This window comes from Oryzias latipes, chromosome 17 (genome assembly GCF_053564925.1).
Source record: "Oryzias latipes strain Hd-rR chromosome 17, Olatipes_Hd-rR_3.1".
Taxonomy (NCBI): domain Eukaryota; kingdom Metazoa; phylum Chordata; class Actinopteri; order Beloniformes; family Adrianichthyidae; genus Oryzias; species Oryzias latipes.
The window spans coordinates 24,641,824-24,713,912 of record NC_136253.1 but is presented as its reverse complement, the minus strand read 5'-3'; the positions used below and the strand labels follow the sequence as shown (position 1 = coordinate 24,713,912).

The 72,089-nt window shown below is 39.2% G+C and overlaps 1 protein-coding gene and 3 long non-coding RNA genes across 6 annotated transcripts in view; 1 reads left to right on the top strand and 3 right to left on the bottom strand.

Annotated features, from left to right (window-relative positions):
- Positions 1 to 18,023: 18,023 nt before the first annotated feature.
- On the bottom strand, positions 18,024 to 54,307 carry LOC144986800 (uncharacterized). Its single transcript, XR_013650641.1, has 3 exons — positions 54,239 to 54,307; positions 53,764 to 53,831; positions 18,024 to 18,456 (listed from the first exon to the last, which is right to left on the bottom strand). It is a non-coding gene; the product is annotated as an uncharacterized LOC144986800 (long non-coding RNA).
- A 5,266-nt stretch (positions 54,308 to 59,573) lies between these two features.
- The window catches only part of brinp2 (bone morphogenetic protein/retinoic acid inducible neural-specific 2), a 281,900-nt gene continuing 269,384 nt past the window's right edge, over positions 59,574 to 72,089 (bottom strand). For all 3 annotated transcript variants that reach the window (XM_078934944.1, XM_078934942.1, XM_078934943.1), the window contains 3 exons: positions 64,831 to 65,053; positions 61,949 to 62,255; positions 59,574 to 61,858 (listed from right to left, as the gene is read on the bottom strand). In XM_078934944.1, the coding sequence (XP_078791070.1) occupies positions 61,037 to 61,858; positions 61,949 to 62,255; positions 64,831 to 65,053 (1,352 nt within the window). In that variant the 3' untranslated portion in view covers positions 59,574 to 61,036. The remainder of the gene's footprint in view (positions 61,859 to 61,948; positions 62,256 to 64,830; positions 65,054 to 72,089) is intronic.
- LOC111949058 (uncharacterized) lies at positions 67,018 to 68,176 on the top strand. The gene is made up of 2 exons (XR_002875081.2): positions 67,018 to 67,154; positions 67,904 to 68,176. It is a non-coding gene; the product is annotated as an uncharacterized LOC111949058 (long non-coding RNA).
- Positions 68,183 to 69,498, bottom strand: LOC105356212 (uncharacterized). Its single transcript, XR_910433.4, has 3 exons — positions 69,336 to 69,498; positions 68,627 to 68,706; positions 68,183 to 68,548 (listed from the first exon to the last, which is right to left on the bottom strand). It is a non-coding gene; the product is annotated as an uncharacterized LOC105356212 (long non-coding RNA).

The window sequence follows — 72,089 nt, the reverse complement described above, 5'->3', positions numbered from 1 at the left end:
GGAGAAAACATGCGTTTTCCTCTATGGCGCTCCTTTTCAGTCTGCTGGAACTGACATTGTAGCTTGCTGTTGTGACAGAAGCTGTCACAGTCAGTTATTCAGGATTTATTTCACAACAATTTTATGCTCTAATAAGTGCAAAGTGGAAGGACGTCGCCAGCAATGACAATCTTTTACAGTTACCATTTCTTCTGTCGGACTATCAAACTTTTTTCGCGGTGAAAGTACAGCTGTTAAAGTTGCAAACATGTTGTCTGAAGTACCGACACTTTTTAAACATGACACCTGAAATAAATGGACACCTCGTTGTTTAGCCATTATGAATTAAAAATAGACCAGCAAATAAAAGGCAATAGTTAATGATTAAACGAGTCTGGGGTGGTGTTGTCTGCATTCTCTGAAAACAGCATCCCTTGACTCTCTGTTGAGCTAGGAGATTTTAAGAGGACCTGGCTGCAGACATCGATGTCCAGAACTAAAAGTCCTTGACCAAAACCTGAACCATTATCGCTCAAAAAAAATATTTCAACTGGTGACCCAAACTGTTTTTTCTTGTTTTAAGCTTTAATTAAAAATTGCGGCCATAAAAAAAAAATAAAAAATCAGGTTCAGCCAATCATTATCCTTGTTAGGGTTATGTAATTATCATTTGCTTACACGCTATTATCACCATAATATGATTGTCTCAGTTTTATCTTTCAGTAATAAAAACAATGAAGTGAAAAGTGCTGATATGATGTTCCTGTACTGCTTGATTGAATGACCCACTTTCATGTTATCAACCCCAGACACCAATAAAACCAGACTGGAGAAACTGGGAAGGCAGAACTCCTCTGTGACAGACCGATTCTCCTTCTGGAGAAGTCTAGCAAAAATTCTCATCCCCTGAGTGGTTCTTCTCTTTATTAAGGAAAAAGTTTGTATTATAAACACATATAAACAATATGTTATCCCTGCCAATCCTCTCTGTGAAGTACGCCAGTCATGTGAGTTGGTCCTCTGGCCTGACCTATCCTCATAGGTCAGTGCACATGAATGTTTAACCACACTGAGTGCTGTGCTCCACAGGCAGATACAATTTTTCTTCCTCCTGAACTCCAGAAAGGTGTGAGCGTTCAGCGTCAGACTCCTTATTGTGGACGTAGCTGCTAATGGGCCTTATTTCTTCGAAACTGACCCGAGGTCAGTCACTCAAAAAGAACCTCAAACATAAAGCACACAGACTATTTCTGTTGTTGGCATATGATGCAGTTGTCATGACAACTACGGACACACAGTAGGATTTTATTGTTCATTTAGGTAGATCTTTTGGAGCTCAAAAGTAATTTGTATGCCTAAAAAACTGCCCCCCCCCACCTGCTGTAACATGATTTATCACACAAGTGAGTCTCCTTGTGAACTGTCCATATTTTTATAAAATGCTTAAAATTTGGATTCATTTTTATTTTACCTTTGTGGTCAGATTCAACAGAAAGCTGGACTGAGGAGGCCTTTTTACAACATGTTCCTCTTCTGAAAATGGGTAATTTACTCTTTCAGGGGATCATAAATTAATATTTGATAACACCTTCAGAATGGATTTAGTCAAAAATAGGCTTACTGTTCAAGGGATGACTCTTTGAATGTTACAAAGTAACAGGTGACACAGTCACTTTCCTTAATCACTGCATTTGTGTTGACCCACTTTGGCTGGCTGAGATGAACAAGAGTAACCTTTGGTTGCTTACAATATTGCATAGGGTAAGAATTTTATTCTCCGGTTCTTTTTACCTGGAAAATGTTTACCCACAGTAAATTGTTCGAGGTCACTTGCAAATCAAAGTATAGTTGACTTTGAAATAAACTCCTGGTAGCATATGTTTAGACACTAAACAAACAAAAACCAAATGAATAAAATACATAAATTGTATTATTTTATATGTATGAGAATCATCAGGTTTAAGGTCAAAACTGAGGCTAAATGTGTAGATTTTCTGCCCCCCCCCATTTGTAACTAAACCTCAAGAACTTTATTTAAAAATGTAATTAAGATTTTAAAAGTAGCTTCGTTACCGCCTTCAGTTTTATCAAAATGAACAATGCCACACATAACTTTTGCTTTTCAAAGTCTCTGGTCATTAACAATTAAACTTAATTTTGCCAACGTTTTTTTAATTTACATAAAATCAATGAAAAATGATCCACTTTTAACCTGTTGATGCCTGAATTTATTTCCTGTTATGAAAAAAATAAACACTTACGTTTTTGTTGTCATAGTTGCTAAATTAATATAAGTTTGGAGCAGAAGTGGTTTAATGCACATTTGCATCAATAGGCATTAAAGGGATAACACATGGTCTGTGTTTATAATATTAACTGTACAGGATATGGTTTACATTTTCTAAATAAGCAAAATACAAAAGTTAAAAAAATATTTTTTACATTTGCATTTCTCAAACAAGCAACCTTTTTTTGTAATTTTAGAGCAACACAACAAAATACTTTTCTGTCTGTGCATTGAACATGCAGCCACAGACACCAGGGCTAAATATACCTAAAATTTAATTCATTTCTGTCGGGCTTGTTGCAGGTACCATCTGGGCCAAATTGACTTCTTGTATGCACCATTTTCTCACACAAGAAATCATTTATGTATTCTCTTTAATGTTTAGAGGGTTCAGCGAAGCTAACCCATTCCTTATTAGCAAATATGCTGAAGACAGTGAGTGAGGTATGTCCTGAAAGCATTCAGCATTCTTTGATTAGCTCACTATAAGCTGTCAGTGTTACCACATTCTCCATGCTGAGAACCTAAGCAAGTCCAATTGCAGACTCTGCATTCTGCTGCCATCACCTTCCACCTGCACTGCTGTGTATCCGCTCTGCAGTTGCAGATAAATATGTTCAGCTCTGTTTGTGCTCCTTTCTGTCAGCAAGATTATGCAAAACTGCTTAAAATGACAAACTTTGGGAAAAAGGTTGAGCACGAACATAATTTACGGTTTCTTTCCAGACAATTTTGTCCTCAAAAATGGCAAATGATTAAAAAACAGTGATGAAATAAGATTTAGGCATTCTTTTATACCAAATATTTCAAGTTTCACTGATCTCATAAAGGTAAAGTTTTGACAAAAAGAACTGAATATTTTAAGGTTATTCCAATTTTATTTAAAAAGTAAAAAACAGCCCTACAAGGGTTCATTATGTGAGATAAACTTATATAAATAAATGAAAAAATAAAATAAATAAATAAATAATGGATCTGTACTATCAAATGTTCCAGATTGCATGTGTTTGCTGGGTGCAAATACTGGTTCCTTTGCAAATTCCGAATACTTGCTTTAATGATTACCGGTATATGTCACAAACTAAAATCTGAATAAATATCTTCACCCACCTCTCACCCTTTACATGCATTTCCTCTGTTCATAACAGTTTTCTTGTCAGCAGTACATACACTGTCAGATTGTACTTTGCTTGAAGGGCTTTGAGATTCCCCCAACTGTTTGCTCAACTTGATGAGTTCAGCGTTGAGAGCAGCAGCTTTGATGGACAGAGAGGAGGCTTCATCACTTCAGCAAAGATCTCGTTAACCTGCAGCACCCCAGCATCTCCTCTTGCTTTGCTTCAAGCAAGGGGAGATGCTCTCACTCACTATTCAAATGCACTGCTAGTGAAAAATACCTTTTATCAGCAGATCTACTATTATTGAGAAATAATGTGTGTTTGTGAACTTTACTAATATTCATTGACATCTTAACAGAGCTTGGAGCTAAAGTAAACAACTAAATGTACTAACATTTATTCACCCACGATCATCTTTTGTTCCATTTTAAAAGCATTCCCAGAGGTGTTTTAGTTATGATTATGCCGTTTTTAGCTAAAAATGTATAACTTGTGTTGTTTTCTAGGACATAGTTTCTGGAGAGTGGCAGCAGTTTTTACCTGTCATCCATCTGTTTACACTCTCTAACCCCTCACACACCCAATATACTGTAACATTACCAGTGCAACAAAAAAAGCCAGCACTATTGGATGGATCCACCCATGCATGTTTTAAGCCAGAGACTAGCTGAGACGAAAAAAAAAACTGAGAAGTACGTGGATCTATTTGTTTACTAGTGGATTCATCAGAACGAGCTTGTGACCCGTCCAACGTATTTTCTGTCACTAATAAGCTCTTTTTCAAACAAAATGTTTTTCATCTGCTCCTGATTCACAACAATTTGAATGAAAAAATACTCGGAAATGCAGTTTTAAGCTTAATTTTTTTTTAATACATGAGAAAAATGCCACCAGAACACCAAAAACATGATTTTAAGTAAATTACTAAATGTTTTTTTGTCTTAGATTAGTAATGGACTTATTTTATGATTTAGGTACAACTTATAATGTGGAAGTTTCACATATTTCTATACTTGAATGTGTTTTGACCTCCTGATTGAAGAAGCAAGTCCATTACTGAATTTATCTCTGAAAGGATGTTTTCCTGTGAGATTTTCCATCCTTGACCTTCTTGGTAAGACTTGACTGAGGAGCAGATCAAACACTAATAAAGCTGCACTCAACTAAAATGTCCTTTTTCTTTTTCCTGCTGAGAACTTTAACTCCTGTGTATTTTTCCCGCATTTATCATTTGTGGTTTGTTGCGGTGACATTTCAAACTGAAGGTCTGATAACGTACCAGCGGTCGGTCAGTCTCCAACCTACAACATTTTCCATCTTTAAGTTATTTGATGCAACTTTCTGGCCAAATTCACATAAATCCTTTGAAAAAATTTTTTGGAAAAAAATAAATATTTAAAATGAACTTTAATGTAAAAGAATATGTAAAAAAATGAAATGAAAAATAAAAGTTGTAAAAACAAAGAATTGGACATGGCTTTTGATGTTTTTTTGTACAACAAAAAGCAAGGTCTTGCTGCTGTTTCTTCTCAAAATGTTTTAGATGTATATTTGGTGATAAAATGAGTTTGAATTTCCTTAGGAATTTAATGGAGAGTTATATTGTAATACATTTTAAACTTTAAACCCTGATTACCTTTACAAGTTTCCTAAATCTAAAAGTTTTTAATTTCAGACTGATTTCTAGTTTCAAACTTTTTGTTTTATTCCATTTAAAAAAACTCTACCATATACATTTTAAAACAACCAATTGAGAAATCTCCAGCCTGTCTAAATGTTTCTTTTTTTTAAATATTTGTGTAGCTATTCTGCCAAGTTTGTTCCAGTGAGTTCTTCTGTTTGATAGAAAATGTCATATTGGTTTGGATCCAGTCTCATTTTTATGGCTCTGCAGTTTTTGCTGCTGTTTTTGGCATTTGTTACACTGCATCATCGTGGCAGCTGGGCACTAGTGCACACAAGGGAGCTCTTTGTGATTTTAGAACTCCAAGTCCTAACAAAAAAACTTAACATCCATGTCAAGCTATAAAAGGAGATAAAAAGGATGCAGAAGTGAGCAAAAAGAGTTTGTTGACGCAGATTTAAGCAAGAATCCAGAAAGGCAGCATCTCTGATAAAGACAGGTGGATGATCACAGGCCACAAAAATAGTAGAGCAGCATTGTTTTTCACTGAATTGTGGTCACAAAAACCTACACTGTACTACAGCATTCCTCCAACAGGTAGTGGGATCATTTGGAGGCTCCATGAAAGTGAGAATTTAAGGCAAAAATAGGAAGGAGGGATTGTTGTTAGGGATGTCCAAATCCGATCACATGATCAGAAATCGGGCCCGATCACGTATCCTTACACTCAATTGGTATCAGATGTTACATCCCGATCAGGGATCGGATATTCATTTTATTGGCACTTTTATTAGTACTAAACACTTTAAGCTTAATGTCAAAGATAAATAGTAGAAGTCTGCATATCATAAACATTCTTGCCGTAAAGGGCAGCAGATCCACAACTAGTTTGGGCAGAAGGTGCAAAAAAACAGGTTGTTAAAATTAGCAAGATATTCACAGATCTGGATTTCAGGACTCAATAACTCTTAATAAACGTTTTAAACTGATAGCCAGTGTCTCCTGCATTTTGCCTAAACTTAAACAACGAGAGACATTTCAACAGAAAGAAGATCCGATTTTTGTTTCTCTTGTGGAGAATGGCTCTCTCCCTGCTGCTGACAGAGAGATGGCAGTGAGGCGGCTGCCAAGGGACCGTCTAGAAAGTCCAAGCTAAGGGAAAAATTGATTTAAAAAAAAGGTAATCCGTAATCTGTCGAAAGCAACCAAAACTGAAAAAATATTTATGCTACATCAATGATTTTGAATTAAAATTATCATTAATTTATGAGAATTTTAAATGGAGATATGATCAAATAATATCAAAAATTGTTGCTCAGAAAATGCTAAAGCTATTGTCACCAAACTTTCTCACATTACTTTTTTTTTTTTTTTTTTTTTTTTTTTTTTTAACTTGTCCTGTCCAACAGCTAGGCAAACAGATGAGAGCTGAGGGCCTCTTGTGTTGGACATATTTTATTTTAACAAGAGGGGTTATTCATCTTCAGACAAACCAAAGGTATGTCTGAATAAACCCCTTTTGTAATTGAGGCCAAAATTTATTAATTTCAATCATGTTTGAAAATCTTTGGTGTTGGACCGGACGGAAAAGGAAAGAGGGGAAGAAGAGAGAGGGACGTTAGAGAGAGGGGGGGGTAGGAGGGTGATAATAGGAGGGGAAGGGGGGTAAGACCATGAAGCAGCATAGAGCAGACAGGTTTACTGGTTGTTTATCGTTACGGTACGGTTCAAATGTAGTACAAAAAGGGCGGGGCCTGTTCACACACACTCAAATATTATCAACACACCTGCTAGCCGCAAAAATGTCCACATGTCAACATGCACACAAAACAGATAGTGTTCACGAACGCATACCTATGCCTTTAAACCAACTAGTGTGAAATCTTTCATTCATTCAATCATGCAAACTATTAGTGCAAAGGTGAGCTAACACCTGTGCTCAGGTGAGTGTTTATGTTCTTCTAAAATGGATGGTGGAATGTGAAAAGAAGGAGGAGGAGCGCCCAGCCACCCCCACACCCATACCCCCGCCGCAGCAGCAGCGGCAGCCGGAATTCCCCCAACGCCACACGGGAACAGGAAGGGAACAACCGCCCCCCGGGCGACCAAGACCGCCACCCAGGCCAGGGCCAGCCGGACCGCCGCGAGGCCCCCAGAGCCAGAGAGCAGGGAGGCGCAGAGGGAAAGAGAGCGCCGCCCCAGCCCAGCCAGGAAAGCAGCCCCCCGCCGCGCCGGAAGAGCCCAACGCAGGGCCCCACCGGAGAGGGACGCCCACAGCCCCAGACGAGCACCCCACCACCACCCAGGAGTTCCGGGCATCCCCCCGCCCCGACCCCAGGTACGAGCCAGGACCCCCCAAGGGAGACCCGCTCCGCACTCCAGGCAGCCACCCACCCGGCCCACGGTTGGTCCAGGTAGGAGCAAGGCAGGGGCCCGCCGCCCCCGCCCAGGAGGGGGGAACCCCGGGGAAAAAAGGGCGGCCCACAAGGGATGTTATAAATATGGCCCGACCAGGCTCGGCCATGTTGGAAGTTTGGCGGGGCCCAGCGCCCAGGGGCAAGGACCAGGACCGACCCCCCAGGGACACGAACACCCCCGGCTCAGGTGTAATATGAACCCCCCCACCGTGCGGAGAGAGCACCGCCGGGCCCAGGGAGCCGGCACCCAAGGGACACGGCCGCCATCGCCAATGGGCCCGCACCCCCCACCAGGGAAGGGGTAGGGGACAGATGGACCCAGGTCCCACCTTCCTTGTAAAATGTGTGTGCGTGTATGGGTGTTTGAGAGGTTGTTTGTGTGCATGTGTGTGTGTTTATGTTTGAATGTATATATTGAAGGGGGAGGGGTGTGTGTACTAAGGGGGGTGCAGTTAAAATTGGCGAGTAGGGCACTAAGGGGACATCTCCTGATTACTCACAGTGATGTCCCCTCACCCTCCACACCAAGGGGCCCTAAATGTCTAAGGTGCGGTTAAAATTGGCGGGTAGGGTGCCAGGAGGACATCTGCTGCTTGCTTGCAGTGATGTCCAAGCACCCCCCCTACCAAGGACCCTACATGTCTAAGGTGCAAATAAAACCGAAAGAGGGGGGGCCCACTCCATACGGCAACCATAGGAGGGGGGCCACTCCCAAGTAGCCCCCCCCCCCAAGGCGCATCGCAGGCTAGACCCCCCACCCCCTCACCCTAATATGAGGTTATATAAGGAAGGGGGTAAGTTGGGGACAGCTGGTAGACTGTCCCCCGGTGGTCAAACAGCCGTCCCCCAGCCCACCCCCAGCAAAGGGGCCAGGGCCACCCAGCCCAGGGGCCCACCCCCGGAGGCGCCGACACCCCAGGCCCGGCACCACCCACCCCACACAGAGAGAGAGGAGCCAGAAAGCGTCGCCCCCCCCCGGAGCAAGCCCAGGCCCCCACCCCCAGACGCCGGCCCTAGAAGAGCTCTGGTCAGGCCTCGACGGGACCGAGGAGGCCAACCGGCCGAGGCAACCACTGATTGCCTCAGCGGAGACCCCGACCCGCTAGCCCCCCCGACCCGTACTAATAATGGGCCCCCCCTCCCCCCCAGAACGCCCCCCCCACAGGACAGGGCCGACAAGCCCCCCACCCCACCCCACCCCAGACCCCGCAGCCGAAGCGGGTGACACCCAGAGCGACCGGGGGCCCCGAGAGGGTGGTCCCGTCCCGTCCCAGAGCCAGGGAAGGGCCGATCCCAGCCCCAGGTGCAGATGGGCAGCCCATCCGAGCAGGGCCCCCCGCCAACCCCCCCCAGCACAGGCAAAGAGACCACCCCCCCAAGCCAAGCCAGACCACCACCCCACCCCCCACCACGCACCCCCACACCCAAGCCCAGAGGACCACGCAGCGCCCCAGCCCGCCCCACCCAGGCACCGGACCCGACCCCCCGACCAACGGAGCCCCCCACCGCCCCCGCCAGGCACCGGAAGCCCCGACCCCCACCCCAAACCACGGCAGAAGGGCAAGGAGCAGCGACGACCAAGCCCCCCACCCCCTAAGTCATGGAGTCAACCACAGGAGACCAGAGAGACTGAATTCTTTCAAAGTTACTTGAGCTTTGGGCTGACATTTTTTCCAAGCTGATATGATAAAACAGCAGATTTCTGTGTTGACTTATGTTGATATTTTTCTTGTTTTTCCAATTTATTAAAATAGTTTTTTTGGCAATACAAAGAGTTATGAAAATGATAGATGCTAATCCTTCTTCTATATCGATGGCACTCATGTCACCAAGCACACAAAGTGACGGTGAGGCAGTGATTGAAACCTTAAGCCAGACTGATAAATCGGCACATACCTGCTGCCAGAGAGCCTGGACAGGAGTGCAGAACCACAGTGCGTGCATGTAGCTGTCGGGTAGATTATTATCACAGTGCTCGCAAATGTCTGAGTTACTGAGACCCATCTTGAACATCCTCTGTCCAGTGTAGTAAATTCTGTGAAGAGTTTTGAGATGGATTAGCTGCAGATTTGGACTTTTTGTCAGTTTAAAGGTGTTTAGACAAAGTTCTGACCAGAAGCTTTCATCTGTGCTGATGCTCAAATCTGCATCCCATTTTTTTGTTGGAAGGGCAATATTGTTATCTAAATTACATAAAAGTTTGTATATTTTGGAGAGAGTTCTATTCATTGAAAAATTAATCAGAGTGGTAACTACATCTGGTAGCTTTAAATCGTCGTCTTTAATTTTATACTTTTTAGTAATACTTGATTTAAGTTGCTGATATTCCAAGAAGTTATTTATTCCATGTTTGTCTTGAAGTTCCTGGGGGGTTATGAATCTTCTATCAATAATTACGTGCTCTAGTTGTTTTATGCCCCCTGCATGCCAAGCTGGGAAGTGAATCATTTTTTTGTTAATAAGGATGTCCGGGTTGTTCCAGATGGGTGTCATTTTGCACGGTTGAATTGATGATTTTGATATTTTGAGAAATTCCCACCAGGCTGTTAAGGTGGCATTTATATTAATGCTTTTGAAACAATCCTGTTTTTTAACTGTTTGGCTAATAAATGGTAGCTGTGACAGGTTGATCTTTCCACATAACGCCTGTTCCAAGTCTAACCATGAGTTGGTTTCTGGATTATTTTTTAACCATTTTAAGATGTATTGTAATCTATTTGCAAGAAAGTATTTGTGGAAGTTAGGTAATTCTAATCCTCCACAGTTTTTTGCAGATTTTAAAGTTTTTAGACTAATTCTTGCAGGTTTGTTGTTCCATAGAAAGCTTGATATGGATGAGTCTAATGTTTTGAACCATTTTAATGGCGGTTGTGTGGGAATCATTGAGAAGAGATAATTAACCTTGGGTAAGATTTTCATTTTAACCGTGGCTACCTTGCCCATAAGGGACAAAGGCAGGTTGGTCCAGCGTGTTAGATCGTCCTGTATGCTTTTCAGTAATGGGGTGTGGTTTAGCTGCACCAGTTCTGATAGTTTGGGGGAAAAGTAGATACCCAGATATTTGATATTTCCTGTTTTAACTGGAATTGTGAGTCTTTGTTCCATATTCCTGTTGAGTGGTAATAAAACAGACTTATTCCAATTAATGGAATAGTCTGATATGGAGGAGAATTCATTTATGATCATTGCTGTTTCATTTACAGAATGTAAATTCCTTAAAAACAGTAATATGTCATCCGCATAAAGACTAATTTTATGATGGCTGTGTTTGGTTTTTATTCCTATAATGCTCTCATTCTGTCTTATTGCTGCAGCTAAAGGCTCAATGAATATAGCAAAAAGAGAAGGAGAGAGTGGGCAGCCCTGTCTGGTTCCTCTTCCAAGAAAAAACCTGTTTGAGGTCTGTTTATTAGTTCTAACTGATGCATTGGGGTTGTGATATAATATTTTGATCCAATTGATGAATGCTTCTCCAAAACCAAACTTCTGGAGGGCAGCAATAAGGAACTTCCAATTAACTCTGTCAAAGGCTTTTTCAGCATCCAGCGATAGTACCGTCATTTCCTGGTTTTTAATGGTGGCAAAGTCTATTATATTAACTAGTCTACGGACATTATCATCCGAGTGTCTGCCTTTGATGAATCCAGTCTGGTCGAAGTGAATTATGTGAGGAGTGATTTTTTCTATTCTCTGTGCTAGTGCTTTGCAGATAATTTTTACATCTGCATTGATTAGAGAAATAGGGCGATAGCTTGAAGGACTAGTGGGATCTTTGTCTGGTTTTAGAAGAAGAATTATGTTGGCTGAGTTCATGTTAGGTGGCATTGATTGGCTCTCATTAATAGATGTGACAGTTTTATAAAATGTTGGTGCCAGTTGTTCCCAGAATTCTTTATAAAACTCAGCAGGAAAGCCGTCAGGCCCTGGTGCTTTACCATTGGGCATAAGTAACAGAGCTTCATGAAGTTCAGACGGCGAGAGCGGAGAATCTAAGTTTGTGATTTGATCCTCATTTAGCCTGGGTAGGTTTACATTATTAAGAAATGAGTCAATACTTTGCTCTGACGGATTGATCTGCGGTGTGTACAGGTTTTTATAAAAGTTTTCAAATGCGTTATTAATTTTGACCGGGTCATGGGTGACATTTCCTGTTTGGTCCATAATAGAGGTGATTGATGATTTTTCTCTGTTAATTTTAAGCTGATTAGCCAGAAATTTGCCAGATTTATTAGAGTTTTCAAATCTTTCAAGTCGTAGCCTTTGTATTTGAAATTGTGTTTGTTTATTAATGATGTCATTTAACTGCAGCTTTAAATTTTTCAGATCTCTCAGAATGTGTTCCTGTGCAGAAGCAGCATAAGCAGTCTCCAGGGTTTTGATTTTATTTTCTAATTCTAATAAATCTGCTTTCTCTTTGCGTTTTTTGTGCGTTGAATAAGAAATGATTTTCCCTCTCATGACTGCCTTTGCTGTTTCCCAAAGAACGCACGGTGGGATGTCTGGAGTATTGTTGAAGTCTAAGAAGGTTGCCCACTCTTTTTTAAAGAATTCAAGAAATTCCTGGTCCTTTAACAGAGACGTATTAAACCTCCAGGTTGTACCAGAGGGTGTGGATTTTTCCCTAGAAATGTTTACAGAGACTGGTGCATGATCACTGATAATAATTGGATGGATATTGGAGCTTTGAATATTTTTTAAAAGAGAGTTACTGATTAATAAATAGTCTAAACGGGAGTGTGAATAGTGAACTGGAGAAAAAAAGGTGAACCCTTTAGTGTTTGGGTGACATGAGCGCCACGCGTCGCAGAGACCCAGATCATTCATGTACTGCTTTAGAATACTTGCAGATCACCATGTACGCTGATTTGCTGCTGTGCTGAGTCTGTCAAGTTCAGGGTCCAAAACAAGGTTGAAGTCTCCTCCTATAATGATTGTGGAGTCAGAGTGAACTGAGAGTGAGGTGAAGAATCTGTGAAAGAAGGAAGAGTCGTCAACATTAGGACCATAAATACTCACCATACAAAAGTCCTTATTCTGAATGGATATATTAATGATTACAAATCTGCCTTCTGGGTCAGTAACTGTATCCTTATGAGTAAAATTAAGATTTTTATTAATTAAAACAGCAACTCCTCGTTGTTTGGAGTTGTAACTGGCAGAGTATATAACTGGAAATTGTAAGCAGCACATAAGGTGATCCAAAGAATTTGATAAATGGGTCTCCTGCAGTAGAGCTATATCTGCTTTTAGACCATCCAGGTGATTTAACACTTTCAGTCTCTTTGGCTCAGAGCCAAGTCCACGCACATTCCAGCTAACGATGTTAAGACTGTTCATAACTGCTCTGACTGAAAAGGTGTAAAGCTAAGTAGTGCTTGTGTACCAGTCCGTGTGCGCGTGCCCGCATTGAGAAGCGCTGTGCGCGTGAACGTTTTCTGGCTATGTGAGCTGCGTGTCGCGTGCGTCCTATGAGAGCCTGTGTGAGGTGATTGCAGTATGTCGGCGTGTGTGTGCGGGATCGCATGTGCACGCCCCTGTGTGCGCTTGTGTGTGCGCGCGCCCGTTCCGTGCATAAATAAATACTTACCGAGGATGAGTTGCTTCCAGGTGATTTACATATAATGAGGGGGGAGAGGGGGGGGGGAGAGTAAAGGAAAGAAAAAAAGAGATAGAAGGGAAAACGAAAACAACAACAAAACAACAATAGAAACATGAGTGGGACTGAGGTGACGAAGAAAAAAAAAAAGACTGTTTTCCTGCGATCGAGGTGTGGATTATTGATGATCCGGTTTTCCATTCATTGAAGTAAGTTTAGCGGGTTTCTTCTGGGCAGCGCAGATGTTCTCAGCGCGGATCTGAAAGCCTTCAGCACAGCCAGGGGGTGATCTCCGGGTCCCGGAACAGCCGGCCGTCCACGTAAAGTTTGTCAACGGCCACAATCGCTCTCGAACCAGCAGCAAGATGCTTCCTCCTCAGCGGGAACAGGATCTTCCTTCTACGGAGGATTACTGCCGGGAACTGGTCATTAACGCTGTAATGCGTGCCTCTCAGTTCCCGTCCGCGGCCCTTCACCAACTCCTTCTGTTTGAAATGTTCGAATTTAGCCACAATAGGACGCGGGCGCTGGTGGTCGGACCTTCTTCCTCCGAGGCGGTGAACCCTGTGGAAGGAGATCTTCTGCACCTCCTCCTTGGGGAGCTTCAGGTGGACCTGTAAAAAGGATCTGACGGTGGCCTCGGGGTCTTCTCCTACCTCCTCTGGAACCCCCGCGACCACTAGATTGTCCCTCATGCTCCTCGACTGAAGATCCAGGAGGGTTTCCTTTATGGATCGGTTCTCCTCGGAGAGACGGGCGGTGTCATTGCTCAGGGTCTTCACGGTCTCTCTGAGGGCCTGGTTCTCCGCTGCGAGCTCCCGCACCTGCTGCTGGCTGAATTCCAGAGACTCCCGCAGACCTTGAAATTCTCTATGGAGGATCTCCAGCAAATTGAGGCGGCCATCAAAGCTGGAGAGCTTTTTGTCAATCGAATCCAGGATATCGCTCATTCCGCTGCCCGGAGAGGACACAGCCCCGGGAGAGTCCTCAGGCCGTTCACGCTTGGCGGAGGGGGTGGTGGTGGCGGTTCTGGGCTTCACCATGTTGCAGGTATTAAAACACTCGTCAATGAAATTCTCCAGGTCCTCCAGGCTGACAGAAGCTTAATACTCTTAACAGGTTGTGTTAGTTAGCAGGAAATATTTTAATATGGCGGAAAAATGAAACAAGATCGAAAATGTTTGTTCAAATGCTTACGCGCCGCCAAGTCGACTCACCACACTCGTCTCGCTGGGTCTCGCGATACTACAGCATCACCCCCGACATGAACCAACTTTCTCACATTACTAATTATCACTTATTTTTTACTAGTTTACTGATTTTTCTAGTTGATTGCTTGATTGTTCAAGCTGCTTCACAGATTTACTCTGTGAGTGTTCAATGCTGAGAGAAGGTTGATAAAAGAAAAATTAAGGACTAACTTGGATCTGTTTATTCAATTTGTTGAATTTAAACGTGTTATAAAAGCATTGGATCATGATCATGACTGTGTCGACAGATCCTTAAAATCAAATTATTTGGAACTGGATCTGGCCCCAAAAAAATGGATTGGGGCATCCCAATCATTGTGTCTGTCAACACTTTCTGAAAAGGTGAATCAAATTTAATGCCGTAGCAAGTCCCCCTTTACAACTTAACACCACTCAGGATTCAGCAGCAGTGATGCACAGTGTTGTGATGGACAGCACTATTGCATCAAATCGAGACAGACATGGTTTAAATATCAGCTGGGGCTTTTCTTTGCTTAGATTTTTCCCCAAGAATTTTTGTTTGGGTTTGAGAGAAAACCAACCTGATACTTCAATCCAGTCGCCTTTAGGGTTGAGGAGGTTTGTTTGTCCTGGTTGTTGTTTGTCCAAACAGGACCTGATGAAGGGGTTTGTGTTATCAGTTTGGCCCAGCAATTTGCTGATGATGGCTGGATGGGCATTGGCGGGGGGGGGGGGGGGGGCACTGCCCCTCCCCAAATGTGATGGCCCACAAAAGCAAACTAACAAAAGCTAAAAAAACAACAAAAACAGCAAAAAAGTGAAATAAATAAAAGACAAAAAAATGCAAGGACTGATGAATGAACAGATGGACAAAAAGACAAACATAAAAATAAAGCAAAAAAAGGTAGCCTCATCAGGGTACAAACCAGTGTGCTGCTTGTGCCTGTCCCAAGCCTGGTAAATGCAGAGGGGGTGTCAGGAAAAGCATCCAACATACAACTTATAAGACATATGACATAGATAAAAGATACGTATATAGATAGATAAACTGATATGATGATAGTATTTTTTTCTATGCATTTTGTTGGCTTGACACCCCAAACTCTCAGCTTACTTAGACTCACCCCTCAGATATTCCACCTGCACTGCATAATGGAGGTAGCTAAATCCAGGCCATTGAGGGAACACTGTAAATCCCATTTTTGATTTAAACAGAACTAAATAAACTAAAGAAAAGAAAAAAAGACATTGGTAATTATACCTGTCTTACTGCAATGGTAAAAATACATTTAAGGTTTTTATTTTATTTTTTAAAGTTCTTAAATCCAGATATTTTGGTCAAACTTTTTGTACTTGGTGTGCATAAAAATCTACTCATCCCCTCCACTTTATGTATTTGTGCAAATCAAGATATACAGTATAGTGAGTGTAGAGTACACGTGTCAAATGCTTTAAAACGAAAAAGTGTTGTTATTGCACTAAACATTTAACGGAAGTTGAATTTGTCTACAAAGGACAATTACAAATTTTGGCATTGTTTGCTTTAGATAAAAATAAAAAGACAATTACTTGGGGGCGACAGTGGCTCAGGTGGTTGAGCCGGTCGTCCAATGATCGAAGGGTTGGCGGTTCGATCCCCGCTCCCACCAGCCAAAAATGTCGTTGTGTCCTTGGGCAAGACACTTCACCCTCCTTGCCTCCAGTGCGGCCCCACTGGTGTGTGAATGCGCATGAATGATCACGGTGGTGGTCAGAGGGGCCGTAGGCGCAAACTGGCAGCCACACCTCTGTCAGTCTGCCCCAGCTGTGGCTACAACTGTAGCTTACCATCCCCAGGTATGAATGAGGAGTGAATGAATAATGGACACAATGTAAGCGCTTTGGGTGTCTTGAAAAGCGCAGATAAATCCAATCCATTATTATTACTTAAAAATGGATTTATGTGGAGCTACAAACATTTTGGCATGGGTGTTAGATCTGGCCGTGTGCAGTCCAGTAGAGAAGTATAAAAGATTTGACACATTCTCTTAAATTAAGCAGAAAATGTTTTAAAAAATGTAGAAGGAAACAAACAAACAAACAAACAAAAAAAAAGACAGAAAAATACAGTTGGGTAGGAAGGCGTACAATGAGCTTTTTTATCTCAGTGTCAAGGTTATGGTTTTAGCCAAATGCATTGTATTTACTTCAGCTGTAAGTAAACACATTTTTTCTTATTTATGAAATGTGAAACGGAGCTTTTTCGACCATTCATTAAAAAATGAACACTAAGCCACAGCACAATGCAATAATCAGAATATCTTGCCTGTTTTTTGTAGACGGATAATACTTCCAGATTTGTAAACATCCCCAAAAAACATAAGATTTACTGTAAGACTCAATATTTAGGATTTACATTATAAAACTCTAAAGGTGATGTGACCTAAAAGGAGCCACATTATTTTCCTAAGGCTTAAACGTCAGGAAAAAAACAAAATTCTGGCTGACCAGGTGGATGGTTGATCCCGGAAAGTAGTGAAAAAGAGTCCTTCTTTTAGGTTCTAGATGGACAGTACGCAGGAAGAGAACTTCATGGCCTGTGCTGAACTGTCTCCCAGGAAGCCATTATATTCTGACAGTTTTGAAAGATTTGCAGCACATAGCTTTTCAAACTTCCTTTCAGACCTCTTTTTTGTCTTTTAATGACTCTAGCGGGGTCATTACGCCACATGGAGGCTTTATGAATTACTCACTGTTCTGTAAGAGCTGAAAAAAAAACCATCTAAAATATTAAGACGGAAGGTGTTAAAAGTCAAAGAGTATATCCTCGGTGGGGAGACGAGGCAGTGCAGAGATACTCGAGGCAGCGGCTCAGGTAGACCACTGAAGCTGAGAAACAACTAAAAATGACATTGGAAGGCTTTTTTTTTTTTTTTTTTTTATTCTCTGTGATTCTTAATATATTTCCTGTTTGTTATTGTTTTTTTTTTAATATTTAAAAGACATTTTATTTTGATGTATGGAGTTGAGTTTTTAGCTTAAAGACCCACACTGATGAAAATGGTGATTAGGGTGTTTTTAATATCTTCTTGTAATATGTTTCTCATTTTTTACTTTTTTTCTTTTTTTTTTAAATCCCTGTGAATCTGGAGCAGACAAAAAAAAATCTGTAAATAAATAAATAAACAAGGGAAAGTGTGTTTTCCACCGAGTGTGGAAAACACAATAGGCGGGCCGCAAGCTTCCTGCTCCACTCTATACTGATACATCAGACGACTAGATTCATGTATGTCTTCGTTTTCCTCGTCCGAGCTTCAAACTTCATGGCTGGATAGCATAAGTGATTGGCACATTACCACACATGACACATACCACACTTTTGAAACTCAATAAATTTCTGATAACTTTTTGCACACATTTTTGATACTAGTTACTGGTAATTTCTTATTGAATTTTTTTGTCAAGCATATTATCTGTTAGCCTAAAAATAAATACCATCAAAAACTGTCCAGGTAGCAGCTTCATTGGGCTGTTTTGGCCCAAAACATTGGAGTACCTTCCCTAATAATCCAAAATATTAAGAAATGACACATGCACTTTTATTTTCTCATTTATTCAGTAGTAATCTATAATTTCATGGAGTAATCAATAACAAAATTGGTGATGTACGGAATCAACACTCCCATCACTAGATGGCTTCACGATTACTCTCCATTTTTGTTTTACTGGTAATGTTAGTCGAGAGGTGTCAGGGGCCGTGAGCTAGCAGGACAGCAGAGGGGAAGAAAGGCAGGATTTCTCTGCACCATTGGTTCTGCCCACATCTTTTATTGGGTAAAAAAAAGTATCATAGTTAAAATTCCAAAATATCAAAACATGCACAGAGTGGGACTTTAAGAAAATCTCAGAAGTCTATTATTCCAAAATGTGTTAAAAAATGCTTTTTTTTTAAGGAGCGGGACAAAAATAAACCAGGGTTACAGACACCAGCTCAAAATCAGAGAGACGCAGTGATTTCTTGACAAGAGTGGAGAAGCATGTTTGTGGCTTAGAGAGACCACAGTAAGTCCCATCCATGCTCATCCAAAGGAAACAGTCGGGTACACTCCAGAGATGAAGCTGGATAAACACACATGCTTGTGTGCGTTCAAAGAGAAGAATAATTTTGATCCCATGTTGACAGGTTTAAAAATATTCAGCAAGTCAACATTTCCAGGAGATGTGCATGGTTCCAAGATGATGTATCTGCACAGTCAAAAAGAAAAAAACAAAAAAACATCCAGAGTGTGTGCAAAGACCCATACATATGAAATACCTTCAGGGGCTTGGCTGTAACACATGCAGCCACAAACACTTAGACAGACAAATGTGTAAAATGCCTGGGGCTTTCAGATGAGAGGAGCAGCAGGTCAATATGGTGCTTTATGGTTGTGAGGTCTCAGGCAGACAGACCTGTCAGGATTCACACTTTTCACATGCTTTCCCGTGTTCCCAGCAGAGACGTGGGATTGGGTGAACATGTTTCAGAGAGTTGCTGAATTTTATGTTTATTTCTTTTTCTTTGAGCAATTTAGACCTTGTTCAAAATTCTCAAACTTCTGAACAGCTTAACTGACATCTCGTATTTAAAAAAAAAAACTAAGGAAATTGGTGTTATTTATTAGATAATCTTTATTATTTATTTTTGCCCCAGTTGTTCCCATTCAAATAATGCTACTGCAAATCATCTGCCTCCACCTAACCTTTACATCTTCCCGTCCTTTTTTCACTGCATCCATAAATCTCATTCTTGTCTTCTTCTAAGCCTCCTGCGTGGCAATTCTAACCTCTACATTCTTTGAAATGTCAAAATCATTTCAGTCTGGCTTGCCTGGACCTATTTCTAAAACAAAAAAAAACAAAAAACATTAGCTGCCAGTCTGATCTTTTCATTTCTAATCTCAGTTGCTTTCATTACTCTACCAGAGAACCTCGACAGCCTACTGCCTCCAGATCTGTCCGCCCTCCTTTCCTCTGTGCCACTATGTCAAAATTTTTCAGTATTGGTGGTCTTATCGCTGTCTTGTGCATTTTTTTTTTTTTTGCCGACATGCTTGGCACTGTTTAAACCAGACACTTGTATTTTCAACAGTTTCAACCTGCTTGGACACTCCCCACTTCTTTTTTGTTCCCCCTTTTTGTTGCTTTGGACCATTGATCCTCAAGAACTAAAAGTTCTCCAGCATCATTAGCTCTGCTCTCGGTAACTTCACTGTTCCATCTGAGTCTTTCCATTTATGCATGCTTTTTTGGTCTTGATGGGGTTATTGTTCACTCCATTTTTTTCAAGTCAAAACACCAAGTGAAAAACAGGGGGGTTGACATGTAAGGATGCTGCAGAATTTCGGCTTGTTTGGACCCCACGAGGTGAAACGTAACACGTGGTAAGTGCTTTGTGAAGTATTTGTAAGGCTAATGGAAGTAACAAACACTTATGACCTACGGGTGATTCTGTCGTATGGTGCCCTTACGTCTGACTACCCACAAATGCAGCATGCACGGGTCATACATGTCACATTTAAGTTCCCTTTGGACGCCTGTGGGATGCCCACACAAACTACACTTTGTTCAAATTGTCACATTTTTAACTGTCAGGCTGCACGCAAACAGCCCTAACGGACTGCACACATGACACGAACAGCACTCATGGGTCCTCTGCCCTGTCTGCAAGATTTTAGGGCAGGGGTCGGGAACCTTTTTGGCCGAGAGAGCCATAAACGTCACATGTTTTTAAATGTAATTTCGAAAGAGCCATACAACACTGTAGTGTCCCTTTCCCGCACTGAGGGAAGGAGACTTAACCTCTTTTAAGGTCCTTTATTCTGGTTACTGTATATGGAAGCGATTCTGTAGCATGATTAAAAATAAAAGTCAAAACCAGAAATGCTTTTTCATTTTCAAAATGAAGCTGCATTTTTGACTCAAAATTAAAAGTAAAACTCAATACTTTTAAATGCTTTTTCATTTTCTACTTAAAAACCACTTATTCTGTGTCATAATTAAAACGAAAATGCAAAGAGGGGATTGCATTTTCATTTTCGCATCCATCCTGCAAATAGTGTCGCATTATTCAATTCGAAAAAGCCTTTCCTGCTGGGATGCGGGGCGAGTGCTTTCTCCGTGTGTCCGGCTGCTGAGAGACACATACTAGGAGTAGTGGAGCTTTGTGTTAGTGGCAGAGAAGAGGGCTTTGTGATGGTTGTGCATTCCTGATGATTGTACACAGCTTCTCAGGACTACGTAGCAGCACTTCCACCTTCCACGGTCCTCCTTCGGACGCACCGCGGTTCGTCCAAACCCCCCCCCACAAACTTTTTTTATTTTGGACCGGCAGCCGCCTTCGCATAACGGAGAGCGAAGCCCCGTGACCTGAAGCTCCCAATCGCCAAAGGCGAAATTGCTGCTACGTTCTGAGAAAGCATCATATGAATTTGTGTTTCCAGTGGTGTCCAGAACAAAATAAAGGCTGATGTAATTCCCACATATTTTAATTATGACATAGAATAAGCGGTTTTTAAGTAGAAAATGAAAAAGCCTTTTGAAGTATTGCTTTTTTTTTTTTAATCTTGAGTCATTTGATGCTGTTACATTTAGAAAATTAAAAAGCATTTCTGTTAATACATTTTAATTGTCAAATTAGACATTTCTAAATGAATTTTGCTACACATTTACCAGAGAACTTTTTGAAAATGAAATGTCAAATATCATTTTCATTATCATTTTAATTAAGTGACAGAATAAGCGGTGCTGAAGAAGAAAAGAAAAAAGCATTTTGGTGGATTGCTTTTTCATTTTAATTTTGAGTCAAAAACTGCAGTTACATTTTGAAAATGAAAAAGCATTTCTGATTTTGACTTTTCTTTCTAATTATGCTACAGAATCGCTTCCATAACCGCCAGACCGCAACGAACGCTGTGCAATTAATTCAGCAACTCCTCAATCTCTCCCGTCGAGACAAGAGCGCTTCTCCCAACTTTATATTCCATCACTGCCACATGAGCCCTCCCATTTCCCTTATTCGGCCCATAGCTGAACCCCATTGGTCCAAACTCCCCAACAACAGGCTGAGCGACAGAACTGAGGGCCAATCAGATCTCTGCATGATGCGTTCAATGAACTCCGGAACTTATAACGTGACCCAACAGCCACCCAGTTAAACTCAGTCCGCTACAATATGTTTAAAATTAATATACAAGTGAATGTGTGCATTTGATGTCATTTCAACACTTTTAAAGTACAACAACTCTGTGGATTCTTTTTGATAACATTGTTATGCTGTTGCTAAGAAATTATGAATATTTCTTAGCATTAATGTGACTTTTGGTGCCGCATGGTGGTTTTACGGATGGTCTTGTCCGGTTGATATGTGGTGAGTTTGAGCCTCACTTGTATACACTTGTAAAGGCAGTTTTGACTCAGGGTCATTCATTCATTCATTCATCTTCTTTACCGTTTATTCCCTTTCGGGGTCACGGGGTTGCCGGAGCCTATCCCACTTGCCACTTGGGCGAAGGCAAGGGATGCCCTGGACTGGTTGCCAGTCTGTCGCAGGGTAGAATGTCCTCAATCACACATCCATTCACTCTCACACCTATGGACAATTTAGAGTTGCCAATCAATCTATGTAGCATGTTTTTGGACGGTGGGAGGAAGCCGGAGATCCCGGAGAAAACCCACGCATACACGGGGAGAACATGCAAACTCCACACAGAAAGGTCCCCCATTGATGTTGTGTTTTTCATGTCCCCCAGCCAGGACTTGAACCGGGGGCCTTCTTGCTGTGAGGCAGGAGCGCTAACCACTGCGCCACCGAAAACATACATACATAATAGAAAATGCTATTTGGCATCCTCATGGGTGCAACTTTAACATACAACATAAGCAAACCTTTTTCATGATTTACACAATGAAAATATGGGCCAAGAGTAGAATTCTAGCAAAGTTGTACTAAGATACCAGTTTTTTTTTATTCCAGTCACTATAAAACACATTCTGTTTCAATGGCCTATTTCAGAGGTCTGCAACCTTTATTCCTAAAAAAAGTCATTTGGTCCATTTATTAACTGACCAAAATGAGAGCCTTCCTTAAAGAATGTACCATTTAAAAATGTACAAATATTAAACATATTATAATTTTCTTTGTATAACAATTTTAACTTTCCCTTCAAAATAAAATACACCCTGTGTCAAAAAGGAACATCCTGCTGCAGAAGATTTATTTGAATTAATATTGCCAGAAAGTCAAATAAAAAAATAGCATTTTTCCACCATTGTTACTTTGCTGCACCGTTGTCCTTTTTCTCCTTATCCTGTAAACACAGAAATGTTGGTGAAGAATCTATGTGTGCTTATTACAGTTATTTTTAACAGTGACCTGACATGTTAAAAATAAAAACAATATAAATGACAAAACTTAATTAACAAAAATTATTTCACTACATACCGGTACTCTTAATTTATTGAAATCGCTAGCATTTTTCTTAATAGTCAAAAGGGCCACAATGGAGGGACAAAGGAGCCACATGTGGCTCCAGAGCCTCAGGTTACAGACCCCTTGCTTAACTGTTTCTGTCTAAATTCCTGCACACAGTAAGGCTTGTAGATGGATATCAGAACAAATACTACAGGTGATCCAATTAAAACTTTGTCATTTTTAAATTGGTCTTAATTTTGACATAAAAGATTTAATCTGCTTTTGAAGATGTTAACTTTTTTAGGAATGTGGTTCCTTTCATTCCATTTTCAGTCAAATGACATCCTGCATAGAAGTTCAGCGGTAACATTCTCTTTTTTTGGCCTTTGAGTTTATTGGATTTGGTGCTACATTATTGGCCTTAGTGTTCAATAGTTAGCAAAAAATTTCAAAGGGTTGAACAGCCCAGTGTGTGAATTACATCCATTCTGCTGTGTTGGTTTGAATTACAGGGAGTAGGTGGTAAAATAGAAAAAAAGATGTGTGCCTTTGTGCTCTAGGAGTATGATCTGATTTAATGACAGAAGAAAAGTTCAACCAAGTTAGCTGGTGATTTCTGTCAAGCCAATATGTTATCAAAGTGATGGTTCAAGGAGGTGGAGGCAATACTCAGAAATGCAATTTTAAGCTTAATTTTCTTTACAGATGTCATCCATTGTTAGAAAAAAATCCACAAGAACAAATTAATTACACAATTTTCTTTTTTAGAGTGAGTCTAAAATTATTTCAATTAATTGAATTCAGTTGTACCATTTTCAGTGGTACATTTCATCTGTGTAAGCCAACTCAGAAATTTAGAATGCCCTGTTTTAAGACAAGCAGAATTTTAACTTTTATTTAACAACTCAACTTTATAACCTGAGCATTGATAGATTCTAGTTTCCGATAGTTTGTTGTCTCTGCGGTTGGCTTTATTTTCTGTAAGCAGAGGGGATTTTTAGAAACTTCAGCAGTTTATTTTACAGTCAATGTTGTTATTGTGCTCAAGTGGTTTGACAGGTAACAGCCCACACCTCAGCTGTATAATGGTTTTTACTGGGTGTGTTCAATAGCAAAAGGCGAATTTGCCTGTTTGTGCCTCCTTTTTGCCACTTTTAGGAATTTTTATTTGTCACGACAGAAAGGACTTTAGAGCTGAAAACTTACTTTCAGTCCAACATAAGACATTTTGACTGTATGGTTCCATATACAGAACTGATTCCATCTCACGGTTACTCTTTATATGCCTGTTTCATTGGAGCAACCACATATGTAGTTCTTTTCGAAATAAAAATGTTAGTTTTGGGACATGAAAGCTAAAACTAGTTAAAGGTTTAGAAAACTGGTGTGAGAATCAGTTAGAATGTCTTTTTGAGGTATTTTGAGGATGTTCAATTCAAGAACTCCACAAATACAAAGAGGAAGAACAATTGTAAACTACTAGAGACAATTTATTAAAAAATAAATAAATAGCATTACTACATTTCTCAAGGAAATGTCTGCAGGGAGGTGCATCTTGGAAATTGATGCTGCTCTACAGTTACAATTAAATACATTTTTTAAAGAGAGTAAAAGACATTTGAATAAAAGTGAGAGTCAATTAACGAGTTCCCGATTGGTCAAGGTTCTACCTGGTTTAACTTTCAACACACATTCAGTGGCCTCCCTTTTTGTAAGTCGAGTCCGAAAACAGTCGTAGAAACTTGGGTAGCGACGCAGCAATGAGAGTTTTTTGAATGCAGAAACCTGAAACATAGATATACGCTTTAACGTAGACTTTTCTTCAAGCAATGTCGCTTGTACATGCATTTCCCAGGGTGGTGTGAAAGTACGGTAGCTTCAGACTTAAGCTGCTGCATAAGAGGGAACGTATCCTGATTATTGATATGCCAATGGCTTTCAATGTTCCTTTGTGAGATTATCATAAGAACAGGCAGACTGCTGGTTCCAAATGCAGCAGGTTTATTAACTCAGCTAAAAGTCCACAAAGCTAAATCAGGGTCAGGCAGGCAGGGGTCGATAACAGGCATGAGAGCATCAGAGGAGAGACGGGGTAGTCAGGATCCAGGTGAGAGTAAGGGCAGGCGGCAGGCAAACGGAGTCAGAAACAGGGTCAGTAAACAAAAGATCAGGTCCAAATATAATGTTTTGTAATGAAGGCAGAGTGGCACAAACCATACTTCGCACTGAGTGAGGCTCAGTACAGTTTTTAAGTAGGCTGTGCTTGATTGTGTGAACATAGGAGAATAGGGATGTGGCCTCCAGGAAGTGAGCACTGGGGTTGCTGGGAGATGGAGTGTTGTTATAACTCTGGGGACTGCTCCCGGCGGTGACCAGAAAGGGGAGAAAGAGCTCTGACTTCTGACGCAAATAAACCCTGGTTGCCACAACACTTTTTCTTAAGGAACACATTTGTCTACTTTAAAGCTGATTTATGTACATTTTCACTAATAATATCTTTTTGGAAACATACCTGAAGCTATTACAACCGCACTATCACTATCACTGTCACTGTCACTATTACATTAGCTGAACAAAAAAGAGAAAGATGTCAAATAATTTTCAATTCACGAAACACAGCAAAATGTAGGGTTTTTATTTTGCAAGTGTGTTCCCAAATCTAATTCTCAAATAATCAGGATATAACCAAGATTACAAAAAAAATTGAGATACGTTTAAAAATAATAATTAAAAAAACCCACAAAAGGAAACTTTATATGAGCTGTAGGACTTTGAAAGTTTCTTCTCTCATTTCATTCAGTTCTGAGTCATGTCTATGGTGGTTTGAAGGTAGCATGCTTGAAGATAAAGGGTTACATTGGGGGAGTAAAAGGAAAGGAACATGTCAGGAACACAGCCGGAATAAAGCTGAAATCTCTTTCAGTCGCACCAGCACCTGCCAGCACCAACACCTCTGCAAAGTCTCCCAGGTATTCGTCATCCAGGTCTGAAGATTTATTTCAGACATGTTTGTCTTTTCATGTGAAATACAAGTATGTCTGTAATCCAGCCAATGTGTTCCAAAATGTCTGTATAAACATGATAATGAGGAGATGGAGAGAGTTCAAAAAAATCAAAGTGCAATTGAAATTAATCTCCATGCAGACCGTGGGAGAGATTTCTTTGCACTTCACCTCCGGTAAACCTCTGCACAGCATGCTTTCATCCAAAAAAGAATCACTACCTGTAACAACCTTGTGGTATACAGCTAGTCTCAACATATTTTAGTCAGTTTGAAATCTATATAAATATATTTTAATGTGATAAGTCATAGATTTAACCCTGTCAGGAACAGTTCGATTCGTCTAACTATCTCATATTTTTGCATTTCTGAGATAATCCGAAAAAAACCTGTAAAGACATAATAACCTGACATTGTCTTATTCTTTGACTTAAATGCAAAAATGTGTTACTCTGAATAAAAATGAAAATAGAGATTTTAGAATTGAATCAGGTCCAAATCACTTTATCGCAGTAAAGGATACCAACATCATGCATGCTTCTCCTGACTTTTCTCACTGCGATCAGTTACAAGCGTGTATAAATTTGAAGCAGAGGTGGCAGGTTTCTGCTCAGCAAACAGACCTGACCTACATTAGGTTTGCTGCCATGAAACCTGCAGCACAAACATGCTTGGATGGAAAAAGTTGATAAAAATGTGTACATGAAGTACTCATACAGTTGAAGTAGTTTTAAAATGAAGTCAAATTGGTGACTTAAGGAACAGCTCAGATTTTTCCACGTGTTAAAATAATGGTATAGATTTCCTTACAGTCCATTGTTGTTTAAAGTCCCATCATTCTTTTAAAATCTATTTTTAAAGTGTTTCCAGTGGTCTTTCAATTATGATTATGCCATTAAAAAAACAAACTGTGTTGTTTCTAGGACATTATTTCTGCAGAGTGTCAGTAGGGCTCATTAGAAATTCACCTCCGAGTTGTGAGTAGGACTTTTGCTGCGGAGTAAGCTTGACTTCATTTCCCATCATCCATCTGTTTACATGCTCTCCTTTTAGCTTATAGCCGCTCACAACCTAACATTACGAGTCAGTTCATCATTATGCCCCAGATGTTTAAACTTCTTTAACGTTGGAAGTAAGTACACTTTTAAATCCTTAGAATTGACACAGTTGTATTTGTGCTTAAAGAAGTTGCCCAAATCCTTGTGTGAACATTTTACTCTATTACTTTATTTGTTTAACTATGTGTCAAGCTAGACATTTCTATACTGAAAGACTTCAATCAATGAAGCCATTTGTTTCATAAGCCCTTAAAGGTATGTCATAAATACAGTGTTCATTTGTCGAAACAAAGGTCTGGTCATGGTCGAAGATTTATGTCGATTTTTGCAAAGCGAACACATTCTGTACAGGAGACATGCCAGGGAGGAGATTGAAAAGGTCTACAGCCAATCAGGACGCAGAACACAGTGCGCTATTAAAAAAATAAATAAATAATGTTAAAGTCCCATTATCTGTCACACACCTAGGTGTGCAAAATTTGTTCTCCGCATTTGACCGAGCTGCAGACACAGCCACACTTGCAAACCATGGACGGTTGGTGGTTTAAGCCTCCAATCCAACCCCTTAATGCTGAGTGTCAAGCAGGGAGGCATTGTGTCACATTTTTAGAGTCTTTGGTATGACTCAGCCTGGATTTGAACTCACGACCTTTCAGTCACCGTGCGGACACTCCTCCACAAGGCCAATGAGGTGGTAAAAAGCATGCACAACTACTAAAGGTGAACCGCGATTTAGCACGGGACCACTGTTTTTATTTGAAACATACTGTGGAACTATTTTAAGACGCAAAAAACACCTATTTTTTCCATCCACTATTTATTTATTCATCTTGCAAAGAGGGTCTAATTAGTTTCCCAAATTTAGCTTCTCTTAAAAGGGACTTGAGAGCAATTTTAACCACTTTAGTCTGTAGCCTTCTATACCATGATCATGAAACCAATGTGACACCTTCAGTTAGTCTTGCTGCCACGTCTTCTTTAGCTCAAACCTGTTCCACACACAGTCAGGCAAGTGTTTTAGATACAGTTTGGAATAAATGGGTCAGCAGAACAGCACTTGTTTCCAGCTCAGGTCTAACACCTGCCCAATGTGAAACAGTTTCACTGTCACAGTGTTCCACTGGAACCAGCAATCTGGGGAAAACAGTCAGGTCTGAATTCTAAAATTCTGTTTCATTCTTACAGATGATTACATTTTTTGTAATCTCCTTTAGTGGGACCTTTAGACGTCAGGTACTCCTCTCCCACACTCTACTCAACATTAGACAACTGAGAAGTAAATATTTGGTTTACTGGGAGAAGCAATGCCATCATAGTTTTAAAAGTACAGTTTGCAGCCATTATTTATTTATACAGAAAAGAGGGTGACAGTGGAGGAATGTAATTACCCAAAATATACATTCTTCCTTCCTTTCCTGCAGCAGAATACATTACCCAGACATAGTGCAGGGAGAGATCACCTCTGTACAGAGTGTGTTTGAGCTGCATGCATCATGCATGCCTCCAGAGATATCCAAGTCTACAATTGTTATTCTGTGCTAGATACTGAATACCAAACATGTTTTATGCCTCTCCCATGTGTGCCAGTATAGATCCACTGGTGAGTTTATCAGTGTTGCTCCAGTGATCCGTCTCCCATAGAGCTTTAATAATGTGACTTCCAAATAACATACATTCTCTGTATCGGTGTAGCCTCCATGTGGCTGTTTCTAAGGAACAAATGGACATGTGTATGGGATATGATTTGGCATACAGATTTGGTTGTGTTGTTATTGGACATGAGACATGCATTCCTGAGAGAAACAGTCTACTTTATGGGAAAAAAAAGTGTGGCCATTTTTTTGTGGTCTCTAAAGGAAGTGATAACACCAAGGCTGACTTTGTTATTTCAAACTACCAACACCTGAGCATTACTATTAAAGGGCAGGTTCACAAAGAGCAAGTACAGTTTATTTCTAACCAAACCTGACAAAAGAAAAAAGAAAAAAACGTCTATTCCTTTTCAACAACACCTAAACTTAATGAATTATTTGAGAAATCCATACAAAGATGTGATTTAACCCTATAAAACACACTTGTATCATATTTGATATGTACAGTACATTTCTGAGACTCCTATCTCAGCTTGATCCAAACTTTCCTTAAATACCCATTCTAGAAACACTTCTGGCGGCAAAAGTTTATCTAATGTTGGCTTTACGCTGACAAAACTTGTCTATTAGTTTTTACAATGCTTACTTGATGTATTGAAATAATGCAACATTTTTTGATGAACAATCCTTTATAATACAGTTAGACCATGTTAAGTGTGTGGATCAAGCTTCCTGAATTTTTATGTCAATATCTTTGCATCTTAAACTAACATCGTGACCAAAAATGAACCAAATCACCCAATGTATCAAAATTGATACCACCTTTATCTCACCAAAAATGGTAATGCAAATATGTTTTGATGGATTTCATCAAAGGGTTAAATAACATCTTAATTCTAAAAACTTTGAATTTTTGTCAATACTTAAGTGGGCTTTATAGGGTTAACGTCTACAAAAGAACTATAGTTTCCCAATTAAAAAAAAAAAAAAAAAATCAAAAGTCAAGAAAGCACATCAGACAACAGAAGAAAAAATCTGAATGGGCACTTAAATATGATCTATAAAATTGTATTAAAAAAAAGAAAATTCTATTGATTTACGACGGAATATCACTCTCACCAATTCATAATTCTTATATGGATTATCTGCAACCCATAGAAGAACCAAGATGAGTCAGTTATTACAAAAAAAAAGAAGATGCACATGAAGAAACGTCTATGAAAATATATGAAGCATTATAAAAATGATGATTTGGTGGAGTAACCCATAAAAAAAACACATGAAGATGTGATCATATCGATGGGTACGAGGAAAGATTGGAAATATGCATTGGAGAGAAAATGGTCATCAGCTTTCCTTCAACTTCCAAAGAAAAAAAAAAAAAAACATAAGAATGCCATAATAGTATAAAAATGAACAAATTTGCCACCAATAACTTGTAGAGTCATAGGTATTTTTGCAGTGTGATTTTGAAAATAACCGTGTGTAATCTTATAGAGGATAGGGTCTGTGCACAACTGATCAATTGGATTACCTTGGATAGTGCCTGTGCTAAAGGCTATGATGTGTGTCTTACAATGGATAAAGAATACCTCTGATAGAATAAAGAAAATGCTGCTTGGATTTGAAGGCCAAGATGGAAGAAAGAATGTGTAATAACCGAAGAAAGGCAATAAAACATCATAAAGGATACAAGAAAACGGGTTAAACATGATGAGAAGACGACCTGAAAAGAAATGCCTTTATTATTATTATTCTTTCAAAAAAAGGGAAGGCGATGCATTCAGGGTTACTGAAAATTCTACACAAAAAACTTCCAATAAGTTTACTCAATAAGGACTTTTCACAAGAATTTGGAAAAGTCCAATAAGTTTTCAAACCTAAGTGTTAAAAGTGTTTATCCTATTTGTAATTTTTAAGCTTTTTTGCATGTCTGTTTAATAATAACAAAAGTACTTGATTTTCATTTGTGTTTAAAGGATTTGCCTGTATTTTAGACCATAAAAATGTTACAGAATTATATTAAGTGTGGTCTAAGGTTGGAAATCTTCATTTTCTGTGTTTAATGTATTTAATCGACTCCATTTTCTAGAAATGACCTTGTGTTGCATGGCAACGTTTCTTCTGAAGGGCACTCAGAACCCCTGACTGTGAAAAACCAAGCAGGTCCACGGAGGGGGTAGTACCAGAGTAGGGGCGTCTATCCCAGAATTCATATGGTGTAATGAGAAGTTCCTGCTTAGGAAAAAAAACAGTTTGTTGCTGTGCAGATTTTTTTCAAATATATATTGGCACAAAAATTCTAGGCTTTTGATTTTGTTGTAACAATTTCATACGAGGAGAACTTCACTGAAGTTAATTTGTGTGTAATTAAACTGAGAGGGAAATAAAATCGCCTCAGAAAGTCATTGCTTAAAAAAAGCAACTCTGAAGAAAATATTTTAAGTACAAGCAACATGACGCACAGAAGTATGAACAGCAAGTTTGCAGTCCCCCATCTAACTATGATTCACGAATGCACGTCCAAGTCAGTCATCTCATCAATTCTGTAGTTAGAAGGAAGAAAAGCTCAGCAAGACTTTTCTTCTCAGATTGTTATTTGACAAAAGGCTTTTTTTCTTCATGTTTGTTTTTCTCAGTTAAACTTTTGGCAGCTCACCAGCAGGAAAACATTGTTCATCGTATCAGAGATGTGACAATGGATAAAGATAAAGTATCACCACAGACAGCAATGCGTCAAATGTGATGGCAGAACCAGCATCAAACAGTAAAAAAAAAAAAAGTCTTTGTCAAACTTGAGTAAAACTTAAAGATGTTTATGATCTCAGTCATGCTGCATGCTTTTATGAATAAACTCGTAATTTGAAAGTCTTGCTACGCTGTGATATTAACTGTTTTTGTCTGCTCTACCTCTGATGTCAACAATTTCTAATTAAGTTGAATTCAAATTTTCAAGTTGTTAAACAGAAATTGCATTAATAATTCCTTAATTTGTGTGTCCTTCCATGACTGCTGCTCCTCTGGGTTTCTTTAACCCCCACATATCCTCTCAAATGTTTTTCTGAAAAAGACTCCTGCAGGTTTCTAGAGGAGAGAAACCAACAGAAAGCACTGAATATCTTCATCTTAATAATTGTGCAAAATACTGTGTTACGTGTGTGTGTGGGGGAGTCCCCATTCAAATTTTTACAATTAATTTTCTTTTAAGTTAATGTAGACTTGTGTAAAATAAAGTAAAAGTTAGGCTCAACCTCTCTGTTGGAGACCTTTGAGCATCTACCATGTTTTGATCGAGAACCCAATCTAAGTGTTAAAGTCTAGTAATTGAGATGAAAAAACAGTTAATGAAACATAATTACCTAAAATACCTAAAAAACAAGATAGAGAAAAATGCTACAAGAACGTGCTAGAAAAACAAAACAAAAGAACCCAGCATTTTCATCTGAGTGGGTCTTTAAATTGTGTCAACTTAAGGAAGTTTTTTTTTTTTAAAGATATTCACAGTTTGAAGCTATCATAAAGTGGCTGTAATATAAAACTGCCGCGCATTTGAGTTTCAAGCTAATGTTAAGCAGCGAGGATCATCCCACTTCTATGCTTTTATTCTAGTTTGATTACTTAAGTCTGTGCTTTTGAACAGTTTTATGGACCTCTTCCTACTGATTTAAATATGCTGCCGTCTCTGCAGCAGGTTTAGTGTTTCTGCTCTCAGCTTAAACACCAGGTGGAGAGCTCGGTGTGCTTCCATGTCTCATCATGTGAGGAGTTAGCATAGCGGTGTGTGTGTATGTGTGTGTGTGTGTGTGTGGGGGGGGCGATGGAAAAAGGTCTTATCGTTGTTTCAGGTTAAAGGATGGGAGATAATGATTGTTTGATATTCACAGATTCTGTTGACCGTGCTCACACTCCATCACATGCAGCCTCCCTTTTCCATCTTTTCAGCCTATAATGCTCTTCCCTGTGGGGATCGAGTTGTCAATTCCACTTAAGACTCATAATTGCTTTGCTACCTCTCCTTGTAATGGTCCCATACTGAGTAATCCTGAGCAAGGGCTGTGTTCTCTGCCGATGACCAAGGATTACTTTATTGATCTGTTTCCACATTCCATCTGTCCTTCCTCATATCATCCCATCTTCACACCTTTTAAAGCCTTCTAATAATTTTTCCAATGTTTTTCCTGACCCCCCCCCCCCCCCCCCCACACACACACACACACACTTTTTAAACGCAGAAGTTCCAAGGACGAGCATAGGCATGGGCAAGGAGGGGCTAACAAAAATCTGGCCTTAATAGGGCACAAACCTCTGTCCTTTTTGTGCCTGTTCCAATCCCGGCAAATAAGGGAGTAGTGACAGGAAGAGAAGTTTGTATTAAACTGCTTAGAGAATGTTTGGACATTAAAAAATTATATTTTGTTCCTGTTAAGATTAGTATGTGGATACATTTCATCTCCTAGTTTGCTTGAATTCCACATGTATTTTATAAGAATTTCAACAAATTTTTTTTTATTTCTACCCATTATTTTGTCTGCCTTACAGATACAATTTAGTTTTTGTGCCAAATTCACATATATATTAGTGTTCCAGCTATGCCAAAACATTAATATGCATTTAAATATTTTAAAAAGCTAAATATTGATAAAAAAAGAATGTAAACATTTAAAATACTGCATACGTATTTGAACCAATTCTATAAAAAAATGACATCAAACTAAAATGCAGAAGACAACAGGTCAGGCGGTCAAAAGGCTTTGGATAGGTTAAGGATTAATGAAATGGAATTAATTTGCAGATTTGAAAAATTTTAATAGAATTACGAAAGGTAAATATACCCCTGTCATTTGCTTTGAGACCTGGAAAAATAAAAAAAAGGTTGTTTGTCCATAAATTACAGTTAAACACACAAATACAATCAAAGAGGCATTGCTCACATGCCATCAGCTTCTGAAACCTTCCCAGTGGGACCTGGGATTAAACTGCAAACAGGAAGATCAATCACAGCCAGTGGGACCAAGGGGTTAGATTCAGCTGAGTGGAAACAACCAACATCTCTCTTAGCAATTATTAATTTTCCTGGAGGGATTTTGCAGTTATTTTCCATGTTTAAACCCAATTTATTCACTGTTATGGTCAAGTTAGCCATCACTCTTTTTATTTATTTGTTACATTTGGTGTGTGTGGGGAGGGAGAGGGGAAGAAAGTGAGGGGGTGAATAAAAGGAAGAGAGGTGGAGAAAGTGGGGGATACAAGAGCTGATTTGAATACGTTATTATTTTTAGCTGTATAACAATTATACCAAATCTGCTGAGACGACAAATATTATATTACATCCAAAGGTGATATTCTGACACGAAGATGAGCGGAAGATATCTGTCCATCAATACACTGTGGGTTAGGAGGAGGGATAAAGCAAACAGGGAGCAGTGTGGCAGTGTGCACGTGGGGTTGGACATACATGCATGCTGCCGAAGTGAACCGTGTGTTCATAAGGGGAACCAGATCTTCCCCAGCCAGGGGGGGGGGGGTGGGGGGGGGGGGACCCCCAAGCCAGGAGACCCCCTGGCGAAGGGACCCATGCAGCCTGGGAGGGGGGGACCGCCCACCCACCCAGCCAGGCGCAGAGGGGGCCTCCCTACAGAGGTCCCCCCGGCACCAGGAGGCATAGGCGAACCCGGCGTCTGGACCCCAAGGCCACAGGACAGGCGTGCTTGGCCGTACCAGGCGGCAGCCAAGGGGGCCACCGGGCGCTGGCCACCGGGCGCTGGACACCGAGATGCGGGCCAAGGACGAAGCCAGGGCCCAGAGCCGCCCAAGAGCCGCCCACCACCCAGCCGGAGCCCCGTCTCCGCATGCCAGCCCCGGCACCTGACCCAAGCAACCCAGAGATCACTGCGCAAAACCAGCTCCGCCCCCCCCAAAAATGTGTTTTCTTAAGAATTAAAATTGGAAATATTTCATGGGCATCGTACGCAATGTAGGATTCAACTGCCATAAATATATTTCTACAAAATAAAAATAACTATTTAAAGGCTGTTACATTTTTCTGTTATATGATCATTTCATAGCACACAAAAAGGTATTTTCAACAAAATACCCATATATGTAACACAGCAGGAGAGACAGAAGGAGATACAGTAACCAGTGGTGGATTGACAGCTACCATGCAGCTGAGTCTAGGAGCCCCTGACATTGAGGTTGCTTCCAAGACGTAGGTGGAGTTTAGATGAGCTGCCCTTTCCTGCTTCCCACATAAAAATAATTTCACAGGCAGTTTAACAAACAGCTCCAGCAGGAAATATTCACATGTTCCTTCTTTCACATCACAGTCTCTTGCAGGGGAAATTGAAGCTCGGATTCTTTGGGAAATGAAGTTCATATTTCTTTTGTTTATTGCACAGAGACACGGATAGAAGTCATAAAAACGACAACATTGTGTTTCATTGTGAGCGAGTGTGGAACAATATCTGTGTTTTGTTCTGGGCCTGCAATAATCCACCAGATGATTCTTTCATTTTCTGTTTTTTTTTTTTTTTACTGCTCTCAAATAAACAGTGCAATATATTACATGCAAAGGCGAACACAAGACCACAAGTGACAAATGTTATGAATCTACAAATATAAAAAAAGTCCTGATAAAAACAAAAAAGCAAAAAAAAAAAAAGAGAAAAAGAGTGAGCAAGGAGTCGAAGGTTACTTGGGGGCTGAATTTGCTTTTTTAAAAATGTATTTTTGGTTTTAATTATCCACGTTGTATTAAATATGGGTACGATACCTATGCATGGTGCCATGGTGTCCAAGTTTTATACATTAACTGTGAAAAAAAAAAAATGGAACGACTAACGCCTCCCCGTGTGTCCTAAGAAGGAAGTACCTGCTAGTCACAAAGACAGAATTTTCCTAGACTTCTACTGAGAAATAAACAGCTATTTCTCAGTAATGGAATTTATCAGAACAACCATTCTTGCTCTGTTACCTTTATTCAATTCAATTTAATTCAATTTTATTTGTATAGCCCAAATTCACAACAACAGTCGTCTCGATGGGCTTCGTATCGGTAATTAAAAAAGTGAAACATGAACTCAAAAGGATCATGAATACATAGAGTTCAATAAGAAAATTCTAAAATGAACTAACAAACTGACTAAGCTATACTGGCATCCCTGCTCTTAGACCCCCCTTAGCGGAAAGGAAAAACTCCTAAAAAAAAAACAGATTAATGAAAAAACGAAGAAACCTCAGTGGTGTCCACATGAAGGAGGGATCCTCCCCCAGGACAGACAGGCGATTTACCAGAACTCTTAGAGAAGAATTAACTTATCTAACACCACAACTACATATTTAAAGTCCAGCAGACGAGCTTCATCCAGATGGAGTTGGGGGGACAGTTGGGGGCGCGACTCGAGCCAGAGACAGGATCCACAGCCAGGTGTAGGAGCAGGAGCAGAGACGAGGTACACGGCCAGGTACAGAGCAGAGACGAGCCAAAGGCAGGATCCACAGCCAGGTGTAGGAGCAATAGTAGAGGTGAGCCAGAGACGAGGTACACGGCCAGGTACAGAGCAGAGACGAGCCAGAGGCAGGATCCACAGCCAGGTGTAGAAGCAGAGTAGAGGCGAGCCAGAGACGAGGTACAAGGTCATGTACAGGAGCACGGATGAGCCAACATGTTCTTGCTAACACGTTCTTGCTAATCTTTTTGTTTTCACGATTATATTTTGTAGTGCAATTATTTTGATTTATAAACTGGCCATCTGGATGTCTCAATACAAGTGGTCTCGCGTCGACTGAAGCGTTAGAAGGATTCTCCCAAGCCCACTATCAGTGGTTGGCATAAAAATGATGTCTCAGACCGACTTGGACCAATCACTGTTCATTGACCATTTCTGGTTCCAACCTGGCGACATCTGTATCTCGTTAAAATGGTGATTGAATAGACTTAATTTTGTGGGAGACGTAAGTACGCCATTTTCTACAGGTGATGTCACACTCATTCGGTCCAGTTCTTTTTTGCTACATTCACACCAGGCATGTTTGGCGGTTTCAGGAAGTGGGTTTTTCAATGTGGTTTTAGCATATGGTGTTCACTAGGGGTGTGTATTGGCAAGAGTTTGGCGATACATATCCCGATACACGCCCCGCGATACGATACATATCCCGATATTTCACCGAAACATATTTCCTTTCTGTTTTTTTTAAATATGACTTTGAAAAAACTTAACCTGAATTTCAATGTCTTCCATTGTAATAAAATGGTCAAATTCCGTTTATTTAATGATCACAATGTTAAGCACTGCAATTGTATCTCATATATAAGTTGCGTTTACCAAAGCAAAATCATAGTGCTTTTATTTTGGTAAGTTAAATTATAGAAAGGGGAACAGTCAACATTGTCTGATTTGCAAAAAATATATGTTTTTCAGTGTAAGAAAAAACAAACAATGAATGAGCCTTAACCAATAAGTTTCTTTTGGGGAAATAAAATGCTGTGTATTTTCAGCATTAAGGTAGCTTCTCTAGTGCTTTTAAACAGTTCAGGAGCCTGAATGGTGCTTCAAAAATAAAGGGTGGGGTGGGGGCAGACACACTGATTTTTTCCAGAAACAATAAACTGTGAGGATGAGGCAGCATGACAGAACAAAGGAAAGTTGTTTTAATGTGACAAAAAAGGGGGTTTTGTTTACATATCTGCTCTGCTGCCCCTGCAGCCACGCTTCTCACACATGGAAGTAACTGGTAACGCTCCTCGCCACGATCTGACGATGTCGGCCTTTTTTCAGAGCGTTCTACACATCCCTTTGATCCAACAGGTCGCGAAACTAGAATCTGTTGCTGGGAGGTTCTGCAGAACTTTGGCCCGCTTTGCCGATAACATTTTAGCCGATGCTAAGCGCATTAGCCTATTAGCCGCTGCCATGCTTCACTTGCATTTATCTGAGCCGCTAAAAAGCACAGCAATCCACGTTTTTATATCTTACTGGCAGCAACATGGCTCAGAGTTTCTGTTTGGTATCCATTTCATGTCTAACAACAGAACAAGCTGCCTCTGGCTGCAGTCTTCCTGTTGTTTTGTGCAGAGTAGAGCTGCTCTAAGAGGCTCCGTGTTCTCTGCTGCCAACCAGCGGTCGGAAGGGTGAAGTGGACAACAAGAGTCAGACAATGAAAGACGCTCAGAAATAGTTAAATATCATCCTGGCAGCATTTTGTATCGATACAAGTATTGCCAAATGAAGTATTGCGATACATTGCCGAATCGATTTTTTCTTACCCCTAGTGTTCACACAGATCTGTCTACAAGATACTACCTGCTGCCTAAAACTAGCACAGATACTGACAGTTGGAAGGGGCTTGGCACAAAATGTCAGAGGGGCAAATCTCCTGAGTCTTTCTTTAGGCTTTTTCCTTCACAGCTTTATTCCGATATACAAAAGGTTTGGTGTCATATAATTCTGGCCTGGCACAAACCACAATTAATAATTTCTCCTTCACGATCAAATTTTAACCGGTTGTCACTTTCCTGTTTTTAAAAGGATGCTACCCTTACATCACAACCAAATCAGAGTCCCAGATTGGTCAAAGTTTAACTGGTTAAACTTTTGAGGGGCGTTCAATGGCCTCACATTTTGTGAGTAGAGCCCAAAAAAGCAACTTTAAACTTAAGTAGCGATGCCTTAATGTGAGAGTTTTGAACGTGGAAGCCTAAAACGCGCATTAACATAGACTTTACATTGACAGTGGTCAATATAAATAGTCAATGGCTTCATAACAAGAAGCATGTACTTTCCTATTCTCTCAAAATAGGAAGATTTTTACAACTGTAATAGTTTAAAAACTTAGATTTAGATGTTTTTCCACAATTTCTGGAATTTTATTCTTTAATGTTTTGGTACATGTCTTCACATTTAACTAAAGTTGAAATAATAGCAACACTCTCTTGTAGGTTCATGCAGCAACAATAAATAAATGCAATGCTCTTTTTTTCCACTGCAAAGGACACATTAGCATCATTTTGTCCCATTGCCAGGAGTACAGGAATCCTTGGCTGGGGAATAAACTTCACACTTGCTCCTTCCAAACAGCTGGTGCTGTTTCCCAAAGCAACAGCGAGCCGTAAGGCAGAGTCTCCACTAACCTGAACAGACTTATCACACAAAAATCAGACTGAGGGCAATTTGCTGCAGATGACAGCTCTCTACTCTAAGGAGTTTACACCCTGAGATCAGCTGGCTAAACTTAACCAAAGTTATAAATCTCTGCTACATGAGGCTGCCTAAGTTATGTTTAATTATTAATTGGTAAGAAAACTTTGAATTAAATGCCATAGCTACTTGGATTTCAGTCAGTGACACCAACAGACTGAACAAGCTGATCAGGAAGGCGGGTTCTGTCATTGGCTGCAAACAGGAAACCTTTGAAGCAGTGATGGAGAGGAGGTCACTGAACAAGCTCTTATCCATCATGGACAACCCAGAGCATCCTCTCCACCCTGTTCTGGACAAACAGCGGAGCTCCTTCTCTAGAAGGCTCAGACAGCTCCGCTCCAAAACTGCCCGGTACCAGAAATCCTTCCTGCCAAATACTATAACCCTGTTCAATAACTCACAATGCAGAAGATAACCTTTGCACATTTTTTTTTTCTCTTTTCTTTATTTTGCACATTTCTTTTGCACATCTCTTTACCTGCACTGTTTTGTAAATAGCTCTTTAAATTATACCACATTTTCCTTGTTCTCTTTTTTTATTTTTATTTATATTATTCTTACTCTTTTTTTCCTGTCAGTTGTTATGGTAACGAACAAATTTCCCACGTGTGGGATCAATAAAGTATTTCTGATTCTGATTCTGATTCTGATTTGAATCAAACGTCTATTCACTAAGTGAAATATGTCATGTATGCTTTTAATCTTTTCAAGTCTTCCTTTTTGAGCAAAATAGTCCTAGAAACTAACAGAAAATAATATAACAAGTAAAAATATGTTTAATTCGTTTTACATTTACATTTAGGTTGTCTTAATTTTAAAGTTGGGATTAAGGAAAAATAGTAAAAAATGCAATGCTACCATACAAGATCTGTTGAACCAAAACAAGGAGCACACAGACGTTCACATTTCTGATTGGGAAGAGGAAGCACCACTGAAGACAAAGTTAGTGTCAAATGAAAAAAGGAAAAAATAAATAAACGCATTTTGCATTTAAATTTAGTTTGCACTTGGAGCAAAGCTCAAGGTTGTATGTTTTGCGATGGGGTCCAGACCTGTCACACGGGAGCTGTGAAGCTGTGTACCAACATCAAATGAGAGAATCATTCTCATGAATGTGAAAGTGTGTGAAACACAGCCAAGTGATGAGTTCTTTTCCAAGTGTTAACTTGGAGCAATAAATATTTATAAACCATCTTCTCTGACACAAAGATGATTAAAGCCTTGATTTGGTTTTTATTTTCTAAATCATCTTTGTGTGGAGCCATCTCCAGGATTAGTTTACATAAATGCCTTGTTTCTGATGTCCCAGTGTCAAAGCAGTCAGTTAAATATTGATGTCACAGCACCCTAATAAACAGTATCACCACTTTTCAAATATCCTGTCACCATGTATCATGGAACTAACTACGATCTTTGTAGCGTTCTGTTTTTTTCTGCTCAGATTTCAAAATGAAACGATTTATTTCAACAAACATAATGAACATGTGAACAAGGTTTTCCACCTTTAAAAGACAATGATAAGATCTCATCAGTGCTCATAATCTGTTCAATTACATCTAATGTAAGATTTATTAAACACCTTCTGCTAATTAGTCAAATTAACAACCTGTTTCTACAAATAGAGTTTTAAATGAGTTGTCTTTGTCAACAGTGTTCAATAGAGTTGCATTCAATGTTTTAGAAATTGTAACATAAATTGTTCTTTAAATTAGTTTTTACTGTTCTCTTTGTTAAAAAAACAAATTCAATCCATCCATCCATCCATCCATCCATCCATCCATCCATCCATCCATCCATCCATCCATCCATCCATCCATCCATCCATCTATACCCACTTTCGGGGTCACTGGACTGCTTGAGCCGTACCCGGCTACTGTTTGGCAAAGATGTGGTACACCCTGGACAGGTCAAAATAAGTAAATAAATAAAAACAATTATTTTTTCATATTAATTCATTTTCAGTTCATTTCCGTGACCTTGTAATGTTTCTTTATTTTTTAGAAAATATCTATACTAACTATCTAATGGATTTTTTATTGACTGGGAGGAAGAGTTTCAAACGCTTCCTATAAGTAAATGTTCTATAAACACATCAGGCAGGACAATACTGCCAAAAAACGTGTTTGTTTTTATTTACTCTTGACACTTGAAGGCAACATCCTCTTTACCTAATGGATGCATTTTTCTATGTCTACCATGAATTTACATGTGGAAATTTGGATTCTCCTCTTTTTTTGGCACAAGGCTGAACGTTCAGCTGTGGACGGTTTACCCCCCCCCCCCCCCCCCACCACACACACAAATGAGTTTTGAAGCTGATGTGGCTTCTTTGGCATAAAATCCATGCTTGTACATTTTTATCCTGAGATTTGGATTTGGAGCTTTCTAATCATGTCACCACCTGAAGCACAAAGCCCCAAGATACTGAGAAGCTTTGCAGAGTCCCTGCAACTGTGCGGCTAGAACTGCACTCTCAGATGTCAGAAGACGTCAGAAAAAAACATTAATATAAAATCTATGTGGCATTATAGTGGAGAATCCATTTTGTTTTCAAATTTGTCATGGTAACAGTAAGGCTTTATTAAACACAATTGCATACAAATACTGCATATTTATAACATCCATTCCTATTGAATTATTTTACATTGACTGCTTTAATGCAGCTCAATATGGTAGGTAGGGCTGTCATAAACGATTATGTCAAAAGTCGATAAATCAACGATTATTATTTTCAATTAGTTGATTATTGCACGGTTATTGTTTACGTAAGGTGATTAAATTGAGCTCTTTTCCACAGGTAAATAGACCCGATGGTTTTTGGTCTGCTCCTTCTGAATTCTGTAGTCTGCTTTTACTCTTCAATGGACAGTGGAGGCACTCCACAGTAATAAGTCAGTCACCTGAGCCTCGAATTAAAAACTATGCTTTTCATTGCGGGGATTGAGTCGATTAGTTTAGCTTTAATTTTCTTTCTGTTCTGAGATAAAAGAGTTTTCAAGAAAAAAAACAGGGAGGATCTTGATATGGATTCTTATTGGAAAGTAGTTTTCAATTCAAATTCCTCCCCCAGGAAAACATTGACAATTGAACCTTCTGCATTTTCCAGATATCTGGGGCATTATTTCAGCTGATTTGAAATCAGTAGAGAAGGGGGATTTAGTTCTCAATTTCTACTCTATAACTGTTGACAACTAGGATTTCCCCCAAGCTGTTTTTCAGTGACTGCTGATCTACTGCACAACTTCCAAACAGTGTGAACGTAGGATGAGGGTAAGTAAGGATAAAGTAGGCGAAATGCGTTTTTTTTTCAGATCCTCCTCAAAACTTTTGCACTGTGCTCATTGAGGGCTTTGTGTTTGCAGCCTGATTGTTAAAAACGAGGAAATTAGAAAATCAGAGCGTAATCTCTGTGGGCGTCCAATAGGCACTTGAGTATCACCTTCATACCCCGTGCGTGCAGCATTTGCGTGTGGTCAGTTAGGAGCAGGTGCACACACGTCACTTGTGACTAGAGCGTGGCGTAAGAGCACCGTACAACAGCATCATCTGAATGTCATAAGTGTGTGTAACTTACAGCAGCCTTATGAATACTTTACAAAACACCCCAAAGAGCAATCAAATGTTCCACTTTCATGACATCCCGTAAAGTGGCAATTCAAGGGAACTGCAAGACACAGCTGCGCTTCCTTTAAGATGCAGTCACAGCCATCTACAACCCAGACAACCCAGTAACTTGTAGCGCTCCTACGGGTCAACCCCACGTACAGGTGCATGCACACAGTTGGCAAATTCACTTTTAAATCACTTCTAGTTAAAAAAATCATGTTTTTATAAATGATTTTTGTCATTAATCTGTGTACCTTACCTATGAGCACAAATGAATCACTTCTAGGGACACAAACCTAAACCTAAAAAGCCAATAATTCCTTGGTGACAGGACCAGAAATAGCTAATGGAGAACAGACTTTTCGGATGAAAAGAGGCCTGGATTTTTCTGTTGTTGTCTTTTTAGTGACAGTGGGGTTCTCTCACATCCAAACCGGTCACAGGCCAACTAAAAGAGGAATTAAAATCAAATCCCTGACGCCGTATTTTATACCCACGAATCAGTTGGACATTTTTCTGGTTTCTTCTTTTCCTGGTTTTGTTTTATCAAAAATGTCCAGCTAACATAAAAAACAGAGCAATTACAGCCAGACTCCTCCATTTTAGATGTCACAAATCAAACTACATAAAAAAACCAAGACTTTTATCCAACCCTGGGTCCAACCTTGAAAACTGGCTGAAGAGAAGAAAATGGAGAATATTAAACAGCGGCAAGCCGCAAGAGAAAACAGACCTGCTGTGAGTTTGTTCACTGTCCATTAAATAGCATTGGCCATTAGAAAGTCACAGCACGATGAGGATTGCAGCAGAAATGATTTTTTTTGGGTAAAGACTGATCAGACATGCCTTTAAACAGTAAAGGCTGAAACTACAAGATATAGATCTATGAAATGAAATCCTAAAACTATAAAATGCAACGCAGAAACACTTTTTTTAGTTTTTTTTACTTTTGTCGTGTTGTCAAAGGGCAAAAAAAACCTCTTCAAGAAAACACTTTGTTTCCATTCCAGATCATCACTTCTTAATTACTTTAACTGCAGTAAAGGACTGTTGGGATAATTAGCTTGTCTTACTGTTCATTATTTTTTTCCAAAATCTCCAAAGACTCTGAATATTGCTGGTACAAACAAAACCCGAAATGACCACTTACATGGTAAAATAGGAAAAAATAGAAAATTAGGAAAGTAGTCTGAAATTCTGTCAATAAAGGCCGGTCCACTAAGAAAAAAAAATAAAAAGGTCCACTAATGTCAATGTTTGAGCATTTTTGCTGTTTAGAGATGATTCATTAGTAAGCTACGTCCTAACAAAAATGTATATACAATTAGGCTCAGATTATTTTTTTCCAATATTTAATCAGTTAACTTGCTAACACCCCCACATTTTAACCCTTTAACACCGGAGAGGTCATCAGGAACACCTAAATAACATACACAAATTGACCTGTTGCCTACAATTGTTTACACCAGTGGTCACCAAACTTTTTCAAGCCACGGACCGATTTAATGTCAGAAACTAGTATGAATGGAGATGGAGTTGGCATTTAATTTAATTTTTTTAGCTTCCGGTTTCTGAAATACCTATTTCTTACGTGAAAATGCTACTGAAAGAAGTTTAGGGGAAAAGAAAATATGAAAACATTAGTAGATTTTTTTTCTTTTTTCTTTTTTGGAGATGACGAGAAATTAGGGAAGGAAATTTGTTGATTGGTAGAAGTTGTTTTTAGAGTGTAAAAATTCAAAAAAAGCAACATTACAGGTTTTTTTTCTCCATAGACATTGAGAACTCAACCCAGGCTCTGATCATCTTTCAAAGCAAAAACAATTTTTAATATTTGGTTTGTACATAAATCCTGATTCATTGTTTAATTATTTTTATCACAGGAAAATTTTCTGTGCTTAAGTTTTTTTAACAGCTTCCTGACTAAATCCCCTTTAATCTCCCAACTTCAGCAGCTTGGCATCTTTATTTGATTGAATCTTCATTCTCTGCATTCCCCCCCCCACACACACATGCACGCAGCGGTGACCATATGTCAGGTTAGTATCTATAAAAATTGTGTAAGTATACCTAAAATTGTATCTTTTAACATTAACAAAAGCAAAAAACCTATAAAAATCCACTTTCAAAAAATATTACATTTATTCTGCCACACAGAAACCCTGTTAAAGTCTAAAACAGAAAAAAAGCTTAAAGTGCCTGAAATTAAAAATCTGTCATTCATTATTTAACCCTTGTGCCATCTTAAGTGACCCTACCCTTACATTGACGTGTTTTCCCTACCAGGACAAAGGTGGATAAAGGTGGAAAGATTTCATGTAATCCATGGACACCAGTGAAGATCACAAATCATTGAAGAAAAAGGTTCAGAGCACTGTCTAGTGGGTCTAGATGACCCAACTCCCAATGTTAAAGTGCCTAGGATAGCACAACGGTTAAACCAGAAACATTTTGACCAACTGAACCATTTGATGCTAAGAAAAATAATTCAATCAATAAATAATAATACATGTAAATTGATCTGAAACATTAACAGCACCAGTATATTTAAAGCTATTAGTCAGAAGAAATAGCTAAAAAACATTGTGCTGATTTTTTTTTCTAAATGATGGATTGTTTATTTATGATTTCATAAAGTGCATCTGTTTTCCTGCATTACCTGCTGTCTTTCTGTCAAATACTGACACCAACTAAACGACAGGCAGACAAAGAATACATTTATGGAAAATAAAGACACGTCATCAAAATGTCTACAATAGTTAATATAGAATGACATCATTAGCATTAACTGAGTAATCTAAAGGCACGCGATGATCCTGCTGTTGCGCAATAGGCAGTGCTCCGCGTGCGCTGTTCCACCTGCCAGCCTGAGCCCACTACCCCTCCCCTCTCCTTCTCACGCAGCTGTGTGTGAGAAGGAGACAGCTGCAGGAGCAGCTGCAGGGACGGCAGTTCACAGTTTCAGGCTGTTACAAACTCTGGGATATAACAGATAATAGGAAACCAACAGTGGTGCAGATTTTTTTCCCAAGCACTGAGCTGCCGTCACCGCAGGCCCCCTTTTGCGCCCCGAGGAATTGCCCCAATTATCTGTGCCTAAAACCGCTACTACTGCGTGCCCCCCTGGCATCGCATCGGGCGCGCGCCCCACTATTTGAGAAGCACTGCATTAATTGCATAAATGGTTGAAGAATTACACTCATCAAAATAATGTCAACACTGGAGCTAAAGCTCTGGCATAAAAAGGTTAAACACCCAATGTCACAAATTTTCTAAAAGGCTACAGTGCTGTTTAAAAGCTAGCTAATGATCTCTCTTTCACATTTTTTAAAATCATCTTTGTTGCCTTTGGGGGGCCTTGGAAAACATGCACAACTCTCGTTTGGGTTAAATGTGACAGAGCTAATGATGGAAAGTTAATTTTAGTTACACTAACCATGACAATATTCTCAACTTCGCAACTCAACGTTTGTCCAAAAGATGCGTTCATGAACCTTCTGCTCCCTCGGTTTATTCATTATAAAGAGCCCTTCAAAGGTGATGGTAAGCATGTCACCATGTCTGGATTCATGACATCTGTCAGACTCCCAGTGTGGTCAGGCTCACCATCTCCTGCAGGAGCTGAGTCTGAATGACAGACACTTTCAGCAGTACTTCTGACCACTCACTGTAATACAATAGAACCTTTTGACTATTGTCTTGAGACAATAGTCGGCCTCTCCTAAATTAAGGTGAACTTTAGCCGCTGTTAACATAATCAAAACTGCCAAAGCTGAGTTCCTAATTGGCTAATGCTAAATTAATTTTCTACCCAAGTTCAGATACTTGAACTCTGTCAACATTACACCCCGGTTAAAAATTTTTGACAAGCGTCAGATTGGTTTTGCCAAGCCGTCCACAAATGATAAAATACCACCTGAAATGTACTCATATTAAAGAATTGAACCGCGCCAGATGCTGAAAACAGCCCCCAAGACCTACACATTGACTTAAATAAAAACTAGACGAGCCCATTGACTGTATAAGAGAACTGGACTGAGTGACCCCTCCTCCCTTGCTGGTTACAAAAAGCCAAAATCCCGTAGACTTCAATATGACGTATGTGGTTTTAATTATGTTTGTTTATATGTATTTTTGTATTGAAATGTGCTGCCTCTTTACCAGGACTCTTTTGGAAAAGAGGTTTTAATCTCAATGGGACTTCCTGGTTAAATAAAGGTCTAACTAAAAAAATAAGGAAATCAACAGCTATTACTCTGTCACATTGTTTGTCACAGAGTAACCATTCTGGGTCTGATTCATTTTCTTTTTTAACATGTTGGCCAATCTGATGGCTCAATGAAAGTAGGTTGTCTCACGTCAAACAATCAGAAAGTTTCACACATTCTCTCAAACCTGCTCACAAGTGGTAGGGGTGTGGCCTTCCAACAAGCTCACTCCTGACTGGCAAGAGTGGTTGCCATAGAAATGTTGACTCAGACCGAGTCGGACCAATCACTGCTTACTGAGAGATCTGGCCCAACATGTGAGAAAATGGTGACTGAATTGACTCCATTTTATTGGAAGTAAACCATTTTCTCTGGCCGACATCATACTCGCCTGGACCAGTTCTCACTTTAGTGGTTATAACCCAAATAAAGGAGAATTCATAGCTCCGCTGTCATAAATTAGAAAAGCCATTTTTATGTGCAAGTTATTCCAAAGGCTTGGAGCCAAAACAAAATAAAAGTGTATGATTTGCAAAGTGAAATAAAAGACTTTCAGGTGTTTTTTTCTTCCAGAATGAACACAATTTGTTGTGTTGCTTTCTGCCTTTAAAGAAGTGGTGTTCTTTGAGAATTCTCTTATTTATGGATTATGTCAATTTTATTTTCAACTAAAACTTTTAGCCCATACTGTGTGCTTTATTTTTTTGCCCCTTACTAGCAAGCCGCACCAACAATCTGGGATGCTGCATATGAGGGTTTATGCTTGGCTGCTCCCGCTTGGGGCTGCTTCGGTCTCATTTTCCTCGACACCAAGCCTCTTGTTCGTCGCTCATCGCTCTCTGCTCGAACTGAGAGATCAAAGGAGGACAGAATTGCTGACACGTTTCTATTCGCACTCCTCTCCTTAAAGCCACTTCCCCTCAGCTTGATTTGACTAACACGAAGCACATGCAAATGAGAGGCTGAGGTACTATTATGTGTGAAAACTGGACTAAAATAGACAAATCAATGGAAAAAAGATAAATAAATGGTTAAAATTGTACATATTAAGCAGCTCAACGATTAGGAAAGAGGCAGAGAAAGTATGTCATATTGACTTATTAATGATATAAAGCCTGGCAGATCCTTCTTTTGCGCTAAAAATTATTTATCAGAAGATACCGTACAGGTTTTATTTTTTTAGGGTCAAAAGTTCAGACACTGGCTGAATAAATGGCTATTAGGGTTTTTATCATAAAACAGAAATCCAAATTTTTGTAAATTTCTACAACTAAACAGCTGGAAATGAATGCAAAAACGGTTATTTTGTCTTCTTTGTAAGCAGGAAAACATCAAAATAATCTGATTTTGATTGGAATATTATGGTGTATGAACCATTTATTTGGAATGAGATACTGGAGAAAGTATGGATCTACTCTCCACCCTTCCTGATGCTTTTGAGTCTATTGACTACCAGGATTTGCTGAATTAAACTTTTAGAGAAATCCTCCAGTCAGTAATCTAGACATTAGGTCTGCACCATATGAGGAATTTGTAATATTAATGATCAACATTGCGATGACGATGGCAATATTGATATATGCCCCCCATCTTCAGAAAATTGCCACAATTTGTAAAAAAAGTAATTTGATTGGGAATGTTTTTTTTTTTTGTAGACTGTTATTGTTTTTGTTTTTTGCATTTTTTCTTTTTTTCCCCATTATATCTTTACATAATGCAATAAAAATTAAGTGATCAGCAGTCAAGTATCCTGAGACTTTAATCCAGGGGTGCCCAAATCCAAACCTCGAGGGCCGGTGTCTCACATGTTTTACGACTAACCTGCCATTGAAGCTTTTTCTTGTCTAAACACACCTGAACCACATAATCAGCAGCAGACAAGGCAAGATTTCTTGAAAACCAGCAGGAGGCCAGCCCTTGAGGCCTAGATTTGGGCACCCCTGCTTTAATGCAACAAAATCTATCGCTATTTAATGATAATTTTGTTGTGTGTGTGTGTATGTGGGGGGGATGACTTGGAATCTAATCAGTTAAAATGGAATGCCAGTAAAAGTGAAACACTGATTTTTTTTATATTTAAAATTGTTAAAAAGCTTTTTGCTCATAGAAAAAGTCTGTATTTTTCACAGGGAGAGAGGGGGCACATTTTGTTTCAACCCTTAACTTCTCCCAACAACATGTTTGTGTGGGTTTTATTTTTCTCCTGTCAGAATGAAAAGCTAATTTCCTGTATTGTCAAAATGCAAACAAGAAGCAAACACACACTGTCATGTTACATCAGGCTGCTGGTTTATCTGGTGGAAATGAGACAAACAGAAAGACAGAGAGCGCAGCAGGAACAAGGTGACAGAGAGCCACACTGCCCAGCTGGAGCCGCCTGCATTTCTTACCTTTCCACCAGTAATGAGGTGAGGACGGAGTCACTCTGCATTGGGTTAATAAACAGTTATTCATCTTCAACATGACACCCAGGAAACAGGAGTGGGTTTGCCCTTGGGCTAATCTTCAGGCCCATGGAAGACAGCTAATCCATCAGAGCCCTATTTAGACTGCATGCTCCAAACTTTCTGGACCTCCCAAAGAAGCAGAGGGAGGAGAGAATGAAAACCGGAGGAGTGAAGGAGCAGATGACAAAGAGGGAAAGATGGAGGGAAGATAAGTTGGAAAGAAAATGGAAGGGGGGAAAAAAAAGAGGTGAAAGGTGTTGGGCTCCAAGTCCTGCAGTGATTTATGATGTTTAGAAACTCTGACTATTTTGAATTAATGAGTTAGATTTGGTAAAAACGACTGGCGAGAGTGTGTGCGCGCTCCTAAATGTGCACACGAGTCTTCAAACGTCATACCTGTAGGTCACTTGCCGCAATCATCAACCACAGGGCAAATTTATGAGGTCGAAAATACACTATTACCAGTGTACCTGGATAAATGAGTCATCTTTGAAACGAGTGTGAGATTGATAAAAAAATAATAATACAAACCCTTTAGGCCCTGACTGACGGGCAAATAGAATGAGGCCAATTCATTTAGAACTCATACCTAATAGAGCTCATCGGTTTTACCTGACAACACAACATGCAGAAACATCAAAAAGAGGAAAGAAAAAAAGTCTCAATATCACCCCCAATCACGTTACCTGCAGACAAGGTCACTTCCAAACTCAGCCAAGACGCAAAAGCATCTTTGTCAGCATGTTTAAGGAAAATTAAAATGGGAAAATAAAAAGTTGCCAGCAAGTTCTGAGGAATTATACATCAAAGCATCATGTTTTCCATTTAGAGTTGTGTGAGGAAATATATATACCGTACTACACTATGAGGTATGGTTAAAGGGCCTATTTCATGCTTTTTTTTTTTTTAACCCTTTCAGAGTAATCAGCAGCACAGGAGAGAGGCTGCTCTCCCTGGGGAAGGTGGCCTCTTCCACTGCTTCCCCAGGAAGAGGCAGAAGCCCAGGCCGAAGAGAAGCTCCTCTTTCCTGCGAAGGAGAGACCCTGCTGTGGCCGCCCCCTTGGAGCATCAGCAGCGGAGGAGAGAGGCTCCTCTGCCTGGGGAAGGCGGCCTCTTCCACTGCTTCCCCAGGAAGAGGCAGAAGCCCAGGCCGAAGACAAGCCCTTCTGTCCTGCGAAGGAGAGACCCTGCTGTGGCTGCCCCCCTGCAGCATCAGCAGCACCACAGGAGAGATGCTCCTCTCCTCAAACCATGACATTCAGAGTAAACTATATCCTTATCTATGATGATAAATTATTTTTGGTACACCAAAGAATTTTTTTTAAAAATCAAATATTTGTTATTTTCGCAGCTCCTTTTGCTAAATTGGATAACTCGATCTCTAAGGCACCGCCTTTCTCTCTGTATGGGTGCCGCCCATTTCATGATGACAACCTAGAGCCTGATTTCGTCTGCGTTTCGCCCACGAAAACAAACATCATCATAACTTTTGCAAAAATGGATGTGCTTATTGTGCATATATATAAGGAAAGCGTTTTTGCCGATCCCCGCCAGCTCGGTAGAAAGTGGGTGTGTTTGTTAGCCTGGGGGTGGCGCTGGCAGCGCAGACTATTCCTGGAAGTGGCTGTTCTCATTATTTACGTCAGCTTCGTGAGAATCCACTCATTTTCGTGGATTGGGAGAGGCTGGTTTTTAGAAAAATACTCAGAAATGCTTGAATGTAGCAAAACACAGATATGAGGTTGTTGTTTGTGAGGAATGAACTATAATACACTCAGAAGCTCAAAAAAGTAGTTTTGCCATGATATAGGCCCTTTAAAAGTAAATTAATTCTGGTTGTACTTAGCGATGTCGACGTGATTTTTGAGAGGTACATATTTTTTGTGTGCTTTTTTGCTTTTTAGAAGTTGAAAAAAATGATTTTTTGTGTGTGAATACACTAACATGCATGAAACGGTGTCAGACCTTTTTTTTTTCATTTTTAGTATCAAATGTTGGCGGTTTGCATAATCACAATATTGTTTAAGTAGTAGTCTGAACTTTTTACATGTTGCTAACAAGGTTGGAAGTTACACTTATTGTTATTATGCTAACGCGTAGCTGTGAGTTAGTGTATTCACAAAAACTTTAGAAGAAGGCGGGTAAAATACATACATTTACCGAATATACAAAATGTGCAACAACAATGCAACTGACGCATAATAAATGAAGAGAATCCCTTTAAATCCCAGTAATGACAAAATACTACCAAAGTAATGAAAGATTCTAACTTTTTGATCAGATTAAAAAAAAAAAAATCTAAAATAAAATTGTAAACAAGACGGATGTAGTTGGCGTTGAGTGCCTATAAGAAACAAAAAGTAAAAATTCTTATTTATCTTCTTCCTATACAATCTAAAAGAGCGTCTGAATGGAGCTGTGGAGGCAGGCAAACATTGTGAAAAATGTCGTTCAGCATTTCCCCCTCATCTCTCTTTATTTCACCTCCATTCTCTGATGTTTCTTTTGTGCTTTCCTCCATTCGTCTCCCAGTATTTAAATGTTGAAGTCATTTAAAGAGCTGCCGAAATGAAAAACAAAAACCCTCACTTGTTTCTGTTTCTAAAGTGCTTCTGATGCTCCTCCTCTCTGCCACCCATGATCCACTGTGCTACTTTTTAGTGATTTACACTCCTTTACCGACTACATTTTTAAGTTATAACAATCTTAGAGAGGCTCCGGGCTACCCTGGAGCATTTCACTATTTACCACTTCCATAACTTTCTGATCTCCTTCAGTCATACCCTCCTGCTTGCTGAGATCCTCCTAAGCTTTTCTTCTCTCTGCTCCATTTCTCACAGTTGATCTATTGCTCGCCTCAGAAACACATTACCCAGAAACCTCAACCCCGCTGGTTTACACCAACATTTAAATCTTCATGTAAGACGTTCCTTTCCAAGAAAGCCTATCAAACCCAAATACAACCATAAATTTACAGTTTTCTTTAATTTTCTTTGTTGTCTTTACTAAAACCAACTGGTGCTATGAGTTTTAGATATGGTCACCCCCCCCCCACTTTTTACTGTGCGTGTTTGTGCTTTGAAAGTTCCTATTAGAAAAATTGAAATAAAATAAAAGTATATATACACACACGTATACATACACATACACATATACATACAAATATATTTGGTGAAGATACATTAGTATAATGCTGCATTCACATTGGTTTTGTTCGGTACATTCTTGATCGCGCTAAACATGTTTCATGAATGTGCATTCAGCCGGTGGTGTTTACACTGGACAAGGAGGGAGTGAATGGGAGGGGCATCCTTCTTTTGTTTTATTTTCTGTTTACGAGCGCCTTTTTGCCACCTACGATGGAATGAAATGTGATATGAAAAGCCAAAGCGATGAAAATCCCGCAAATCTTGCTCCAGGCTTGTTTTGTTCTCACTCTGGTCAGTTCCTATGAATGTTTGTCTTAATACGGTTGGGCACAAAATGCAATTTTTAATTTGTTCTTTGTGATTATGCTTTCAATAGTGGGTACTTTGAAAAGTACTTTACATACACGTCACTATCAAATCAGGGTCCCCGATTGGTCATAATTTTAGATGCGATTAGGCGTCAAAAATCTCAACTGATTGAACTTTCAGCACACGATCAATGTACGTCCGATTTGGATGTAGAGACCACAAGCAGACTTAAAAAGCTGCGTAGCGCCACGCAATCACAAGCACTCTGGACTCAGAAACCCGAAATTCTGTTCTACGCGTGTTTGCATAGACTTTTTATTGAAAGTGGCCACTTAAACGTGAGTCGACACAACCGATGCGAATGTAGCTTAAGAGTGAGAACTATTATTTTGGCAAAAATAACTAGTTGATTCAAGACATCCCTAGGGTTGTTCCTTTAAAATAAGATTATTTGCAGATTTATATCATGGTGCAACTTAAGGATTTCATAGCTCTGTTAGTTTGCAGCTTGACACACAGCATAAGACCAAATCAACATTGGCTAAAGAAAACTATGGAAATTCTCTGAAACTTGACAAGTTTCACAAATAAAACCAGTTAAAGAAAATAACAACTGACCAACTTTGATTTTCATTTTAAAGGATAACAATTGCACACTCAAAGTACAAAGTAGTAGCTAAAGACTGTTTAAAGTGTTAAAATTAAACACCTAATTTTCATTGTTTTCTATTACTCACCATATTAAAAAGAATAATATTTCATCTGATAAAAGATCATGTAAAAGATCACCTACTACTAAAAAGGTATCTATTGAAACTTTGACACCAAATCAGAAGCACAGAAAAGACATGTTTTCATCAGAACTTCCATTAAATAGGAATGACATCAAATAATTTTAGTAAATATGATTATTATTAGTAAATAGTGTGACATGCTGCACTTTTACTCACATGATAAAACTATATCTATAGATCAATATTGTTTGAGTTATTATTGAATGTTTTCTGTCAGAAATTCATAATACTGTTCATTTTTTGTGGTGCTGTTTTTACCCAGTCTTTCCTAAAAGATTGATTTATATTGGTTGGTAGATATTTGAAGCTCTTCTCATAGTCTGGTTTTCTCTGGGTTGCAAGGAAGAAAAAAAAAAGTGTTTTTTTTTTTTCAGTTCTTTGTGGCTGATCTAAGTTTGTTCAAGACCAAGATTCCAAAACCCAAAATAAGTTTATTCCAAGTGTAGCTTTCATTTAGTCTTGGAAGAACTGTTAAATCTTTTTGTTGATTAATACGTTACTTTAGCATCTGTTTTTTGGTGTGTTCGCTAAAAATATTCTTGAGAAACAGCAATTGGTAAGTTAGTTACTCAAAATAACTTTTTCCACACCATTTTCTATGATTTCAAGTTTAAAAGTAGGGTAAATTTCACTAAAGCAAAACATTCATGAGTTATGTTGATTTAACAAAAAGGTGAGTGTATCTAAAGTGGGATCAGACGAAAAGAAAAAGTTTAGAATAGTCAGCTAAAACTTACTGTAAGGAATTGATCACATCCAGGAGCAAGTTGACAGACTGGCGGAAGCATAAATGTAACCCTGGTGCCTGCAAACAAAGTGGTGAATTCAGAATATCAAGACTTTCTTTAGGTTTGACAAAGCAGCTGCGATTGAGTCAAAACTTAAATTTAGTTTTTTTTGTTGTTTTTTTATTGTTTGGCTGATTTCTTTTCAGTTAGAAAAACATTTTTCAATTCGGTGCAAGTTTTAATTTGACCACTATTCAGCATTTCAACTTTTCGTAATACTGATATTAAAATCTTTGTTTGCATTTACTGAGTTTAACAACTCAAAAACAACGAAGACTTGAGCTTAAACCAAGTTTAAGCCAAACATGGTGGCATCTCAGTTTTAAATAAGAATAAGAATGCTGCCCATTTGAACGTTTACGTTAAATAAGGCAAAAATACGGTTTAAGTAGAACATTAACACACCAAAAAGACTTCTTTTTACCTCAGCTTTTTGTTTGTTTGATTGAATCCAGTTTGGCTTTTGGCACTTGGGATCTGTTCAGGAAAGCCAGTGTTATTCAAATGTGGATAAACTTTATTAGCAGTAAAGTTTCAGTGCACAGCAGAACAGGTGGCTCTGCACATGATGATTAGAAGCAGACCAGGTGTGTTTGGCAGACAAAGGCTACTGTGGGTCTGAATTCCCTACCTTCTCCCTAACTACTAAAGAACTATTTAGTGCGGAGCAATCAGTGCCCTGGATTTTAAAAACAATTTGGACACAATGCTCACTACTTTTTTTTTAAACGGCGAATATGACATCACCATTTTCGCAAAGTGAAAATTTTATCGATAGGAACATTTCACAACAAATATTTATGAACTCACTGTGTTCTGAAGATGACCACATTGATGGTTCATTAAAAAAAAAAAAAAAAAAAAAAAATCAACATTCTCTTCATAAAAATTGTTCACACGTGAGGCGCTGTGGTCTATATTTGCCAATCTAGTGAGCATCGATGCACACTGGTTTTTCACAGAGACTCACCCAGCACACTCCTCATCAGTTAAGCCTTCTCTGCCTTTTCTTCTCATGACATCTCAAACATTTTTTTTTTTAATTCATGAATGTTTATTTCAATACATTCTAGACCAGACAGGTCCAAAGTCCAGCCCGTAGACCAAATGTGGCCCGCATTCAAATTTCCCAAGCCCAAAGGCCCCTGTCATAAAATCAATATTATGCAGCACCCAGCAGTTTCTAAAAAGTGTGTCTATGATTTCTTGATTGTAATTGGCTAAAATACAGTTTAAGCCATTGTAAACCTGTGGCAACACATTTGTAAAATGTCAACTGTAAATAAAAATGAAACATTGGTAGTGAGAGACACCACTTCCAGGACAAGTCAAAATTGTTTTCAGTGAAATATAAAACATATGGCTGTTTTCAAGAATTTCCACGTCAAGAGGCACTACCAGACAAGACATGCCATCCATGACAAGCTAACAGGCAACGAACGGTGCCAAAAAAATCAACAAATTGACGGTAATTTTGGTAAAAATGTATTTAGATGTTTTTGTTTTTTGGCTGTTTTCACTTAAGCCTTCTACACCTTTCCTTCCATTCTTGCTGACTCTCTTTTGCCATGCATCACACCTGAGACTCTCCTCCAACCTACTTGCAAGCTCCTCTTCCCACCACTCTTCATATCTCTGGACTGTTGACACTGAGTACTTCAGGTCCTCCACCTTTTTCACCTTTGCTCCCTGTTACCTCACCATTCTTGTACTTCTCTGCCACTCCAGACAACCTCATACAAACCACAGCTCCTCTCTGTTTCCCGTCATATTCTCTTTGTAGATTAATAAAAACATATAGCACCTTCTGACCTTCTCTGTTCTTCTCCAAAAGCATCTTCAAAGCAAATGTTGCTTTGGTGGTTTTCTTCTTTGGCATGAAACCATACTGTTGCTCACAAATGCTCTCTTGTGACCTCCGCCCAGCTTCCACTGCTCTTTGTGTCACTCATCACCTTCTTTCTCTACAGTTTCCACAACTCTGAACATCTCCCTTGCTCTTATAAATGGGCACAATTACACTTCTTCTCCATTCCTCGGGCATCCCTAACTCTCCAAAGTCTTGTTAAAGACCCACTTCAATGACATAAAAGTTTTTTTTGTGTGTTTTTAATATCTTGTTGCATTTTTTTTTAAATATGGAGGACATGCATCCACTTATAGACAAATAGATCCACATTTTCCTCGTCTGAGCTGACGTCTGGCTCTAAACTGTACGGCTGGGTAGCTCCAATATTGCTCACCATTTTTGTTAGGATAATGTTAGGTTTAGGCTGCTAGGAAGTGTAAGCTAATGGGAGCGTGTATAAACAGATGGATGATGGGAAATGAAGGTGGGCTTATTCTGCATCCACATTTCTAATGAACTGATGCCGCTCTGCAGAAAACAACACCGATTTTTTTTTTTTTTTTTGGCCAAAAACAACATAATCATGATAAAAAGACAAATAGGAACGCTTTTACAATAGAGCAAAAGATAATTGGAGTGGGTCTTTAAACAGCCCAGTCAAAATCTCTACTCAACCTCCCCACTTCCATTCCTCCTCAGTAATACTGTCTTTCCCTTCATCCTATTCCATACCTTCCACACTTCATTCTTGCTCATCTTTTGATTTGATTTGAAATGGTTTATTTCAAGCAATTAAGTAGAAATAATACACAACAGCAATATAATCATCAGTTATACATTCATACAGTAGCTAATCAAACTTAGGATAATTAGACATATTAATAAATATTGCTTGAAAGGGAGTGGAAGGAAGCGAACTTATATAATCCCACCCCGTTATACTATAACCATTTTATTACATGATTTATCAATATCCGGTTCCCAGTTTTTATCAGACAGAATTAAATATCATAAGATATCGATAAAGCACATGACAAAGATGAATTACTTGCTTAGCCGACACTTGTTCCATAAAACTTTTCAGCGTTTCTTGAATAATGTCAAGAGTCATTTTGAGGTCTTCGTATTCCTGGGGTTTCTTCGGGGGCATGGTCAGCTCTCTTTTTTGGGGAAAATCAACCTTTTAAGTAATTTGAAGATAGTTGTATTCGCAGAGAGGCTCGCCACGCGTCCTGCTGTGTAACCCGGAACCGGAAAAATCCACACATCTTCGCTGCTTCCTTCATCAGCTCCTCTCATCCTTTCATCACTTGCGTTGTGCTATGGAGGGACGGATGTGAGATCCAGACATGACGAAGGCGATGTAAACATTCCGATTGATTATTCATTCAATGCAACACAACAAAGACAAAGAGATGGACCTGTGTAAATCAGTCCCTCAGTCACAAGAAGACGACTTCTGAGCGTGTGCAACACTGCACTTTCCTGCTTTGTGATCATTTCCAGCAAGCACAGGTATACCTTTAGTTTGACCTCCCTCTACTAGATCAATACATCAAATTATGGTAAGGTAATGGAGTGTTTGCTTACATGCCTAAACTACTATCAAGTCAAGGATAAGAGATAGATTAGACAGAAAAAGAAGAAAGTAAAAACTGAGTGGAATTGGTATGCAAGCATTGGCCTAGGCTGAACAAAAGAATCAACAGGATGACGGAGAAGTGACAGAATGACAGCTCCATGCTGATCGCTGGAGGACATCAGGATAGTCTGAGGTGGGGAAAGCTCATAGACTGTTGACAGCCACCAGTAATGAATGATAATTGTTGACGGAGTAGATGCAGACGCAGTGTGTGGAAGCTCATTTTACCAAAGCCAGTTCCTCAATCTTACACATTCTAATCACAATTATTAACAACTACTGTGTGGCTCTAAGACTCGATAAGTTTATCTTTCAAATACAGGCCAGTCTAAAGGCACTATTTCCAATGAATTGGATTCTTGAAAACTTCTTGAAAAATCTAGTTTACTCACACACAGGTGGAAATATATGTCTGTTACAAAAGCCTTTAGAAATTGATTCTTTAGTCATCATGTACTGTTGTTCACCTTTCACCTTGTTCAGGAGTGAATCAGCTTCCACTGATTCGCACAGGAGGTTCAGCAGCTTCTTTGAAGCCTAGTTACACTTAATGCAAAATAACTTTTTTATGAAAATTCTACTGCAATAGGACACTTATTGTTTCTTCACATGGAACAGAAATATGTCAAAACACCATTTTTATTATTATTATTGAGACCTTTTTTTTTTAAACAAAGTTACTTACCTGAAAGTGATTTTGATTTTTTTCCAAGTTCTTTAAATTATTTAAATGGTAGCTGATGTGTGATTTCACCTTGTGGTTGTAAAATCTTCATGAAAATTGATTTTGGGATTTTTGATTGGTGTTGTTGAGACGTCCAAACAAAAACCCAAAAGATGTCAAGGCTGGTTATGGCTGCACTCAAAATAGCTATTGATTTGGCCAATAAACAGCTGTAACAAGTGAGAAAAAGGCTTCTTAAAAAGGCTGAGTTAGAATGAAAGGAAAACAACAGGCTTGGTATTGTGTTGTCAGTCATTTCTGTGCTGAAAACACTAAAGTGGCTTCAGCAGTAATTGCTAAGGGGAAGAGCGCCTCTTTCCTGTGTATGTAGTCAAAAGGGCTGTTTTTTTTTTCTCCAGGACTTTGTCCCTCACTTTTTTGAGAAACAAGGTTTCCCATTTTCATGTCTTTCTCTACATATTCTTTCACACTATTACATTGATCAAGAATTTCTTCAGGAATAGATCACTTGTGGTTCATTTAGCTAGGATTGAATTTCATACTTGGAACCAGTCCAGTAGTGGAGCTAGAACAGTTTGTGTGGGGGGCGGGGGTAGAAGATTCTGGAAAGGTGGCAAATGAGAAAATCAAAGTGGAAATCCATCACAACTGAAAAGATCAAAAATATGTATTTCAACGTATTTGTTATTTTTGCAATGCTGAGTGATGATTTCTTAATCTTTGTCAATAATGGTGTTAATATTAGATTTTTTTTAAATGGGGGGGGCAGCTGTCCCTCCTTCAGAATATACAAACCCAAATTATAAACCTTCCACCACCATGCCTGGCAGTGTACATGGAAGAGTTTTGCTGAAATACACATAAAGGAACATTATTTGCATTATTTGCCTACTTTGGTCTCAAAAGCTTTTCGAAAAGTTTTTTTGGAACAATTCTGACATCTTAATGCCAATTTAAAACAAATTTAGTTGTGCTTTATCCGTGCAATTAATATTCACTTGATTTTAAAAGCTACCTTACACGGTTCAATCTCTAATGAAAAATAAAGGTGTGGAGTATTGCACTATTTTTATTTAGCTTGCCTGTTGCAAATAATTCCCTTCGTAGGAAATTACTTTTTTTGTGCTGTGAATTACGGTATAAGACGTTTGCACCAAAAACTTGGCTTCAAATTCTTCTGATATTAACTTATTTTTAGATGTTGAGGCGACAGCAATTTCCTTCTTTATATTACAGCCAGATGCTTCAAAAAAGTGCTTATAACACGATTGCCACAGCTGTTGACAGCTAATTAATCAAGTGCAATTAAGTCATTTGGCCATATGAGTTGCTGAACATACCACTAACTTTTGTGCCAGATTGTCAATGGATGAACTGGTGCTCATTAGAGTGAATAGTTTTTAATTTCTTCTTGATTGATGTACATCTTTGGTCCCGACATGACCCAATTAGCTGCCATTTTGCTTTGGATTATCAAAGAAAACGCCTGTGAACGTGTAAATTAGGGAAGTCTTAAAATATGTAGGTTGTGTTAAGTCGAAGCTTCTCCAGAGACGGAAATAATGAGAAGGAAATCCCCCAGATAGATAAACCACTTGTTTTTACTTGACCAAGCAGTACAGAAGAACAGCTGATAATTGTGAGGAATTAGTAAAAGTAAAATCAAATCCATGATTTTCCATGAGCGTTGTCATCAAATAGACAATTACTGTGTAATAACAGCTGTTTTTGCAAACAAAAAAAGCTAGATTTAAACTACAAAACCAAACTTAACCAATTAAAAAAAAGCTTAAAAAATCATAAACATTTGAGGTTTAACTAAAACATTCAAAACCATTTTTTTTACTATATTAAAGCCAAATAATTTCTAAAGTTAGTGAGACTTGGTATAATTGCAGTTTTTGCAGAACGATTACACTGTGCAAGTATGGGTGAGCACTGTGAATGGTGGCTCAAAAGATTTCACAACACCAAAATCAAAACAAATAAGTGCAGAGAGTGTGACTGCATTTACATGGAAAAGCTGCATCACCACATTTGTCTGGAGAAAGAAGCCTCTGTCTCGGTACAAATATTGAAATATAAAAAGCAATACAACCTTCGCTGGGAAGCCAAACACAGAAAGTAAATGTACTTCTTATCTTAACATTAACTTTCCATATAAGGCATGAGTTTTGTTATAAATATTTTTCTTTTTTGAGAATTTTTTTGGGTCTTTGGACTCAGTTATCTAAAAAGCGATGTGCACTTGTCCACAACCCGGGGTTAGATGGAGCAATATTTACAGCGCCGTGTCCGCAGACCTTTTGACAGTTTCTTTAACATTTTCAGGTCAAAAAGAAAGAAAAAGTCAACATATGCAACATTTTGTGCCTCTGTTTGCCAATATATATATATCTTTTTTTGGCTTAGACACACCACCAAATAACAGAACATCACTTACAGGCTTCTCTCTTGGATTTCAAGAATAGATACAAGTTGTTTTAAATGAAATTAAGGAATTTAACAGGTGAAAAGAAATATTTAAAGACAGTAACAGGGTTGAGATGATCAAATTTCATATTGTTAAGCATAACATAGTTCATTCACCACATATATATTACCACCCACCAAACCCAAAACCCCATTTGTTCTGTATCCAAAGAAAATAGTGTTATTCTTAGCACGGATGGGAGTTCCTCTTAAAATATCAAAATTTTCTCTCAGCTTGGCAAGGCAGAAGTCTTAGGTAGAATTAATGGCGTCTCTTCTGTGGTTCCACGTCACGTAGGGGAGCTGATCGGGCTAAAGTAGTCCCAGTTTGCTTGGACAAATACCTCACAGCGAATGCAACACAGCCTCTAGAAGAGTTTGTGTTGCATTTGTTCTTCCAGGACTTTCTGGTAAGACTAAGTAAAAATGCAACAGTTCAATACCAGACAAGGATGGTAATAATAAAGGCCCAAAATTTGCTGCTTCACAGTTGCTTAATCCGTTAGTGTTTGAGTGTAAACACGGTAACTCTGCGGTTTTCGCAGAGCTACTCCTGGACTTTGAGCAGAAACGGCTAACTGCACAGCTGGGTCAGTTCAGGTTCTGGGAAAGCATTTGGAAGCTTGGAGTTGAAGATCTGCAGAGACTCCTTTATTTGTGCTACCTCTCCAGCTGACAGCTTGAGGCGGTGCCGCAGCAGGCAGGAAAACAGGTCGATCGGTGGCACTGCTGGGGGAGAAAGTCGGTTAATCCGGTCTTGCATCTCCAGCAGCATCAGAAAGGCGGCGTCCTGTGTGCCCTGCGTGTAGGGGTAGTCCAGTTGCAGAATCAGGTCCTTGATGCCTTCTGGGTCAAAGTGCATGCTGTATCCAAAGACTTTGAGCGTGTTGATCTTCATGTAGCCCAGGTTTGACGTCTGGTCGTCCAAGTCCAGTGGCTCGTAGAAAAGAGTTTCATTCACCGTTGGATCGTCGGTGACTATGCGGCTCCGCAGGTAGATGTGCACTGTTTCAAAGAACGACTTCCACTTGCTGTTCAGAGACAGAGTCCAGTTGTAACAGTCTGCAGTGGTGATGCCATCAAGTTTAGTTCTTTCCCAGTCTGGGAAGTCAGGCTGGTTCACTGGCATGAACCAGCTTTCTGAATGACTGCCCCCAAAAGGATTCACGTAAACCACAGGAACGGGTTCCAGTGTGGAATTCTTAGTTGAGCATATCTGGAAAGAAATGGCCATCAGCATGTGGATGAGGTTGGATTTATTCTTGTTACTCTTGAGGGTCAGTAACATCCTTTTCCTCCAGGCAGGATTGAACCAACTTCCCAAGCGGACATCATTGCTGATGTAGATGGCGTGGACTTCTATTCTGCTGTCCAGACGCTGCAGAAGGTACTTTACCTAAAAAGGAATTAGAGAATGGTTAAATCTAAGATGAAACTACATCAATTTTTGAACATTTGAAAGGACTGAGTGAGGAGATCTCAGAACCTCAGCATCCGGCATATCCAGGTCAAAGTTCAAATAGTGGTCCAGCGATGCGGCAATGCTCGGCCGGCAGGAGCCAAGATGAAGGAGGTTGCCATGGTGACAGGCTCCGCAGCGGGTGGCATTGTCGCTGGCGCAGATGGAGCAGGAAGTGAGTGAGGGACCTATGACACAGGGGATGACACCCTGGCATGTGGGCTGTTCCGTGGGGCAGCTGCAGCTCTTTGCCTCCTCAGAGAAGGAGCCCAGAACTCCGTGTTCATTGCAGTAGAGCAGAGACTGAGCCCTGCCCAGCCAGAACCCAACAGACCTGCGGAGGGGCAAAAACAACATTGTCATTAGAATTATTGAAAGACTCTTAGAAGCATTTTCAAGCCTTAAATGACCTTTGGTGTCAAATATTAATATTTCCAGAGCAACAATAAAAAAAGTGGTCACTTTTTCCTATTATGACACATTTATATAATAAATTGGCCAATATCTGTTTGTGTTTTTTTTGTTTCTCTGCATTTCCACTTTGCAATGACAGCCCATTGTCTGCATGGAAATATATTTTTGTAACACAAAACCCTTTGGATAGGTACCTAACATTAAATATCATGAGAGCAGAAGATTATAGTGCTCTGGAATAACCAGCATTTGTATGGTTGTATTGTCAGATGTGTTTAATGAAACTCCATTCCCGGTTAAATACATTTTTCTGGTTGAACAACCACTGCTGTGCACAGCGGAACACATTCATATTTTTAGGGTAGAAGTAGAAGGCAAAACAAAGGGAAGAAACTGTGTGTTTGTTGTACTATGTTAAAAAATAAACTCTTATTGGGCTTTTGGAAGTTTTTATTTCAAATTTACACAAAGAATTTACAAATAAACATAAACTTAGAATAGATTTGTTTAATATTTCATATTTGGTGCATAGCTTCCACCAAAATGTTGGCTAAAATGCTTCTAGGATTTACACAAATCCCACAAAATCTATTATATGAGACATTTATATTATTGAGTTTTCTCTCAAATCAGTCACATTTATAGTCATCACAGACCTTTCTTTTTAATTTTTACCTTTTTAAACAAAATAAAAAAACGTATTGTTAGCTCGGAAGTTGAAGAAAGCTTTTTAAATGCGTTTTAAATTGAAAAAGTCGTATTATAAATTAAAGTTTCATATTACACTGGACAAAAATTGTTTTTGCTCCCATTTCTCATGAGATGAAGTCAAAGTTCTGAAACATTTTCTAAAAATGCGAAATAACAATTTCTCTTAAATGTTGTTGTTTCCCTTTCGGCTTTTCCCATCAGGGGTCGCCACAGCGAACGAGTCGCACGGTAAACTTAAATATTGTTCACAAATCTGTATACCAGTAAATCTGTGATAGTGAGCACCTCTCCTTTGCTGAGATGATCCATCTCATCTCACAGATGTGGCATAGCAAGATGCTGATTGGGCAGTATGACTATTGCAAAGCTGTATCTTAGATTGGCCACATTCTGAAATGTGCCATTTCGTTTCAGGGTGTGGGGGTATAAAGACTTAGAAAACCCCTCAGACCTCCGTTTGCCTCATGCAGTGCAACACATCTTTGCACAGAGTTGATCAGTTTGCTGATTGTGTTTTGTAGAATGTTGGTCCACTCCTCTTCAATGTCTGTGTGAAGTTGCTGGATATTAGCCGGAGCTGCAACACGCTTTTGTATACACAGATCCCTTGCAACATGGGGTCGTGCTTCATCATGCTGCAAGGTGAGGTGATGTTATTGGATGCATGGCAAAACATTGGGCTTCAGGATGTCATCACGGTATCTCTGTCCATTCAAAATGATATAATTAAAATGCCCATACCATAACCCCACCGCCACCATGGGCCACTTGACAAACTGATCAACTCTACAATGGAGATGTGTTGCACTGCACCATGCACTGCACCATTTGCACTGCAAATGGTGGTCAGACCAGATAGTGACCGGTTTTCCAGAAGAAAAAAATTGCATGTTTCAGAGTTGCCTTATATTATGGCCATTCTAAGGCGTACCTGTGCAATAGTCATACTGTCTAATCAGGATCTTGATATGGCACACCTGTGAGGTGGGATGGTTTATCTCAGCTTTGTCAACAAAATTAGAGAGAATTTTTTTTGTTTTTGCTTGTAGAAAACATGTTAGATGTTTGAGTTTATCTCACAACAAATGGGAGCAAAAAGAAAAGTGTTGGGTTTATATTTTTTTCTGTGTGAACACCTAGGAGGCGCTGCTAAACTACACTATGGGGGAAAAAAGATTTTCTCTTTTTTCTCTAAGGCTTAGGAGCCTAAAAAATCCTTGATTTTCTAGTTGTTTTTTTTACACTTAAAAAACAAAAGCAGAGCTTATTGTATCTGAATAAGAAAAAAAATAATTAAACAAATAACAAAAAGAGCCCTCTGGCAAGAGTAGAGTCACGTTTTCCCACACAAACGCAGTTTGTTGTGTTTGAAGAGGAATTTAAGACTATGAAAACAAACTTCTGAAAGATGCTTTTGTGATTCCAACAGCTCACTGGAAATGTCCTTTCTTTGAATTCTAAAGTGAATTTGATTTTATAACAAGCCCTAATTAGCTCCTTAAGAGTGGCAATTTAATTGCACTTGTGGGAATGTGGCTCTTCAGACTATGAAAGGTGATTTCTTACCTGCTGGGAACATCTGTATCATCATGGCTGTTTGTGAAATGATACGCTAAAGCCCTGACTATACTTTTAGAGTGACTGTATTTTTTATAACAATACATCTGTTTATGGTCTAGTTAAAGCTTCAAGCTACTGTCGACTCTTTTTGATTTCGGTCACTGCAATTGATTTACAGAAAGGAAGGTTGATAAGCAGACAGAAAGTCTTGGAAACTGGGTTACCTTTCTCGGGGTAGGCTGATGTGAGGCTGTTTGGGGCAGCGTTTGCTCAAAGTGAATAACTTCCTGATGATCTTCTGGGCTTTTCCGAGGACCAGTGCGGTGCTCGCCTCCAGCTGGGTGTAGCGCTTCTGGAGAGGCGTGTCAGCAGACCAGAACTTGGCGATCGTGGACACGTTCAAAAATTGATCGGTGGGCAAACGCTTCAGGAGAGCTTTGAACTCATCTGCAGAAATTTAGAGAAAACAGAGGAAGGGGGATGAAGAAAAAGAAAAAATGTGTCAATAGTGTTAATAGAATTGTCATCACATAGTAAACATCTGTCAAGAAAATTGCAGCTGAATTTATTCATGACGCCACCAACGCCTATCATGTCAATGTGACATGACCGAGAGCATACTCATTTAGGAAAGCCATTAAATGTGTGGTGTTGAACGTAGATGTTTTTTTTTATTTATTTGGCAAATCCTTAGAGTCTAAAACCAATTAGCACAACATAAACCAATCAAAGCAGGTGGTAAAAAGGTGACAGACTCTTCCCTAAATTTGATGCTCTTCTGTAAAATGGTCAATATTCTAAAAGAAGTAGCTCTACAAGAAACTCACTTCAGGGTTTCTTTGCTTAGTCACAACATAACTTTTTAAAATTTTCTATACCATCACCAAATTTACAGTCAATAGTAGAATGATTTTAGTGTTTGAAGTACATTTAGATCCAGCTGTTTATACTGTAAGCATACATTGATAAGATAAATACAAAATTGTTAAAGTGTTTAAGACAATTGGATTAGTTACAACTGCATATGGGTGTACGCCTATGTACAGTGCTTTACGAAAGCATTCGGCCCCCTTGAAGTTTTCAACCAGTTGTCACATTTCAGGCTGTAAACATTTTTTTTGTCAGGAATGAACTACAAGTGGGACATAATCATGAAGTGAAACGACATTTATTGGATATTTCCAACTTGTTTAACAAATCAAAAACTGAAATATTGGGCGTGTAAAATTGTTCAGCCCCTTTACTTTCAGTGCAGCAAACTCTCTTCAGATGTTCAGGTGGGACCTCCGAATGATCCAATGGTGACCTAAATGACACCAAGTCACCTGCTCTGTGATAGACTCAAAGGTCTGTTTAAAGGGCAGAGAGCATCATGAAGAACAAGGAACACACCAGGCAGGTCCGAGATACTGTTGTGGAGACGTTTAAAGCCAGTTTTGGATACAAAAAGATTTCCCAAGGTTTAAACATCCCAAGGAGCACTGTGCACGTGATAATATTGAAATGGAAGGAATATCAGACCACTACAAATCTAGAAAGACCTGGACGTCCATCTAAACTTTCAGCTCAAACAAAGAGAAGGCTGATCAGCCAAGACGCCCATGATCACTCTGGATGAACTGCAGAGATCTACAGCTGAGGTGGGAGAGTCTGTCCATGGGAGAACAATCAGCCTTATACTGCATAAATCTGGCCTTGATGTAAGCGTGGCAAGAAGAAAGCCATTTCTTAAAGATATCCATAAAAAAGTGTTGTTTAAAATTTGCCACAAGCCACCTGGGAGACACATTAAACATGTGGAAGAAGGTACTCTGGTCAGATAAACCAAAATCCAACTTTTTTGGTAACAATGCAAAATATTATGTTTGGCGTAAAAGCAACACAGCTCATCACCCTGAACACTCCATCCCCACTGTCAAACATGGTGGTGGCAGCATCATTGTTTGGGCCTGCTTTACTTCAGCAGGGACAGAGAGGATGGTTAGAACTGATGGGAAGATGGATGGAGTCAAATGCAGGACCGTTCTGCAAGAAAACCTGACGGAGTCTGCAAAAGACTTGAGACTGGGACGGAGATTTATCCTCCAACAAGACAATGATCCAAAACATTAAATAAAATCTACAATGGAATGTATGGTGTCAAAATAGAGCCTAAAGTATTGCGCATCAAAACAGTAAAACCGCGCATCAAAACCCCAAATCTGCGAATCAAAATGCATAAATTGAGAACCAAAACCCACAATTTGCAACCAAAAGCCTTTCCCCAAAGCACAATCCTATTTCTCAGCTGCCGATTTGTTTTCTCGCCATTCTGAAATCCTGTTTTTGAGTTGTAGTTTTATTTTGAAACTGTCTTTTTGAGTTGCGCTTTTATTTTTTGAGTTTCGCTTTTATTTTTTGCGGTTTTGATTCTAAAACCTGTCGACACGTAAAAACAGCGACATGTCAGTCAAGGGGAGGGGAGGCGGGACATCCCTGATATCCAGAAGCTCATTGGCTACCGAATAAGACCGAGTCTTACGTCAACAGACCAGTTTAGAATGTGCCGGTAAGTTTATCATGTTTTTCTTTTACTATATTAAAAGATCAAAATTGTACTTTATTTAACCAGAGGACGCCAGCACATTCAGATGAGGAGCTCCACCAGTAGCTGCTAGTGAAAAAAGATGTTAGAAAGTTAGATGTTGCATGAAAAACTACCACCATTGTTCTCCTGTGTTAGCATGCTAGCTAGCTCAATGCTAGCGGGGTATCCAGCTCTTCTCATGACTTTTGTGGATTAAACAAAGTACATTTTTTACCACAGTGTCAGGATCAGTCATGTCAACCTGGGAATAATTGCCCGTGGATTGTCACTATGGTTAATCAAATAGTTTTTTAAGAAGTACATTCATCATGTATATATAAGGTTTTTCAATATTTCCTTAGGGATTACACAGATGGATTGAACAACAAAGCAACATATTGCTGCAAGAAAGTGACACCTTTCCTAGTTTGGGATCAAGTTAATCCCTATTTAAAATAAATAAATAAAAGAAACACAATTTTTATTTGAAGTACCAGAGCAAATTTCCCACAGGTGGGATCAATAAAGTTTTTCTGATTCTGAACTGTATTCCAAAATAATTTTCTCAACCTTAAAGATTGCAGGTTAACACAGGAAGTTACCTTTCACAATATGCAGCTACTGAGTAGCAATTAAGGTGTGTGTGTGTGTGTGTGTATATATATATATAAATATATACACACACACACACTCATTTTAACTGTCTTAAATACATTTTTCTTTGTGTGCAGGATGCTGTGGACATTGGACGACAGACTAACTTAAACCAGGCAGAGCAGGAAACTGTTGGAGTTGTTGTTCCCTCTGTGGCTTGTCCTCTCTCCTCTCAGACCTGTTCAACCCTTGTGGGACATCAGAAAACCATGGCCAAGACATTAACATTTATGTACTGATCTATGCATGTCATCACAGCAGGATGTAACAAAAACTAACAATGTGAACAGATCTCATCTGCCTTACAAAATACTGCCCCCCTTAAGAAAATAAATGGCTAATAATCACCACTGGTATTTTGTAAAGCTTCATTTTTTAATGTTTGACCATTGAATGTGTTTTGTACAAAAGACTGATGGTTTTGCAAAGATCTTTGAAACACAGAGTCAAGTGCATTAGATTCTGTGAAATTCTGAACCACAATTCAGAGAAATTAAAATAACTGTTTTTAAAACTCCTTAAAAGACTTGAGGTGGAAAAGTCACTGTTTTCGTACAGGCACTAAGAAATGGGAAGCAGACATTGTGCCTGGGCATGTTGTCAATGCAATCATGGTCAAAATGGACAACTATTTTAAAGGCTTCTCTTTCAGTTGACAGGAGATGTCTGTGAGCCTGCTGGACAGCCTTTGCATCACACTGGGACGTCTTTGGGGCCTGCATCTGGAAAGAAACAAAAACAGCAAAGTTAATTAACCAAAAAAAGAAGAGAAAAATTAAGATTAAATTTTTTTTCATTACCTTAAAGAAGATGTAGACATCCACGTCGTAGCTGCCTCAGTATTCCTGCCTTTTTTGTTATGGTATGCATAACAACGGCCCTTATAGAAAACAACAGACATACAGCAATAGTCAATTTTAAAACCACCACCCAATTAAATATACTAATAATTCTATTGATGTCTAATACTGGAATAATTTTAAGTGGAATAAAACACGTTTTTGCTGGTCTGCTACAATTTACTCTGCTCTGGTTCACTCGAATACCGGACTTCTGCCAGTCTGCATAGTGCAGACGCATACATTTTGAATAATATGGGACAGCAATATTGTTTCTCTGTTCAATAATTCCCTCTGTCTGTATCCCTGAAAAATATTGAGAAACCTTATAGGTTATAACATATTTGATTAACCCTAGTGACAATTCACGGACAATTATTCCCAGGTTTACATGACCGATCCTGACACTGTGGTAAAAAATGTACTTTGTTTAATCCACAAAAGTCATGAGAAGAGCTGGATACCCCGCTAGCATTGAGCTAGCTAGCATGCTAACACAGGAGAACAATGGTGGTAGTTTTTCATGCAACATCTAACTTTCTAACATCTTTTTTCACTAGCAGCTACTGGTGGAGCTCCTCATCTGAATGTGCTGGCGTCCTCTGGTTAAATAAAGTACAATTTTGATCTTTTAATATAGTAAAAGATATGAAAAACATGATAAACTTACCGGCACATTCTAAACTGGTCTGTTGACGTAAGACTCGGTCTTATTCGGTAGCCAATGAGCTTCTGGATATCAGGGATGTCCCGCCTCCCCTCCCCTTGACTGACATGTCGCTGTTTTTACGTGTCGACAGGTTTTAGAATCAAAACCGCAAAAAATAAAAGCGAAACTCAAAAAATAAAAGCGCAACTCAAAAAGACAGTTTCAAAATAAAACTGCAACTCAAAAACAGGATTTCAGAATGGCGAGAAAACAAATCGGCAGCTGAGAAATAGGATTGTGCTTTGGGGAAAGGCTTTTGGTTGCAAATTGTGGGTTTTGGTTCTCAATTTATGCATTTTGATTCGCAGATTTGGGGTTTTGATGCGCGGTTTTACTGTTTTGATGCGCAATACTTTAGGGTCTATTTTGACACCATAGGAATGGTTCATAAATAAACATATCCAGGTGCTAGAATGGCCAAGTTAAAGTCCAGACCTGAATCCAATCGAGAAAATGAAAACTGCTGTTCACAAACGCTCTCCATCCAACCTCACTGAGTTCGAGTGGTTTTGCAAGGAGGAATGGGCAAAAATTTCAGTCTCTCGATGTGCAAAACTGATAGAGACATACCCAAAGTGACTTACAGTTGTAATCACAGCAAAAGGTGGTGCTACAAAGTATTAACTTAAAGGGGGTAACTCAGTTAGCGTAGTCACAGTAATGTTTGTATTAGTAGTATTAGCTTTTTTTTACATGTTATTAACAAGTTTGGGAGTTACAGGTATTATGAATATGTTAACGTGGGTAAAGCTTCCAACTTATCTCACATATAGCGTGTTATACTACTACTAAGTTCTGGGGTTACTGTAAACAGTGAAGTCTGACTGACTAACAGCTTTTCTTTTGTCTCGCTTAATGTGCTGTTCAGTGTGCCTGATCCATGATATACATTTGAAAATAGACCATTTATTGACGGAGAACCTGATAATCCGGTGCGCCCTATTGTGGGGAAAATGTGTAAAATCTGCAGAAAAACAGAAGGACAAAATTATTTAAAAGTATAAATGGAAATGTTGAAAACAAACTCCTGGGGTTTAAATTTACACCCTAGGTTTCCGAAGATACATAACCTCTTTTTGTAATAGTAAAACCTGTCCAACACAAATGATTTCAGCTCTCATCTGTTCACTCAGTTATTGGACAGAACAAGTTATAAAAAAAAAAGAAAGGAAATGTTGAAAACAATTGTGGCGTTTTTTTTCTATACTAAACATTTAATTGAACTAGTTTCAAAGGCTTTGGTGAAATAGCCTTTAAAAGACAGCTAAACATAGAAATATTTCCAGCCAATACCTCTGTGTGATTTTCTGTAATATTTCCAGTAAAAATAAAGATGTCTTTGAAGTTTGCCAAAAGCATTTCTGTGTTACGACCCTTTAGGCTCTTTTCATGAACCATAGGACAAATTTTCCGCTTGTATGAAACAACTGGGAAACATAACCGTGTCATTTCTTTTCTTCCTAATCCAAACAAGTGATCCTTTCTTGGAATGTTTCTGGCCCTCTGGAGAACCACATCCCTGTGTGCTGTTTATTGGCAGAAACTGCAGCCATGTCAACCTATTCTGAGCTTAGCTGACAAGATTCAAGCCTATTACAGTGATCAGTGATCCCAGATGACACTGTGGTCTGGGTCCCTCCATTCCTCCAGTTTGTGCACGTCTTCCTCTTTTCCCATCAGAGATTGTTCTCTCCTGCACAGGCAGGACACGGTTGTCTCTCTTTTAAGATGTCAGTCTCAGTCTACCTGTTTGTTTTTGGTTTGTGTCTTTTTCGCTGCTGTCTGATCTCTTTCCACTTGTCAGTAAATTTGTGATTTGAGGCATTCACATTTAGTTTACTTCAAATAAGCTTTTTCCCCATTTAAGTACAAGTTAGAACTAATGACATGTTGCCTTTCACATTAAAGCCATATATAACTATTTGTATCATATTTTATACATGCATATCTGAAAATCTCAAATTTTTAACCTTTATTTTATCAGGAAATCCCATTGAGATAAAATCTTTTTTTTTTTTTTCATGAACTTGGCCCATGTTTTCTGCTCTGTGGTTCCTCATTATTCCACTAGGGGCAGTAGACAGGATTTTCCAGGTCATTTTATAATGGATGCTTCCTTGAAATCTAAAAAAAAAAACTTTGGGCGGGAAAAGTGTTGCTTTGTTCAATTGTTTTTCATTTTTTGAATGACTACTGTATTGAACGAATATGAGGGTAAGGCTGAATGCACATTTAAGGATGATGAATTGATGAAAACTAACTTATATACTGGGGAATCTAGAGTAAATGTACGGTAAATTCACAAAGTGCAGATACATAAATAGGCATAAACTGGTACAAAGTAACACACTGCCTTCTAAAAGTAATTGTTCAAAAGTTAATAATAAGAAGAGATCATTTAACGCACTGTCTCTGGAAATATCCATAGACAAATGTTCAGAAATTTGTTTTATTATCCAAGGTAATTTATTAGGAATGACTGAAAATAAAAGATTAAATCCAGAGACATGGGAAAATTAAAAGAAAAAGGCACAGATATTGTGTAAGTAAAGGCGGTGAGAGGTGAATATGACAGGAACAATGAACGGTTTTCTTAAGCACCACAAAAGTCCTGCACCTCACCAAGCTAAAGACCCTATTGATTCAAATATGCATCAAACCACTTCAGCTCAAAAAAATAACCTTAACTTAACATCTACTTGAAAGCAAAAACAA